Source organism: Strix aluco, chromosome 7 (genome assembly GCF_031877795.1).
Source record: "Strix aluco isolate bStrAlu1 chromosome 7, bStrAlu1.hap1, whole genome shotgun sequence".
Taxonomy (NCBI): domain Eukaryota; kingdom Metazoa; phylum Chordata; class Aves; order Strigiformes; family Strigidae; genus Strix; species Strix aluco.
In genome coordinates, this window is record NC_133937.1 from 20,111,106 (window position 1) to 20,180,938 (window position 69,833).

At 51.2% G+C, this 69,833-nt stretch overlaps 1 protein-coding gene across 1 annotated transcript; it reads right to left on the reverse strand.

Moving 5' to 3' along the window:
• Positions 1–216: 216 nt before the first annotated feature.
• On the reverse strand, positions 217–22,792 carry SCD (stearoyl-CoA desaturase). The gene is made up of 6 exons (XM_074830806.1): positions 22,274–22,792; positions 18,255–18,543; positions 10,426–10,556; positions 6,726–6,931; positions 5,208–5,440; positions 217–3,988 (listed from the first exon to the last, which is right to left on the reverse strand). The coding sequence occupies exons 1-6, from the start codon at positions 22,790–22,792 to the stop codon at positions 3,789–3,791; spliced, it is 1,578 nt and encodes a 525-aa protein (XP_074686907.1). The 3' UTR covers positions 217–3,788.
• Between the last annotated feature and the right edge of the window lie 47,041 nt (positions 22,793–69,833).

Consider the following 69,833-nt stretch of genomic DNA (forward strand, 5'->3'; position numbering starts at 1 on the left):
GCGCAGGGGCAGCCTTGGCGTGCCTGCCCAGGCTGCGCGGGAGTATGAAAGCCATTATAATCTGCTCATTCACGCCGCTTAAAGAGCCAGAGGTTTTTTCCCTGGTTCTCCTGGAAGGGAGGAGGATTTGGAAAGGGTGACGCATAGCATCCTCCATCCTGATGGGGCATCGCGTGCTTCACCCAACCCAGCCCGCCATGTCATCGCTCGAACAGGTTTTAAAGTAACGTTTTTTATTATGAACAAATAAAATTTCAGATCAGCACAACCAGATGTCTGTTTCCGTATTAGTAGAAATTATTTCAAAAAGGTTTTTCTTTTCCAGTACACAAAACAGAGATACTACTATGCAGAAATCCCTAAGCTGTGAAAAATCATATCCTACTCACATTTCAACAGTGACAGAGCTTAGACAATGTGCAGATTCAACTTTCCAATCCTTCCCTGAACACCCAACACTTGGACATCTGCTCTTCACAATACCAGCAGGGCTGGGAACAGTTTTGGAAAACAAACCAGTCCATGCTTCTGCCAGCAGCAGTGTGCGTGTGGTACCTACACCTTCCTCCTCCGCACTGGGCTGGTCGGCAGCGAGCCTCACCACACCCCTGGGAGGTAGGGCATAACCCCCTGTTACGGATAGGGAAACTGAGGCACGGAGAGTTTTTGAGTGACTTTGTCCTAAATCACACAGTGAGCGAGTAGCTAAGCTGGGAACAGGTCCCAGGAGAACGGCTGCTCTAGCCACGAGGTCCCACTGCTGCCTTCTCTGCTTCCACCTCTCACAGACTTATTTAAGCTAAACATACAGACGACGCGTCCAGGATACAAACATGCCACCAAAAATATATATATATATTTATAGGTATATATATATATATATAATCTCAAACAAAGTTCTACTTAAAGTGTTGTATGTTTCTTAATCTAACAAAAATACATTCAAAATCACCTGCACCCACAGTTCAATGTAGGCAATTAAATAATTAAGAAACCCCTCGAATGTTCATAATTCAGAAAAAAAAAAAAGAAAAAATACGGCAAATAGCTGTCAATACTCCTACGTATATTAAAGATTTAAGGCACCCAGAGATATTTGCCAATCTACCTTTAAAGTGATTGGGCAAACACCAGGACTGTTTGGTTACCGCTCCTCAGCTTCCACCCTAATTCCAGATTCTGGATCCGAATCAGCAGGTGAAATTTGAAAGGAACTCTTGATGTCAAACCCTGCTTCTCTGCTGAGAGGATGTGAAATATTGCAGCATGTCACAGCACACTTCTCTACCATAGGGTATGTCACACAACACCTTAAGGGCACCAGGAGCAAGGAAATAAGTCTCCTCGCCTTCTCCCCTCCCCACACCCCTTTCAAATTACTGGCTGGAGCAAATCCATCCTCTCTGGAGACTTCTGTGAGTTCTGAGAGGTTTAGACTAGAGCAAAGTCAGTCAGCAATTACAGAGCAAACAGTGTTTTCTTTTTTGGGAGGGCTTTTTTTTTTTTAAATGGTGGGATACAATTCTAGCCACAATCCCCTTTGCCCCAGCCAGTCCCCAGTCTGTCATGAGCCTCAGAGGAGTAGGGATGCCTTCTCCTGACACCAGGAGCCGAAGGGCTCCCTGCGCCATTCCTCCCTGTTGTACCTCTCAGCTGGACACCACATGGCTCCTGGTGGCTCAAAACCTCAAAGGGTCCCATTGCTGAGCAATAACAAGGCCACAGTGGTGGCAGGGAGGGGAAAGAAGAGGAGAAGGCCTTCTTTTCTGAGTAACAAGCGTATTCTTGTTAAGGAGTACATCACAGAGCTGTCCTGGCTCCTGGTGGGTCTCACAGCAGCAGGAGAAATCAAAGCTGCAGATATGTGCTCCTGTGAAGCTTGCCTGGCTGCTACGTGGCAGAGCTGAGGCGAGGAAGTTGGCATCCTCTCTATCTCTGCCCTCTCTGAACAAGGGAGATGCTGCAAACCCCACTCAAACATCACCTCGTTCCAGCCACCTCTTGTGCTTTCCTCCAGCTCCATTTGATGAATTTAAGCTACAAAAACAATACTACTGCTACAACTAATAATAATAATAAAAATTAATAATAATGGAGAGAGTTAAGGGGGAAAAAAAGGACGTTCAGCCCAGTGAGGGGCTCAAGGCCATGACACCCAGAACTTAACCCTCCGCCTGAACTCAAGTTGCGGTCTCTGCAACCTGCAGGAAACAACACCCACAAGGACTTTTTTCCCCAGCACACCCCCTGGCTGTGTGCCCACATCAGCTTGGTGATATAACTGACCTTTCTGCAGTCTCAGCCGCCCTCACTGCCAGCAAAGAAGCAAGGTGGCAAGACGGCTTGCCGAGGAGGCCGGGAGGCAAGCTAAGGGACTAATGAGGAGCTGTTTTCGCCCTCCCTTCCCACTCGCTCAGAGGAGCAGAGAATGGCAAGCCACCCTGGTGGACCCTGGCCAGGAAAGCCAGGACACTGGCAGCAGTGTCTTGCTTCAGAGGTCTCGACTCCCTCAAGCCTCCCGTGCTGCCTGGCTCTGCATTGGTGTTTCTCAGGCACTTGCTAAGCAACCGAGTGGAGCCCCTGGGGATGGAGAGGCCTGCTCCTGCGGACACCCTCACCTCTCCCTATGCCTGAAAGCTCTCCCTTGCCCCGTCCCAGCACTCAGCACAGGATGAGGATCCACAGGGCTGCCATGGACACCAGGACATCTCTCTGCCGCCCAGGGGGGACCCTGTTCCTCCAGCACATAAAGCAGCTTAACTCAGTGGTGGAGCTTTGGTTTACATCCTTCTCCCCCTCTCCATTTTGGCAAAGTCCCGTTTGCTGGCAAAAATCTCAGTGGCAGCAGCAAACAAAACCACCCTGGGCTGGTGCTGCCCGACGGCAGCCAGTGGCACACCCCTCCATTTGTCCCCCTCCTCGTTGTGGTTCTCCAAAGGGGCCACAGAGCCTGGAGCCAGGCTCTGCCTTGAGACCCTGGTGGCAAGGGCACAGCAGGCAGTGCAGGGAGGAAGGCTGTGATGCCAGAGGGAGGAGGATATAAGGCCACCAAGGCTCCCCCTCTAGTGCCCACTGCTGCCACCAGACCCCCCCAGCCACCGGTGGAGCTGGCTAGAGCTCTGAGAGAGTCTGGGGGCCCTACTCTCCCCAGCCACAGAGGCTGTGTGGTGGGGAGAGCACTTCCCAAGAGACATACTGGAAAGAGATAACTCTCTTTCCGATGGCAAGGGAAGGGGACAGGGCTGCTTTTCCTGGGGAGAGCAGTTCAGCCATGCTATGTATGTCAGCAGCCCTTGAGAAAGGAGGAGGGACAGAGGAAGGAATTTTGGGGGGAAGGTGGTGGGGAGAGGGTCACTGACTTTAGCTCAACTCTTCAGCTGGCTGGTACAGGCTTCCCTTAACTCCATGGTACGTAGCCAGCTGTGATGGGCCTCCCCAGGCTGCTTCCTACCAGCTCCTCTGCCATGGAGAGACCAGCGTGATGTAAAGCAGGAGATGGGGTAGAGGGACTGGAAAGAGGAACGGAAAGGAAAAGGAGAGGAGGGAAAGGGGTGGCCTTGCATTATAAAGGCAGAGTCCTAGATCTTAAATACATCATGTAAAATACAGCGTGGGAGGGGGGTTAAAAGTCATTATCATTATCTTAAACAAACTGGTAGCATTATTCAGTAGTTAGTAAACAGAACATTAAACCTTTGTCCAGCGTGTTCAGAGGGGTCAGGAAGGGAGAAAGGGAGAAAAAAGGAGGAAGGAGAGGTGTGGATGTGTGCATGAAGGGGAGCAGGAACTCAGCCACTCTTGTGACTCCCATCTCCAGTGCGCATTTTCCGAGCCAGGATGACCTCCTTGGAGACCTTCTTGCGATCGCTGGCCAGCCCCAGGAGGCACATGAGGTCGATGAAGGCTGTGGTTAGGTTGAAGCGCCAGCCAAACTCACTGGTGGAGTAGTCGTAGGGGAAGGTGTGGTGGTAGTTGTGGAAGCCTTCTCCTGCAAAACATGACCAGGGAGAGGATGTTGCAGAGCTCCAGGTGAGGGCCCCTTTATCATGGCCCAAAGCACCACATTCCTGAAACAGGCTCTGGATTGCGTCCAGGCTCCTCTCTCCTCTCAGCCCAATTTCACCTCTCTACAATCTATCTCATCTCATTTGAGCATGGTCCAGCATGCCTGGGCTGGCCCAAATGAGCCAATGACATCACAGAGGACCTATGGTGCTTTAGAGGAAAACGAGCATGTGTTGAGGAACTAAGAGAGGCCCTGGCTCAACGACTGCACCAAAACACCAGGGGAATCCTAATGGCTTTTCCTCTGCCACCACAAGAAACCTTCTAGTACTGGTTGAGCTACCAGCTAGACTTGCAGCAAGTCCCCAACAAACCAGGCTAATCAATACTCCTACAACATGGGCAGTCCTAATGCCAAATCCAAAGGGCACTTCCAGATAGGAATAATGCAGACAGACTTCTACTAAGCAATCCACCCCAGTTGGCCACCCTATGCTCCGGACATTGTCAACACTGGCTTCAGTGCTCACCCCTTCAATGACATCGCCTGGAGTCCTGCTCCTACCTCCCTGAGTCTCTGCAGTTCAAATCCCCCTCTACTAAAAACCTAAGAGTAGATCCTTTGGTGGCAGAATTCAGTGCAGCCCCAGTGACACAGAGTAATGCAAACCAGGTGAAGATTTGGGCTTGGGAGAACAGATCAGGACAAATGCTGACCCTAGGATGTACTTTCCTAGGTCCTCAAAATGAGGAGATGATCTGGCTTATCTCACCCTCAAGTACCCCCAAAATTACAAGCTGCCCTGAGAACATGTCCAAATGTGCATCTGCTGGTTTTCAAGTTGACAGATCTAAGACAGATAAACAGAGACTGCAGCACACGTTTTTCAGTCTGGTGAACGGTGCAGAGAGAGCTTTGAGCAGGGTAAATAAAATATTGCTATTGAGATAAGGAGGTGCTAAGTGTAGCAGAGTCCTTTCCATCCTGGAGAGAGACGGGTGGGAGCTGATAACCCCACTGCCCTTATGTACTCACTGGCCAGCCTGGGAAACTCCGCCAGATGCAAAGGCTGGAGGGGAAAGGTGCAAGGGAAAGTGGGGACACCTGGATTCACAGAAATGTCTATAAGTATCTGCTGCCCCAAGGGGCAGTCCCTGCTCTACAGTCTACCCACAGCAAAAGACACAGATGCTGAACGTACCTAGGGCCCCCAGGCTGACCAGGGGGTTCTCCCGTGGGTTGATGTTCTGATCATATGGCCGGTTGCCAAACATGTGAGCAGCACTGTTCACCAGCCAAGTGGCATTGAGCCCTATGGTGTACCGCAGGATAGTTGGAATGAAGAAGCTGATGATGATGGATTCGTCCCAGAAGTACCAGGGCACTACAGTGGGCAGTGTGAAGCACAGCAACACCACTGAGGGCTTGTAGTATCTGGAAAAGAAGGAACCAGGAGGAAAATGCTCAGTGGCAGAGGCAGAACAGGAAGGACTGGTTCAGACCTCCCTTTGGAGGATTCACTCTCAGCTATACAGGGAAAATCAAGTGCAGAAATACCGCAGCCCTGAGCCCTGCGTCTTTTGCCCTGGATGCACAGAAGCCATACCTGGAGACTCCCACGTCTTATCACTGGGCAGGAGACTCAAACTGAAGTCCTGCTCTCCCTGTCTCAATCTCACATATGCACAAAGCAATGCCCCCTTCACTGTGAGTCCAGACACCAGACGCTGCTTTTGGCCTCATCTGCCATTTGCTTCTCAGCTATGTTGGTTCTCATAAAGGCAACCCCGTGCTTTCAGAGTCCCACAGAAGGTCCTTTCTCAGGCTCTGGCCCAGTGCTGCAACTCCTCCTTGCAGACCTGGCCCTGCCTACCAATACACCCCACCAACATGTGCAAGCAAGGGACATCTGTGCCATCAAACAGATGATTATGTGGGGCCTCTCACACTAGAGGGATGGGAGTAGAGGAAGCTGAACCATTCTAATGACCCACAGGGGAATCCCAGGCACAAAAAGGAGGGAAGCTATAAACCTTGCTTGGTTCATCTGGGACTGAACTAGGGACCTCCTGAGTGAGGGTGGTTACTGTATGGGGTCAGTCCCCCATTTCTGCAGCCCTGGTGATAGGCTCGCCTCCTCTGGGTATCAGTCCCAGTATAGCCCCAGACAGCTGAGAGACACCCCATCCAAGAGGCACCAGTGAATCAAGAGTGTCCTTCCCAGTTACTGCCTTTCTCATGTCCCCATTTTCAACTGCTCTTTCACCACACTGTTTCCAGGAGACTGATGGGAGAGTGGCAGAGGCGTGGCCTGGAAGGTGTACCACAACATCTCCAAGGATGGCCTGGAGGCACTTGTGGGTGGGCTCTGGGCCAGCCAAAGCAGCAGCTGGGCTGTAGGCAGGCAGGTGTGGAGGTGCTTTGTGGTGGGAAGCTCAGCTGGCGGCTGGCAAGATGCTACAGGATAGGTGGGCAAGAAAGGGGTGTGGGAGGGCTGGAGGTAGCACTAGCTCCTAAATACTTCCTATCCGAGAGGCACAGCTCATTTCTCACAGTTCATCCCACAGCAAAGCCTCGGGCAGACTGAAAGCTCACATTTCTCACATGGTACCCTCAATCTCTTCATGTTCTATCAAAGGCGTTTCGGGTCCCCAGCCCATCTGCAGAGTCCCTGCTCCATCCCACATGGCTCTGCACTGGGGCTGACCCCACCACTCACCTCCGCTGGAACATCACCACTTTGTCAGCCTTTACGTCACTCAGGTCCAGCTTCTGGCCCTTCTCTATGACATCCGGGTGCTTGCGCACCAGCAGCCAGCCGATGTGGGAGAAGAAGAAACCCCGTGTGGCATTGTGTGGGTCTGCATCTGTCTCGGAGAACTTGTGATGGACACGGTGGTCCCGGACCCACTCATAGATGTCATTCTGCAAGGCAACAGGAGTGGAGACTTAGGGCCAGGGCTGGAGATATTCCCTTCAAATTAACAAAAGGGCCTAAAACATGGGGGTTGGAACTAGATGGTCTTTAAGGTCCCTTCCAACCCAAACCATTCTATGATTCTATGATTTAGACACCTAAATCCCATTGACCTGAACTCATATCAGTCGTTTTATCTTTCATTAGGGTTTGGGTTTTTTGGCTTTTAAAACAAAAAGTTGGGTCTTCTTTGCTCAACCACTTCAATTTTCTTTGAAATCTGCTTCTTTGGTGGGCTGCCTTTTCTCTCTTTTTTTAATTGGCTAACTTTAGGCTTTGGTTTGCACATCCTCTACAACATCACAGGCTCTGATTGGCCAGCCTGCTCCCCCACCCCTACAATAGCCAGCCCTCACTGGCCAGTCAGTGTCTCCTCCCTCACACACTCAGCTCTTGTTGGTCATTTGTCCCCATCCCTACATGGTGCCAGCTGGGATTGATCAACCTGCCCCTTCCCTTCACCCTGACATTTTCCATGGGTCAACTTGCCTTGCTTTTCCTGGGATTGCCAAATCAGATCTGTAACTGGGGGCAAGGTGTTTTTAACTTTTTTTTTCCCCATTGGAAATCAAACAGTCTTAAAATTAAGGCCCCTCTTTAAAAATAGAATAAACATGCCATTTCAATGACAGTTATCAAAAATACTTCCCTTCAGCCCTATAACTGTTCTGTTTAAGCTGCAAAATCAATAGTTTGGAAAGTATTAAAGTTTTCATCATTTGTACTAAGAAATGATTGTTCGGCCAGTTTTAAGAATAGATTTTAATGAGCCTGTGCTCATTCCTTTATACAAAGATTTCTATGTGCTTAAAGCCATGTATTACACCATCCTAGAAAACATGAAACAGAGATCCAAGCACACCTCTATTGCCTGTATTACACAAGAGGCTCCTTAATCTCCTAAATACATAGGATTTTTCCTCAAGACACTTTGAAGGTAGGGAAGCAGCATAATCATCCCTACTTCTTGCCTAGGAAGACCAAGTGACTTATCCACACAGGAATCCTGTAGCAGAGACACAACTCCTCAAGTCCCTCTCAAGTGCTGTAACCACTCCTCCTTCAACTGAGATAAAATGATTTACCTGCAGGCCATACGATAAGGCAATGATAGACGTGGGCCAGGATTCAACTCTCACTTGTTTCCAAATACTGGGAACTGCTGCCTTCCTTGCAGCCAAATCCTGAGCACCTCCAAGTATCACCACCCCTCACTGATGTTAGCCAGAGCTTGGCCACTCAGCATTCCCCCAGAAGAGGGTGGCCCAGAAGCCTTCCCTATCTAGTAAGCAGAGAAACACAACCAGTACCTATGCTGGAAATGTTTCACTTGTGACCCAAAGCCTCTTTCACATTCCAGACCCTACACTGCATCTCATAACATGAGAAAACCCAGCCTGAAAGCTGACAGACAGCTTGGGTTTGCACATCTGGGGAGGCTTTCCCTGTCTCCTGAAATCCTGCTGGAGACAGGAGGCACAAATTTGGAAAGAGTCCATGTACCACAGTTGGAGCGTGGTACCACCTCATTCACCACACTCTGTGCACAAACACAAATCAGGGGTCTCAAAGCTGAAAAGTCAGTATCTTGACCCCAACTTCAGCACATTACCTTTTCTACAGATCTTATTTTGGGACCACCTCTAACTGCAACCCTGTCTGAAAATCATGGCTTTCTGAGACCAGCAAGCAAAGCCTAGAATGCCTGCTTCCTTGGAAGTTTCCACCTACAGGCTATAACCAGGAGAGCTTATGCTGTGCTGCAGCCACCTGGTCTTGCAGGTGGAGGAGCCAACTAGGAGCAGAATTCCTGCATTCTCTGAAATCACAAGCCACAGGTTTCTGAGAAGCCAACAGGCATTTTCTGAAGAACCTCAGATAAGATAATCTATAGTCTTCTCTGGCCTTAAAAGTTACCGGTCTCATCTTAGAGCTGCTGCCACTAATAGGAATGAGATAAACCAAAAATAAATCTTCTCTTGATCTCATTGAAAGTAACTATTAAAAAAAAATCCATGAGGAATGGTACTGAATTTTCAGTAAAACTTTGGATTAGTTCCTATTGAAGCTTAAATATCTGTCTGTCTCATCTTTGTCTATTCCTATCCGCTACAACAACAGCTCAGCAAATTCTTTCCCCCTCTGCCCTATAACCCTGTGAAAGATGGTCTTTGTATGGGACTAGCCGATACACAGCAACCCACCCCATTCCCTTGCTGAGTGCTGGACCAGTAGGTGGAATCAGCAACTTGGTCCTTCCTCTTTCTCCTGAAAGACTCTGGTTTGGTACTAACAGAGAATAGGAAAGTCAGTGGTGTTTTAGAAAGCTTTTCAAGGCTAAAAAAACCCCATCCCCACCCTCTTGTGTTACATGTCAATGAAGTGATATCCGGGGCGGTGAGCAGACAGACAGGGACAGACACACGACAGGACTGGAAGGTAAATGTCTCTAAAATATCTGGTCCACCTGGGCTTTACCCTTCCCCCATACCTCAGATGAAGAATTACTTAGGGACACAGCACTGATACTTTTCTGTTCACCTTCTTCTAGCAGAAAGTGCTGCACCCTGCACCCTCCTGAGTACTTCCTACACATGAGCAAGCCTGTGTGAAGTCCCTTCAAGTACAGTTCGAGGATGGAGTGTCGTTAGAGCTGTCTCACAGCAGCAAACCTGAGAGACCATCAGGATTTTTCTGTACCATGCCAGTCTGGGTTTTCACTCTGACTTCTTTGCTACTTTCTATAGTCCCTAAGGACTTCCCGGTTTGTTTGCTTTGTGGACTGTGAAGTGCTCTCCTGAGCGGTTAAGCAATATCCTGCTGTGCTTATCAGCTGCCTGCAGTCACTTGTGCCACTCTGAATGGGCCTAACCCTTCTCTCCTGGAAACATCACTGACCTGGGATGACTCTGGAAGCCAGCAGTGTGACTTATAACAGGGTTATTCCTTAATATCACTCTTTCAAAACAGAGAAGCATCCCCCTAACTGCATAATCTCAGGAAGTTCTTGGTCTTTCCGCATCAGCAAATTCCAGGCTGGTCCCTGGGCTGTGTAGATGTATCCCCCCTTATCAGCCACGCAGCAAGAGGAGGGTGAGGCAACACCAGGAGAGCACTTAGCACTTCCACGCCTCTTTCACAGGACCTGGAGCACCTCGAGGGAAGGGTACCTTCCTGCTTTAGAGAGCTTTCCTACCCTTGATGTTGGCCAACAGCCCTCTCCCCACCAGGTTCATCTCGGAGTCACCCTCTGACAGGACAAGGTGAAGACAATGAGACAGACTCTAGCACCACAGTGTTAGATGGAAAGGACAGGTTGTTTCCTAACAAGACACAGTAGGAAAGAGGAACCTCTCCATCAATTTCTGCCTCATACCCGAGACAGGGATTCAGGGGAGCACTTCCCTTCTGAGGACCAGTGACACACTGAGGAGGTGCTTACCTGGAAGGCTATGGAGTTTGCAATAGTCAAGAAGATCCGCAGGGGCAGCGTGGCTTTGTAGGACCGATGGCTCCAGAGGCGGTGAGATCCGGCTGTTATCCCCAGAGCACTCACCAGGAAACACAGAATGGCTGGAAAGGAAAAGAAAGTGTTGGACCAGTTAGAGCAAGTCAGCCTGCAGCAAAGTTTCTGGCAGAGCAACACAAAGGCAAGTCTTCCTCCAAAGCTGTATAAGCAAGAGAGGAACCCATGGAAAGGACAGATTGGGGCAATAAAAATCAATGTGAGAGTGCCCAAGCTACCACAGGCTTCCTAAGCAACGTAGGGCAAATCACTTCAGCTCTTCACCTCTGACAAGGGAGGAGGCTCCCCCTTACAAGACTTGTCACAAGGGTTGGTTCTTCAGCATAGTGCCATCTGTCATGGTGCAGGATCATCAAAATTGTATAAAGCAACTGCTTCCATATAGCCCTGTGGTAACAGCTCTGCAGTCCACCAGGGAACAGCTTCCGCTTTTCCTCCCACCCCAAATAATCAAGGGTTTTGCTTTCCCCTCTCGCCACTCCTCACTAAATCTCTTTTGCATTCTCTTCACCTAGAGGTGGTAGATGATCTTAACAGTTCTTCAGGGGGAAAGCTAAAGCCCATGGTTAGGCTTCTCTTCTGCTCCCTTTCTGAGCAGAAGCTGGTTAGAGAAAGATCTAACCTACCATCCCCCTGAAGCCTGGGCTACTCAGCATTCCCCCAGAAGAGCTGTATCACTGACTTAAAATATGCCCAGAGGCTCCTGCTTGCAGGGTCTCTTTGATTCCTCCCTCTGCTCAGCTCCTGCACCATTTACTCCGAGGAAGGAAACTCCAAGGCTAACAACTCATTGCAAGTCATGCCCACAGCAGAGGCAGACGTTGCTGGGCCTAGCTGAACTTCGAAGCTGCTTCATGTGTTCCCTCTCCGCACAGGTCAGAAGGAATTCCTTGTCACTCTGGCAGCTAGTAAAAAACCACACCCCTCTCCCTCTGGATCATGTGTTTATGTCTGCCCTGGTCTGTGTGTTCCCACATGTCCTCCTGGGACATCTGGAATTTAACCTGGGTTCCAGCATCTCGTCCTAGAACTAAAATGGAAAAAAACCCCCAATAGAGTCATAGCAGAATTACAGTAGGAAGCTGAGGTTAAGAAGAAAATTGGATCTGAAAATTAACTTTTTTTCTAAGAAGGAAGCATCAGAAAGCTTGGCGGAAAGACGGATGGCATTCAACAGTTGGTTTGCCCTGCAAGCTCAGACACCAAGAGGGAAGGGTGCACATCTGCATAGGTCAACTGATCCACCTTCAGTCCCCTGGGGGAAGGGATGCCTTCTCACCAGTCCCCCAGGGGAAACTCTTTCCTTGGTATAAATTTGCAGATTTCAGCCAATTGGATCAATGTTGAAAACAGCTCCTTATTCTTACCCATAAACCCATGGATAGGAATTGGTATGCTTGGTATGCTTGACAATACCATTCAGTCCAGCCAAATGGCTCTAATCAAGCTTATCTTGAACCCAGAAAATAGATACTCTGCCAGAAACTTGCCTGGAATCAGAGATCTGAGACATATGCAAGGCACTGTCGCCCCGTTCTTTTCATTCAAAATAATCCAGTCTTTATTTCCTATCATCTCCTGTTCCCTCTTTCTTCTGTCACCTCCTTTTTGTTTTTCTACATTCTAAACCTAATCTCTCATCTGCTAAAAGCTAGTCTCGGCTGATTTAACAACCTCTTCTAGCCCCTTAAACTTGCATGAACCCTCCTCACTCCCATCCCGCTGTATAACAGCAACGTTCCCTGTCTGCTGATCTGACTGTGACTTTCCCTCTTTATCTTCTCCCTTGGCTTCCCTGCCTGCTGCCGAATGCAGTGCAAGCTTCAGACCAGCACAACTCCCAGCACCTGTGTGGTCTCTTAGAGGAGCCAAGCAGGCACTGGTCATGGTTGATTTATAGGGCATGAAGAGGGATGAAAATGCATGCAAATGCAGAAGGATCCAGCCTCTGCAAGAGACAATGGAACTGAGCAAAACTCACGAAGCTGGTCAAGCCTGCAAGGGGAGAAGGGAGGGATGCACGAGCAGGGTGTTTGATTCAGGTCCCCCTTTGCCTTACTGACAGGGAAGTACTTATGCTAGATACCTTGAAGGTCTCACCCACCCCCATGATGCTGACTTGAAAGTTATGAACCAGGTCATGACCAGTTCCCTGTTGGTTTTAAGATTTTAAGACTTGTTTTAAATCAGTCACTATCCCCACAGATTCATACAGAAGAGCAAACCTTGAAAAAGCACCTAACATATAACTCTGATTTACAGAACCTCTCTGGCCTCAGACACTGCAATAACAACAAAACCCGCTCCTGGATGTTTCAGACACTTCCTACTAGTGGCAGAAGAGTGACTCACTGTCATTCTCCCTTGAACATAAGCAGCTGTACCCTGCAAACCGCATTTCATAAAACCTCTGGGCAGCCTTCTGCCCACGGTGCACACCTCAGTGGCTGAGGTAGATTTCCAGGTGTGACAAGCAGTTTATGGCAGAGCTGAGAGTGGCATCCAGGAGTGTGGATTTCACGTCCAACCTATACACTCTATGAAAAACACCAGCCAAGGAGTTGACGATAAATAGCAGGTTGCAATGGATGTGTGGGGCAACTTGTTAGGGAGAGAGCCCAGCTCTCCACTGCGGGGCAAGTAGGCATGAGTTAACAGTGCACTGGGGACAGAAATTACCTATGCAATCTTCAATAGCACTAGAAAGTAAATGCCAGGTTAGATGAGTATAGGCCGTATTTATGTCCCTGAGTTCAGGCCTCCCACTCTGGTGAATCCTCACATGCTGACTGGGAATTAGAGGCCTCCAGGAAGATTACTCTGGCTGAGGACTGTGGTATTTAAGCTTTGCAAGAAGGAAGCTCACCTGTAGCTCTTTTATACAGGCAATTCTCAGAATTTGTGGATATCCCCCTCAGGAAAAGATGACACCAGCAACGAAGCCGTATCAGCAAGCACAAGTAATCACAAAAGAGAAGAGATGGGGACACCGACAGACCCAGAAACTAGACAACCCAGTACTTACTTTTGGGTAGCCTTGCCTGAAAGCTTTTCATAAAAATTTGGAAGAGTACCCATTGCTTTTAGGTGCCCTGGCATAGAACAGTCACAGCCTTCATCCAAAGCCCATGAAGCTCAGCATTTCATGTTGACTTCTCTTGGAGCTGTGTCCCAGGTCACTACAATGGCCACAACTCTCTAATTATAATCCCGTGCTGCCTTGCCTCTCGCCCGTCTACAGCAGCTGTAGTTTATCTAAGGAGCAGATACTTTCTGTGGGAAAGGAGCTGATTCTCACTCTATGCATACATGGCACCCAGCCCACAGAAACCCAAACCCTACTTGGGGACTATTAGCTCCATCAGCCATACCTAAGAGTTGTGACAGTGACAGGATATGGACAATAGATTGAAAAGCCTGGTGGAAAACAGAAGAATTCAGCACCCTAATGATTCAGAGGGTTCATCCCTGCAAAGAGGTGCAATGATGATCATTGCATAGCCAGGGAATCAGCATCTCACACAGAAGAAGAAAAGCTCCTCCAAGATCATCCACTAGGAATGAAACTGGAAAGAGAGTAGAGAAGGTGAAATAAAGTAGCACAGATTTTCACAGCTACCCTGTGATGCTGCCTCAAACTGCAGGACTTAGGCACTCCATCAGCTGACGTTTCAAAGTCATCTTATGCATCATGCTTTGAAGTATCCAAGCTCCAAAAGACTGTCAACTCACAAGTGATGTTTCCAATGACCCATTCAACTGGAATACAAAGAATTATGACCACTGGCAGTAATATGCACTCAGTGCGCCAAAAATTAAACCCAAAACAGATTCAGTCATATTTATATGACTTGCTAGCCTTTACCTCTTCAGGGCTCAGATTCAGACCTCAAGTTATGAAAGGAAGCCAGGAATGTGCTAAAGGCATTGTTGCCTGCAGTCAACACCAAGGATGTTTACATGAAGAGGTGTCCCTGCTCCAGCAGGTGTCCCTGGGCTTCTGCTCAGTGCGAAGGGAAACTACAGCTCTGGACTGTTCCCTCCAAGTCCTGCTAGCCAGCTGGGTCATGCTACTCTGAGGAGAAAGATACCAAGAGCAAGGAAACGCGTAGGCTGCATAAGGGGAACAGCGTTTAGGAGGAGCAATAGGAGCTACTGTTGCTATAACCTACCTTGCCTATCTGGTAAAATCAGAACTTCCCTTCCACTCTTGGAGGAGAAGCATACCACCTGCTAGTTAAGCCTGGAGAGGACGCTAAGTAGAGAGGTGCTGCCAGCAGTAGTCTTGATGGAAAAGTAACAAAAGACTTCTGTAAATGTTTTGCTGGATACATTTCTTGCAGGTAGTACTGGCTGAGATTTTCAGGCTGTCAGAGTTGCCTAAATTATCCAGCAAGCTGCTCCTTGATCCAAAGATGATGCAGCAGCAACAAAAAATGGTATCAACCCATGTTTCTCCCACCGTTGGCACTGCAGGGAGCTGAGGTGTTGTTAGAGCACCATGTCAAGAGGAACCATCACTGTTTTATAAACATTGTTGGCCAGGCCAACAGGTGTTAACACAAATATCGTATGTCTGCTGCACCTGAGGGCCAGGAAGACAACATGCAAATCACGTTTCCAGGGAGGCTCAGAGCAATTAAGAGAAGAAACTATCAATCACCTTTGCATCCTGCCCTTCCAGAGTCAGTCTCTATATCGTTTGGCAAATGCTGTGAAATCTGCTTCATGATCCCTGAAAAGACTGCGCAAGACTTTGTCAAGTGCAGTGCAGAAGACAGTAAATAAAAGGGGAGCTAACTAGAAAGCCATAGTGCTGGAAGGGCTCGGAGAGCTCTTGTTATGGTGAGCTCACCTGATCAACAACCCCAGCTTGTTCTGGGAAGCTCTGTACCAGAAAGAGATCAGGGGATACAATGCACACAGCAACACAGAACAGCAAACAATGATGAAGGCAGGGCTGGAGAGCTTGAGAGACAAAGAGGAATTAGCACACAGAGAAATGAAAACAAAAGAGGACACAGTCACCAATATAACTGGTTTCAGAGGGACAGGATCATCAAGGAGATGGTGGCTTGGGTGAAGAATGTAAAAGCAGGGGATTTGTCCTTATAATAAAATATAGAAGGTATGTCAGCTATCAGGCACCATAGCTGCCTGTAGCATAACAGCAGAGAACATCTGGGGCCATGTTATTTTTATATTATATGTACACAGCCTAAGGAAGGAATGATCTGAAAAACAAACAAAGAAACGAGCATAAACTCCAGCAGCTCCAGAACTACCACTGGGAGAGCTGTTCTGCCGTAAGCCCACACTGTATTGCCAGGAGCAACATGTCTCTGCTGCTCTATTCTTGTCTGTAAAATGAGAACCATAGTCCTCTCCTTACTACCAGGAGAGTTGTAGGAAAATAACAGCAAGTCACTGAGATGACAGCCACAAATACCTTGTATGTGCTAAAGAAAGGTATGAACTGAGAAAAGGGCAATGCAAGAAGGAGCAAGGAGCCTTGCTGAGAAGCCAGACCTGTGGAGGGTCAGAGTATCCCAGCTCTGGTCAGCACTGGAGGAGAATGGACTATAGGGAAAGCTCTGACTTGGCTGCAAAGTGCATGGAAGGGTGATCCCTTCCCACAGCAAGTGCCAGGGATGCAGGATAAGGAGCTCTGTGGAGCTACTCCCGCTTTGGTAAGGCAGGATGGTTCTTCAGCCAGTCCAGAACAGTGCAATTCCCCCAGACTTCACGTCCTTCTCCCATTGCCAGAGCATCTGTCACCCCAGAAGCCACCAAGGAATCTTGCAGTGCCTCACAGTGGCAGGAGAGCAACTGGCACTTCACATCAGAGTTGACTGAAGGAGGAGAGCAGAGGGACTGGCATTAGGTAAAAAGCAAGGCGGAATCCCACAAAATGCCGTGGGATGCCATACAGACATCCTGAACAGGCATGTGGTTGCAAAGACACTGCCTCAGAGACCACTTTGAGGTAAGGTGGGGCTTCGCAGAATGCAAAGCAGCATTAACCTTCTGGATCAAGATGCTCGAGCCCACTTAAGTATCTCAGGGGAGCTCAAGGGAGAAGGGTTGGATGGACTTGAAAATCATGGTGCAGCTTGAAATGAAACCAGTAAACCCCACTCACCTTTTCCTTCCTCCCTGCTGCAATGCCCTGAAGATACTTGGCTGGGGTTGGAGGATCCAGGCTTCAGCCCAGTGAGTGAAACCAGCAGACCCTGCCTAGCCTCTATCAGAGAGCCTGGGGATGGGACACATAGAGCAGGACCGAGAGCCCTGAAACGCTCCTCCAAGGTCATGCTGAGGCTGCATGTTCTGCTCAGCCCTGCCACCCTGGGGAAAAGCACAGCCTGCTAGATTTTCACAAGGGAAAGGCCCAGCAAAGTCTTCTTTCATAATGCCTCCATGAAAGCCCATGCTGGCTGCACAGGGAACATGTCAGTGCCTCTGCTTTTGCAAATGCTGTAGCCAGCCTCTGACTGAGTCCTGTGGCCTCCAGCGATGCTCATCCCCCAGGCCTTTGCCTGTGAGAGGCTGAGATGGTCCAGGAGGAAAAGAGTCAGTCTGGTCATCCAGGGAGCCATCTCTTTGCCAGTCCAGCTCTGATGCTGTGATGCTCGTTGCTCACAGCCATCAGGAAGACAGACTTTGAGAGCATGACAGGCCAGGTGGATTGCTTCAGGGCCTGTCCACAGCTGGACTTGCCAGGACGCTGCTCCCGGCTGAGCACTTTGCAAGAGCACTGCTGAAACCAAAAGCCATGCCAGTAGGTCTCAAATTAGACCATCGCTTTTCGTTTCAGGATGCTCTGTTTCACAGGAAGACAGGGATGGGATGCAACCTCTCGACTTCCCCACTGGGAGCTGTTTGCCTTCTTGACTCCTCCAGGGGTCCACACAAAGGCTCATAGAAAGCAAGGCTTCCCTGCAGCTTGGGCCTCAGGCCCAGCTGCCTTTCAAGTAGTCAAAGGAGAAGTTTGGTTCCTACCCAGGGCAAGGTCGCTGAGAAAGCGGAGCTTCGCCTAGCTACCTTCTGCTGGGTTGTGCTTTCAACTGGAATTTGCTGCCTGGAGAGCCGCTTATTTATTTTTTGAAAGTTGTCAGGCTTAGTTCCGGGATGATGGGGACTAATCTGTGCTTTTATAAGAATGATAAAAGACCTGAGCTTCAGAGTTAACTCTTGACTTTTATCTTCAGCACAACTGTATTTTGTCTCTTTCCCCTCACACACACATGGAGGCTCTATGGGATTTACCCTCCCTTGGTAAGGACAGAAACGGTTCTTGCCTTTGGGCAGCAGCCTCAAGCCAAATAATGCCTTGTACCTTGCCTCCCCAGCCACCCCTTAAAGTGCTGTTGCTAGCATCTTTCTTCCTAACTTTCTGGGATTGTCACAATACTCCATCAAACATTTTCTGTGCTCCACCCAAGAAGTGGATGCACATTCAGGAGTGGGCCACATCCAAGCCTAATGCCTGTGAATCAAGTTTGTTCTTTAAGTAGCTAAGCAGTCCCCTGCCAAATCCTTCCCTCTCATGCATGACCTTACAAGAGACACTAGCAAGCCCTCCCACAGTTCACTACAAAGCTGGCTGAGTAGCTTCTTCTAACAGAAGACCTCTACTTCCTTCTTTCTCCTCCCCGAGTCTGTAGGCCTGGAGGGAAAAAAAATGCCACCCAACAGATTTGGGGTTTGCAGATGTCAAGAAACAAATGAAGGAACATGCTTACCCCATGCCAATGTCTGGATCTTTGCGGAAGGTATGAGCACCAACCCTAATATGGCCCCTAGATGGAGCAGGCTCATGAGGATGATATTCCTCCAGACGTATCGCAGCGGTGGCTTGGGGCCCTCTTTCTCCCGGTAGGTCTCATCAAAGATATCATCTATCACATCCCCCCGGTCTTCTGCCAAGTCCTCATGATTGAGTAAGTCCTTCTCCATGACGGCATCCCCATTCCTGGCCACCCGGGAGATGAGGGTGCCAACAGTGGTGGTGCTGGAAGCGGAGGAGAACTCCTTGGAGAGGCAGCAATGGACATTTTCAAGAAAGGAAAAAAGGAAAACAAACAAGAAGTTGGTGGTTACCAATGCAGGAAATAGAAACACAAGCAGCTAGTCTGGCAGTACGAAGAAGCAGCCTGCAGTTTCTTTGGCAGGTTCCATTCCTTCAGCTGAGCCCTTGGCAGCAAGAAGAGCCTGCTCTGGCCCCACGGAGTTGTGGCATGAGAGGGAGGGGGCCTGATCTTTCTCAGGGGAGGAGGTGAATGGTAGACATGGTGTAAAGACAAAGACGTGAAAGCCAGTCTTTTTTCCACCAGTGGCTTTAGGGGTATCATTTGCAGGCTGCAAGAATTTTCATTTTCCTTCAGTTTTATTAGTAGGCATTTTTAGGTGGACTTGTGGTCTGGGCTTGCGCATAAGCAGACAACAATAAAGGAAATCTTGTGAATGAACAAAGAGGTGGGAGAGAAATATGGTCTGAAACATGGTTTTATTATAAATCATTGGGCTTCTCCTGATATCCTGCTTCTTTGTGTCACCTCACCAGGGATCACTGGGGAACAACAGGAAGATCCACAGAGGGATTCTTCTGGGGTGCCTCTTTACCTCCCCCTGCCTCACCTTCCAGGCTGCGACATGGCAAGACCAACATGCTTGCAGATGAATGGATGGAAGCAGTTGAGCGATGTGCTTCCAGTTAGACCTACAGCTCCTATCCCATGCCTGCTGCTAAGCCTCTTATCCCTTTCCCACTTTCCACCCACAGGCAAACTAAGGCATGGGAAGACAATACTCTGAGCCAAGGCCACCAGTACACAGAGAGGAAGTCTTAAGCAGCAAGTTGGCTCAGCCTGGCTCCCAGCTCCCTCCTGTAACCATGACACAACATTCCCTCTCCACACGCTTGCTTGCCCTGGCTGAGTGACAGCCTGCCTGATCAGGCATGCATGACGAAAGGAACAGGCAGGACTGACCCTAATGAGACAGGTCACTGAACCCTGAATCACCAATTTCCATCTCCATCATGACAACTGCGTGCTTGCTGGTGCTTTCAGCCCTCTGTCAGGCCTGAGCCCAAGTGCCCAATGGGGCTCCACCCTGGGGGTGCCAAGCACGTGGGATGCAAGTGGTGGGAGGGCATGCTGTCCCCATCCCCTCGCCTCCCAGGAACCTGTCCCTCCACCACCCGCACTGCTGCCTCCACATGCAAAGGGGCAATAAAGGTCAGCCGGCAGGAACAGGAGAGCCAGAACCATGGGAGGGAGCGTGGCCAAGCTGGAAAAGCTCCTTTCCCAATAGAAATCTCTCCTGAATTAATAGCAGATTCCCACTCAGGCACCCAGGATTCATAAAGACCACCATCCTGCCATGGCCTAGTTTCTTGAGGGAGGCATTAAAATCAGGCCAGGCAGCTTACGTGGCCATCCCAACTCCTCCCTTTCCCAAGGGTAGAAACTAGAGGGTTACAGACATACCTTCCTACAGGGAGGAGCTGGCAAAGCTGACAGATTCCCCACATTTGGGAAGTAAAATGATCTCTACAGAGGGAGCCCTCTAAGTTTTTCCTTCTGGAATCCAAGGTTAGAAAGGAAAAGACCTGGACATGAAGTATCCCGCTGCTTTCTCTGAACCCAGGCAGCTGCTGAGCTCGGGACCAGCTACTTCTGCATCCTGGCTATAGGCTGTCTCTGAGGGTATGATACTCTGAGCTGCTGGAGAATTTAGAGACAATCCCCCCCAAATAGGGCCGTGAGAAATGTCTTCTAATCCAGAGATTAGGCAGGGAAAAGTCCTGCCCATTTCAAAGTGTCAGATACTCTCATCTGGCATTTTGGCAGGAAGGCACAATTTTCTTCTTTGGCTGGAAGACAATCTACCAAAAAGACCCAAGACTTGTCTATGCAGGAAAAATTCCCAACAGAGATCTGGTGGTATAATTAGATGGGTAACGCTCCCCATATGGACATGCTGCTTCCAGAGTAAGAATGTGGGATTGGAGTTGCATTTTTCTCCTCCACGATAGCTTATGTCACTGTCAAAGTTACACAGGGGCAGAGGAGGAGGGAGAGCACAAAGAAAACAACAGAGAGGAAAAAACCTCTTCTTCCAAAGTTGTAGTAGCCACACGAGGAATTTTACCAGCACACCTATGCTGCTGGAATTACACTGATATAATCAAACTGGTCATTTCTCACATGTAAACTAACCTTAAATCAAAAGGGCTATAAAGCAGCTGTGAAACACAGCTCTACCATTACAGACTTGGTGGGGGGAGCACGGGGAGAAGAAGGAGGTAGAACGGGCAGCTATCTAGCTGGAGACCGGGGTAATGAGGAGGAAAGAAAGAGGATTTTTACCCCCCTATGGCTATAGTGGCTTCTGCGGCTCCTACAGAGGAACACGAGATGGGGATTGATCTGGAGTCGAGAGCTGAAAGGGGGAGGAAACCAGCTAAATCATTTTCATGAGCTCTCCCTCATTTATGAAGGACTTTGCAACTCTCATCTGCAGAACAGATGTGTTCCCCATCTCCAACACCCCCCCCCCCAACAGCACCAAACATGCCATAGGTAATCCTGGCACCCTGCCAGCTTATACAACCAACTGCAGCTCAAAGGCTCCTGCCTGGGTTCAGCCTAGGTGCCCCAGGGCAGTGAATCTTGGGTCCAGTATATTTGAATATGCCCAACATAACCCAGGGACAGGATTCTTTTCAGCCTCCAGGATATGCCCCAAAATACATGCCAAGACTGTGAAACATGGTCTGAGCACGCTGCCCTTGGCATCCGTTTTGGGTCGGAAGAGGATTAAAGTTCTTTACATCAGAGCACCCCTGGCAGGTCACAACAACAAAAAGGAAGACTGGGGGAGACTCTGCGTGTTGGCGACAGGCAAGAAAAAGTGCGGGGCTGTGATTTACCTCCACCCCTCTGCACAGGCAGAAGGGGGAAGGATGAGAAGGCAGGAGCAGGAATAACATAATCAAGCCCCTGCCTCCCCTCGGGCAAAGGGTAGGCAAAAAAAAAAAAAAAAAATCTCTGAAGATCCAACAGGTCTAGTATCTTCCTGGTGTCATGTTGTTATTCAGTCCTTCTCATGCCAAAAATGGGCAGTCTCCCCACTGTATGTTTGCTTGGCTGAGGCAATGCAGACAGTCATTCATTTCATCTGGGCAGCTGGCTGCTTTCACCTTGCGTCTGTCCTAGAGACGCTCCCTGCTGCCACATTTGGCTTAAAAACGGTGCAAGTGAAAGCCCCTTCTTATTAAAAAAAACCCATAAAAATTAAGAAAATTAAAAAAGCACGGTCTGAGCATTACCAAAAACCCCAAGACCTCTTGGCACAAAAGCCCTTCCTGCACAGCCCCTATCAACACGCTTAGATGGATGTTCTCAAGATAAACCTGTATTTTATACTCGGTCTATCCGAGGGCATAGACTCCACGGGGAGACAGTCCCGGTGGCGGCGATCCCCGCTCCACGCACAGTCTCCCCATGAAACTTGGGTGATGGCTTAAGTTAGCACCGAATGACTGTGCCTCATGACTGAGAAGTAGCGTGGAGAAGACACACACACGCACACACACATGTGTGCGTACGTGCGTGTGAGCGTGCACGGACACGCGTGGATGCCCAGACCTTTCTTCCCAAGGCAGCAGCAGCGCGGCACTGCCGCAGCCGCGGAGATGGGGGAGGAAGGGGCGAGGGGCCCGCCCCCCCCGGCCCGCCGGCAGCCCCCCGCTTACCTCCTCCTGTAACAAGTGCGCAGGCATGGGGCGGCCCTGACTCTGCTCCTCGACGGCGGTACGCGGGTGCGCAGGTCCCCGGCGGTGGCGGCAGGAGGCCGGCTCTTGTCGACCCCTGGCTCTGCGAGCTGTGCGGCTTGGGGCGGCGGGCGCGGAGGTATTTAAGCGGGGCTGCTTGCTTGGCGGCTGGCGGGGCCGGGCTCTCCACGCCCCAGCCTCCCGGTGACCCCCTGCCCGCGGTTTTGATGCGCGGGGTCGGGTCAGCGCGGCGGGCGGCGTGTGGCGGCGGGTCCCAGCTCTCGGCGTACCCGGGAGGAGAGGCGGGGCGGGGCGGGCCGGAGGACGGGAGGAAGGATGCTGAGGAAGAGGAGGATGACGAGGGCCAGGCTCTCTCATGATGCCTGACTGCTTTTTTCTTTCTTTTTTTTTTTTTTTTTTATCTCTTTTCTTTTTTTTCCTCCCCCTCGCAAGCCGATTGGCTGCGGGAAATTTGGTGCCACCTCGGCCTGCCCTCGCCATTGGCTGCCCGCAATCTGCTGTTCGTTCCCCGCGGCGCGCACCCTGCGCGCCCGCCGCTGGCTGCGCGCCCCGCTCCGCGCCCGCCGCGGGCGGCCCGAGGGGTGCTGCCGGCCCTCCGCAGGGTGCGGGGCGCTGGCACCCGGCCCTCCGCATCCCCCCTCCTCCGCCGCGGGGGCTGCCCCTAGGGAAATAAGGGGCACCCGAGCGGTGTCGAGGAGCGGCGGAGAAAGAAGGGGCTTCATCTACTCTGTAGAGGGGACCTGTATGGGGAGCATTCTGTGTATGTATCTATATATAAATCATACATCTCTGAAAAGAAAAGCACACCCACAGCAGTATATCCGGATAAGCATGTATATCTGTGTAGGTGTTTATCTCGATCTGCAAAAACAGTCTGGAAAATGTTGGTTGTAATGTTTTGAAAAGAATCCTGGCCATTTTCCCCCAGAAAACAGTCCCTTTTGGGGGAGGGCGGAAGGAAAAAGGAGCAGCTCAGTTTGCTGTCAGCTATTTTCCATAACAACCTCCTCACTAGCCAGTAATGCCAGCAAGAGGAAAATCCAAGCTCTATCCCAAGGAGACCTTCACTGTTAAAAGTGAAAAAGAGGATCCTTGTGAATAAAACCTTGCCAGTGGCAGAGCCTGGAGGCAGCTCTCCTAACCCCACCGCATGGTCACTGTGCCAGGCACCCTCAGTTGTTTAGCAGCAAGGCTTGGGGGGCCCTAGTGCCATCACCCCAGCCAAGTTTCAGCTTCTTTCCCCACTCCCGGTGTGCCCCATGTTCAGTCTCTGGCCCCTGCTGACACGTGAGTCATTCTGGGAATGGAACAGGGATGTGAAAAGCCATTTTGAAGTGTGCCCATATCCCCTGACACATATCCTGTCTGGGCAGCTATCCTGCAGCAATGGAGCTGACCACATGAGGTGCAGACGGACAACCAAGATCTTGCAGAGTCTGTCCGTGCGCTGATCCTGCTCAGACGTAGCGGGGTTGATTCAGTGGCAGCTGTCAAAAGTGAGCTGCATTGTAATCACTGGGAGGGAAAAGTCACAATGAAAAAGAACGGTAGCCCAGTTGTTTTCTGGATTTAGAGGTGTTCAGCAAAGGGGGAAAAACTTGTCTCTCCTTTTGCATTTCACTGTGATCAATGAAGAGGTTTGAGACTAGTCTGTGTTTTAGTTTCACGTTAGGAACTCGTCTTGCCTACTTTCTGAGACAGTATTACAACAGAGCGCCATGTCAAAAGATGTTCCTAGATGGTGAAAGCTGACATGAGTCAGAGAGGGACTTTTAACTGTCCCTTTTAAGACTCTCCGTTAAATGTTTGGTTAACAACACTGAGGGTTACTGAACACTTGGGAGAAATGATGTTTTAATTAAAGATCCTGCTTACTTTCTGTGTGAGTGTTGGAAGAACTGTAAACTGTTCTAAAAACTACCCTAAGGAAATCCGACTCCTGCTATTTCCAAAAGAAAAACAAAGAAGAAATAAAGTAAAAAAAAAAAAGGTGGTACTTGTTGATTTAAAAAAAATAACCTGCAGCTCATGCCACACAGGGAAAATGATGTCAATGCTACGAACCAGGGGGAGAACTGGCAATGCCACAGGTGGGTGACAACGGGCCTTTTGGGGATTCAAAGGTTGCAGATAATCAGACCCACCAGAGCCCTTTCCACCAGTTTCTTTCCTCAGACGTGGAGCGCGCTAAGAGGGAACATACAGGGCAGCTAGACTTTGTCATCCTCTAAAATTAACACCATGTCTGGCTGCTCCCACACAACAGGAATAAGTTTTCTGAATATTCCCCTGCCAAGTTATCCTGGGAGATGACCATCACATTATTTTCTTGCACAGAGAGAGAGATGGATGTTGACCATTGCTGGGGTTGTGCTCACTTGGCAGGTTTCAAGTCTTACACGTTAATGACAGCCCTGAGAAAGGCCCTTCACCACATGGCCAGCTTCTCCCACTGGCATTTTGATCACTTTTGAAACAGGTTAATGCTCCTGAATGTGACCATGAGGTTCAGGCATTGACATCCTGGCGAGGTGCACAGGGTAGTTTGCTTTCCCAATGTTTAGATTGCAGAAGCTCCAGCCTTGCCTGTCAAAAGGCTTTTTGGCCCTTTGCAGGCTGGAGGCTTGGCTACGCCGTGCCCGCCAGGCTCCCTCCCATGGAGAGCTGCTGGCAGGGGTGATGGCCAGCACCATGCACACCCCTGGCCCCCACCACCAGACCCTGCCCGTCTGAGTCTCTGCTGTAGACTGCTATCTCAGCTCTGTTGCTCAAGGCTTGAGACAAAAGGGGGGATCACTGGGCAACCTGGGTGGGAAACCAGAAATGTCTAGTATAGACACAGCAGTACAGCTTAAACTGGGCTTTTCCTGCTCTAGTTTGGATCTCTCCAGACAGGCTTTTCCCTCCTTCCAGAGAGAGCTGCCCACTTGAGCCTTCAGCAGAAGTACATCCCTGGTGGAGTTCACCAACACTGCTTAGCAAAAATTCAGCTTCTGCCCTTTTCTCAGGAAACTGATTTGATTGTTCTCCACCTGGTGACTGCTGCCTAAGGTCGTGGTCTTTCATAAAAGAGCTGATGCAATGCCAGGGCCATGGCACAGGGCAGTGATGAGCAGAGCCATGCCACGGGCCATTAACTTCATCACGGGGTTTCTTTGGAAGCGCATGGTCTAATGCAAGGCTGTTCCACCTTCCTGAGAAGTCCTCCCCACAGATTCATGACCTACCTGAGGCACTGTGATAGTGAAAAACTATTGCAGAGTACTGTTTGTCAGAGTGGCTCAAAGTTCTTTATCAAGGTTGGGGAAAAGAGAGGCACAAACCAGCAGTGGGGTTTATCACAAGACACCATCTGTGAGCAGAGCCCATATGAGAAAGAACGGTTGCATCCCTCTCCTGGAATGAAATAACCAACCTGGGTTTGCTATCACAGTGCCAGGATGCAGAAAAAAAGCATCAAGGCTAAACTAAGGATGTTTCACCAAAACATTTTCCTTCCTACTCTTCCCTCAGTATTGCTTTTCCATTTAGCAGTAAGTTTTGCAAGATTTCATCTGGTGTTGACATCTTGGAAATTTGAGTGAATCTCCCCAGTTACCCCCTCCAAAAATGTTGAAAAAGCCACACACACAAAAAAGCCTGCTGCAAGGGCTTTGCAAGGTTTGGTTTATGTAGTTTATCTTTTTTAACAGCATTCCCTGTCTTCCCCTTTTTCTTTTATTTCACAACCGGAAGTTGAAAGAAAGAAGACAAGGCTTAAACAAGAGGGAATAAACTAAAAACTGGGGAAAGAGCTGACCACTACCCCTTCCCCTCTGCCAAAAATAAAGGTTTGCAAAAATTCTCCTGGGATTATTTTCTGCATCTCTTGCATTGTTTTCCTGAAGAAGTATGAAGCAATTTCAGCCTTAGAGCTTTTTCTAGGGATAGGAGAATCGTGCCATGGGCTTTGCATCCAAGGAGAAGTGCAGAGGTGGTTTTCTGTCATTTCACCAATCCTCCTTTCTTCTTCCTGCTTCCCCTCTTAAAGAATCTGCCCTTCAAAGGCATTGAGCCCTCTATGCCAAGCAGATGAACACCAGTGTGGTTCACCACTGCTGCCAGCAGTTTCAGAGGTTAATGGTCACCCTGGTTTTCACAGGTTTGTCTTCTGGGCACAGTTAAGTGTTGTAGAGAAATGAGGTGGTGGCCCACGACTACAGAGAGTTGAGACAAGAGCTGGCTCAGACTACAGAAGTTCAGAGTTAATGCCTACTTGAAAGATAAGGTGATGGCAGCTGCAGGTCTTTCAGGATTGTCAGTCACAGGAGTTCAGGTGCCAAGGGATCAGATGCCAGCTTGTGGGGTCTCCTCCCTTGTTTAATGTTGCTTTCTCCCCCGTGCTCTCTTTTGGAAGCTGGTGACCCTGTGTTATATTTTCAAGCACTCCTCCTCGGACAGGAGAGGTAGCAAATGGCTTTCCTTTTTGAAATGGAAAGCTAAGACTCTTGTGTAGTCACCTGGCTCCAGAAACTGCGACTTGAGGAGTCTGATATCATGGTATTTACCAGAAGCGAGATTTATGTTTACAAGAATTGACATCATCTTGCCTGCTTTCTTGCTTTCTACCATGTTTCTCCCCACTCCTTAAAACATCATCTGTTGCTCCATAAATTCAGTGGATCCCACAAACTCCTGAAAATCCCCTGCTCCATCCTCACCCTTAAAGCATGGCTAAATTCAGTATGGGTTACCTGGGCTCTTCAGTTAACAGCTGCTGTTGGGAGTTCCCAGAAAAGCAGCAGTGGCCAAACTCTCAGCTGCCTTGCCACAACTGCCTGGGAAAGGGCTACTGCTGAAAGAAGCAGCTGGTGCTCACTTTGCCACCCCACTGCTGCTGAGTGGGAAATGTGGGGTTAGAGGGAGGTGATAAGGTAGCAGAAATCACTGGTGTCTCATTGCCAGGGTCAGAAGGGAAAGCAGATGTAACTGGGGTGACTGGCCATCCCTCTAGGCTGTGACCAGGATGGCTAAATTCCCTGCCATTGGTGCAGTAATCTTATCAGCACCGAGAATTAGCTTGATAACATGCTGATGACCAGGATTGGTTTATCTCTGCACTTTGCCCCTTCCCTTACTGCCTGACTCAGTGCTGGACCCCCTGCCCATCCTCCTCCCCTACTGTTACCCCAAACAGGCTTTGCTCCCAGTCCTCGGGCTGCCAGCAGCAGGAACCCAGCCGGTATTGTCTAAACAGGGCCATACAATGGGCAGCATTGTTGACACTGGATTTTTGCCCTCATTAAAGATGACCTCACAGCCCACCCCTTGGCCACTTCAGCCAGCCCCTCGGGACTGTGAGGCTGTCTTTTGAACTCGGGTAAATAAATTGGGAGAGGAGGGGGAGAAAGGGATGGGGAGCAGACGAACACAGCGGTCTTTGTGTTGCCACCCTCTCTTCAGCACTGGTGCTCTCTGGTGTCTTTCTACCCACATCAGACATGGCAGGCCAGGTGCCAAGGAGCCAGCATGCTGAGCGCCCTCCCCACCCTCCCAGCCTGCGTGCGTGGGGCAGTGACACCCTCTGCGGTTCTGCAGCCTCCCTTCTTCAGGTTGCAGTTTGCTCTGGTCATCTCAGCTGTCCTTTCTCCTCCTCCAGGCCTTCTGCGCCTTCCCTCCCACACCTGCAGCGGACACCTCCTGCCCCTTCTCTTCAGGCTGAGACCATCCTCTCAAGCATCCCCTAATGCCAGCACCGTGGAAGTGCCAAGCAGGGACCTGGAGAAATGTCACCTCCTAGTTAATCGCAGATCTTCTGACCCAGCTCCGGTGGTACAGGCCGTGCTGCACTGTCTCCTGCTCCATGGTGTCACCCAGGTTTAGATGCAGCTAGCACATCTAAGATGCCAGCTGCATCTAATAAGGGTGGATCTCCACCTGTGTGGGGAGAGAGGTGATGCTGTGGGGCTGTAAGCCCTGGGGATGGATTGCCACATAGTCAGCACAGGGGCAAATTGCAGCACCAGGAAAGGATGAGGGCGCATCCAAGGTCAGTTTGCTGCTGCTCCTGTTGGCAGAGCACAGTGTCCCATGCCACTGTGTATCCTCTTTGTGTGTGTGCTCTGCATCATTGGTTTTTACCCTGTGTCCTTGTTGCAATAGCAGCCTTGGCATTTAGGGGCTGCCCAACGCTTAAGAGAACAAAAATGGTTTCCCAAAGTTAAAAATAACCTGGGGTCTAGAGATCGAGTAGACATCTCTCTTCCAAGCTGCTGGATGAATCCCAGATATTTTTTCTCTTTCTGAGGAGGTTTTTGATAGACTCCTGTTAGGGGAAGCAGGCATACCCTGCCAGGGAGAAACTGGTGGGGCTGCTCTGAGAACCCATACAGGCTGCTGGTATGAGAAGCAGGAAGGGCACAGGGGAAGCTTGCTGGACCCCCGTCCCAACCTTCTCTACTCTAGGCTTAGCAGTGGCACACAAAGGAAAACCTCAAAGGTGGGGTGTGCCTCTCCCTGTCTGCCACCCCCAACTTTGCCTACATCCATACCTCAGTCTCCTTTACAGTGAATCCTTTCTTTCCTTTTGGGCAACGGGACTAAAGCAGAGAGCTGTCTTTGTATTCCTCCAGAAGCCAGCCTTGCTTTTCCTCCTTTCCCTCTTTGCTTATCCCAGTGAAGAGCTGTATCTTTTGAGCAGCATTTTTTTTTGTCTATAGAACGGGGGTGGTACTTGCGTCCCTTGTCCAAGTCCATTCACAACTGAAAATCCTCCAGGATTCCTACCTGAGCAGAGTGCCCCCCCACCATGACGTGTGACAGGCTGCGGTGGCATGCATGGCTGGCCAAGGAAAGGACATTTGGAGTTCTGAAGGAGAGAGGTGCTACAACCTGTTACATTTATGGCCAGGAACATTTTTTAGGTCTCCTTGCTGGGAATGAAGCCCTTACCTGCCTGCCTGGTTTTGTTGCCTTTCCAGGTCTTTAAAGAACCTGTCTACCCTGTCTCCTTTAAAGAAGGAAGCCAGAAACACACTCTTCCCTTTCCACATCTACTTCCTCACTTAAAGAAAAGGGCTGCAGACCTCTGTTAGTTTTGGTGGGTAAAATGCCCCATGTTAACCTGGTGTTTGCATTTGGAGTGTTAATAGGGGGAGAGATCTGTTGCAAGTGTAAAAAGAAATCCTGTGCAGGTAACACTGAAGGGACCCTGCAGCCCAGTATCTACTCTTAGCTATTTTTTTAAAGTGTCCTCGTTTTGTCTCTTAAGTCTTGTGACAGTGCTATCATAGAAGTCTAATTCAAAAAGTCAATCTACAAAGGCCTTTTACAACGTCTGGTCCTCGTGGCACTGGAGAGCTGCAGCAGATGATCGAGGACCACATGAATTCACACATTCACACATTTACACAGCAGGCATTCAGTGTGTTCTGGAAGGTATGTGTTTGGCTTCATCTGAGCTGGATTTGAGGGGGTCATATTTGCAGAGAATTCAGGTCTAAACTTCAAGAACAACCCACATTATCACAGAAATTACTTCAACCTTCTTTAACTGACAATGCCAGGTGATTTTATCCCTGAGTCTTTGAGAAAAGAAAGTAAGGGCAAAGTAGCAGAATGATATGGCTTTTGGTATAGAGTTACATGACATTGTCACTATTCTTACCCTCCTAATTTTATCTAGATGAGGATGGTTGTGGAGGTTTTGGGAAACTGGGCTTTCAGTCTGAGGGTTGCTGGAACGGCTCTGGGATCCATACGTGCAGTACAGCTACTCTGAATTTTCCTGCTGATATGTGTGATGGAAGACAGATCAAGGTTCCTACTTCTGCAGACTGTACTAGACTAGGAGGAATGGAAAATGTGTTGGAGGTCACCTTGCTTAGATTTCCAATAAGATCTTGGCAAATGGGATACACAGACTGAAATAGGCTGCGATTCACTAGGCAAATACAAAGTTCTAGCTTGGAGGAAGAGTCAACTGTCCAAACCTACACTGGGAGAGTAACTTGGTGAGGTAGAAGTTCTGCAGATAAGGGTCTGGGGGCAACAGTGCAGTATGTGCTCACAATGTCATGCTACTGCGAGTAGAGCAGACTGTAGGTGTAGAAATAGTAGCAGAGCAAAGATGCATGAAGTAACTGTCTGGTTCTGCTTGGCACTGGCGACATCTTAGCTCCAAGGTTTTGCTTTGTTTGTCCATTGTGCCATTCTGCTTTTTAAATAGTCTGCTGGCTCTGTGTTGTGCCTTGGGAATTACAATTCTGCGAAAGGAATTACGTCGAAAGATTAGTGACCCTAAAACTTGAATAGCCTCCCTGAACAGAAAAAATAACACACAGAGAGAATCCAGGCAAACTTTCCCTGTCCTGCACCAGCAAAGCTTTAATTGCATGTGTGACACGGGGCTGTGCAGCTCTGGGAGATGGATGCCTGTCAGGATGGCACCTCTGAAGCCACTAGCAAGGGACTGCAATGTCATCCCCCCAAGAATGTCCCCACCTGATCACAGCTTCTGTAATATGCTGAGAGCATCCCACGGGGACCCCAGGATCCCAGCTAACATGCCTGAATGCTGGGGTAGAATGAGTCTGGAAAGTGCTGGAACACAGATAACAGCTAGCTGGTGTGCAAACATGCAACTTTGCCAGTGACTGGCAGGGCCCCAACTCTTCCTTCACCTCCTCTTTCTCAATCAGTCAAGTTCATCCTTAGAGAGCTGGCTCAACCAGGTGATTGGCTCATCCATGAATATCAAGCACATGGAGCATCTAATCCCCAAACTGATGCCAACCTCTGGCTTTTCAAATGGCCATTTGAGCCCTTCTTATCTTGTTTTCCTACTTATAAAATGGGACCTTCATGGATTATTTGGAATGACATGGTGAGGAATGAGTAGAGGAAAAAAAGTACTGTGCAGCATAGGACTGTGCAGGTTGAGTTGATATAATTGCGCTGCGGAAGAATGGTCTTTATCTAAACAATGGTTTGGTTAGAGAAAACTGATGGACAAAGGCAGAAAGGTGGTGAATCATTTGCAGCTCCTGAGGAATCTGCCCCTCTGCTCTCCATCCAGGACTTGGCCAGCACCATTCCTCCCCAGATCAGTGGAGTGAGCTCAGAACATGCTGGAGTAGGACTTGGTCCCTGCCTTGGTTTTCAAAGATGTCAGGACTCCTTGTTCTGTGTTTCCTCCCTGGGACTCATGACTGGATCTCAGGAGGTACCAGGCCCTCAGGTGCAGGGACCCAGCTCTTCCCCTGGTGCTGCTGGATCTATCACGGACACCTGTCTGGATCTTTCACCCTTGGGGACAGGGTCTCTCCTCCTCAGCATGTGGGTACCAATGTGAGTCTCAGCCAGGGAATAAGTGAAAAAACAGCATTGAAATGTCAGCAGTTGACACCTGAGGGAGAGGGATACTCCTACAGCAAGCATCAGAGATACTTGAGGTTTTAATCTGGAGGTCCCTGATCTCATTGTGTCTAATCTCTAAAGTTTGCCCCGGGCATGACAGGAACAGGCAGGGGGAGTTCCCCTGGCCAGGTATGAATTACATGACAGTTAACCAGTGCTGAGGATGTAAATTGGAACTGCTAATCCAGTTTTATCCCCCAGCCCCACCCCTTGGACTTCCCTAAATTATCTGCATGGGATAGCTACATTGTCTGCCCCTGCCACAAGGGCCCGAGAGGTGGGAGTGTTCCCAAGGTCTCTCACGCAGCCCCTCTCAACATGCAATGATTTAACTGCAAAGAGCCTGGCAACTTTCAGCAGGTGGCTGCTGCTGGGACTGTGGTATGTCCTCCATAGCATGTGTCTGTCCCTCATGCCACAGCAATGATGTGCAGGGAACCGCAACCTGCCAGAAAAAGCTTTCCCAGGTGCAATAAGTTGCACTCCCTTCATCCCAAACACCTGCACTGGTCCTCAGGCAGGATTGATAGTGCTCTATTGAGCTCTTGAAGAGGACTGGCTGCCTCTCACCTAGCTGGTAGATGTTTCTGCTGCTCTGTCCTGGCAGTGACAGGATGGATCTTGGGGCTGTGCTGGCTCTGCCCTTATTGTTTTTGTTAACTAGGGTGACAGAGTAGGCAGTAATTGACTGAGTTTGGCAGAAGACAACATCAGTCTGGCATGGGGGGGTGAGTGCTGGTGGGACTGGCATTCCCAGTGCCTGTGGCTGCTGGCGAATGTGGTCCCAGGCAATAGGAGCCAACTGAGGAGGGAGCCATGAGGCAGGACCAGCTGCACAAAGGGGACAAGGCAGCGAGTGCCTAGGCAGTTGTCCTGGCTCAGGAAGCCTTGTGAAGCTGCAGCTGAACCCAAGTCAGCGGTTCCAGAGGGTTGCTAAATAAGCTAACACAGCTTGGGCTGTGGCAGCAGGAGCAGCAGAGGTCACTGTGTGAAGTCACCCCAACACCGGGAAGGACCAGATGGAGAAATGTCCTCAGCAGCGGGCACCATGCATGCCCTCAGAGAGGGAGCAAATCTGGGGACAATTCAGAAGGGAGTGAGGAAAACAGGAAGGAATGCAAGGTGTGCGCTCAGCCTGAAAGAGCTGGTTGGTGGTGGCCACAGGAGAAATGAAGGGAGGCAAGGACAAGGCTAGAAGAAGACAATAATCTGATCTCTCTCTGCACTAACAAGAGGGAGTGGGGTTATGTTGCAGTAAGTGAGATTTAGATCAGACCTACTTCTGGCTCACGAATCATGCTTAGCCTGCTGGGACGGTGGTCCAGCTGGTGCCTCCCTGCTGCTGTCCTCTGGCCTGACACGGGCAGGCGTCTGGGAAAGTCTGCCGATGAGGTAGTTTGCCGTCACCCAGAAGTGCCGTCTCCCCCTGTGCCCATAACCTGCCTGGGACCCCTGTGGAAAGGCAGCAGCCCCAAAGCCATGTTACTGGGTGGCCCCTGGGACAGCAGTAGAGGTTTGTCCTCACGCGTGGGCTTTGCTGTGTGTGCATCAGAGGTCTGGGCCACCTCCGATCCTGTGGGGGGACCGACCACCAGAAGAGCTGGTTGCGGTGGGAAAACGGTGCTACCCGGCCGGGGAGAAGAGCACACGGCGGCCCCTTGAGCCACGGTTCGCAAGCGGATTCTGTGGGTCCGCACCGCTGGCCGGCCAGGCCTCCCGAGTGCGGGGCGGGGCGGGGCGGCTCTGCCCGCCCCATGGGCGGCCGCGGCCCCGGGCGGCGGCGGCGGGAGGACGGAGCGCTGCTGCCACCCGGTGGCCGGGGCCGGGGCAGAGCCCGGGGAAGTGGGGAGCCCCCCCGCGCGCAGAGCGGGGCCACCGGCTCCCCCGGCGGTCACAGGCGGGGAAGCGGGGACGGGAGCGGGCAGGATCCCGCTGCCGCCTCGCGTGGGCTCCTCCGGTGGTCTGCCCTTGTCCTTCCCGTCAAGCTGGCACTTTTCCGTGCAGTGCGATCCTGTGCTGCCACACGGCCCGCAGCTCCCATGTTCCCAGAGAAATTTACATTTTGGCTGTTTACGGGGGAAAGGGGAGAAACTGAGAGACGGAGCTGGTCCATTGACTCCTGCAGGGCTGCCGAAGTCCAGCAAAAACTGCAAGTATAGGATTGCAGCCCCTGAAGCATCCCACGTATCTCAGCTGTGGAATTGCACCCCAGTCAGGGGGTCTTGAGGTAGGCTGGACCCAGACTGCGAAGGGGTTTGAACACCATCCTCATGGGATGCATCCAGAAAGTCGGAATAGGTCAGTGATGCTCCCAGGGAGCTTTCCCAAACATGGCAGTCCTGTGCCAGTTTGTAACCAAGAGTCGCATGCTGTAAAATTCCTGGGAGCTGCCCAGCAAACCTGGGTGGTCACAACAGTGAGTTTAAGAGCTTTACTGAACTCGTAAGCATGTAGTTGGTGAGTAGATGAAAAGCACTGAAGTACAAATAATAGCTAATGAAACCGCGCAACATTTCTATGCACGATTTACTGTGAATAAACTGAAAAGAGCGTAGGCCTTACCTACGCTTCAGAGACAAAATGCTTAAAAAAGTGCTGGTGCATCTGAAGGTGGGGACACGAGCAGGAACATAAGTTCAGGAGGAGGGGAACAATATCACAGCAGAGACCTTCTTTTACTAGTCTCCCATTATATGAATTATGGCATTCCATTAGGAAGCTGGATGTCGTGATGCTGTTTTCCATCATACTTGCTTCTGTTAACAAAGCTGATGGAAACTCCCATCTCATCTCTTACTTGTGATGCTTCCTGTTATTTTTTCCTATGCGTTAGCCTGCGCATTAGCACAATGTTTACCAGTTTAGGCCTGCACGGTCTCGTGGGCTTCTTCTCTTCTTCAACTAGCTCTTCCTACTTCCACAGATTCAAACTGTACCTTATGCTACCTTATCATATAAGCATACTGAGTGCTACCAGGGAAGGTCTTTTGGGGACTAAACAGACAAGGTATTGAATTCTTGGATGTGGACTTCTTCCTGTTGGGGTTGAGCTATAGAAAGGCAGGCTGCATCTGCCAGGAACCTGGTGGGACAAGCATCTGGAGGTCTTCCTTGCTCAGCTCTCTTTGCCTGCCATAGAAGGTCCAGCCAGCTTCTTCACCTCTGTGCCTGCTTTCACTTTCTTTCCTATTCACGTAACCTGTTGAGTTCTCTAAGGGAACGGGCTATGCAGAGGCTAAGGATTACTGATTACTGGAAAGGCCTTTATGGCATAATGACTTTCTTTAGTTGTATAACACACCACTTACTGGCTGGTTCTTCACTTTGTGCACAGATGTATGGAGAGAAAGCAGCAAGCGGTCTGTCTGAATAGTCAGTGGCTAGGGTGAAGAGTTCAGAGGAACAGGCCTTCCAAACAGGTGTTTGAAAAACAGCCTATGCCTTTTCAGGAGCAAACCAAGAAGAGTGATCAGCACCCCTTCCTCTCATCACACTTACTCAATGCGAGCACTTATTCAACACAAGCTTGCAACCCGCTCTGTTCTCAGGAGTGTTATGCAGGGACTCACTTGCATCTGGCAGATAGCTGGGCTGGGGAAGAAATCTTTGATCTGAGTCCTGCTTTGTCTTTGCAAGGATACTGTCAGGTGTTTGCTTGTGATATGTCACTGACACAGGTTGTGTGTGTTCCTCTCCTTGCTAGATGTGCTAAATCCGGGTCAGAGGAGCAGCCTGTAAGCAAACACCCCGCCACTGGCACTGACAGCAGCCCAGCCTACGGGACGTGCCTCTCTGAGCACCTTGAAGGAAGCTGCTTGACTCTCTAAGTGTGGGTCACTCTGGGAGTGAACTACTGGTTGGTTGCCACCCCAGAGCCAGCTGCATTGCACAGGAGGAAGTACCTTTTGCTTTCAAGCCAGACCGCTTAAGGCGCTTGTGCTTCTTAAGGGGTGGTGCCCGCCTGGGTGTTCATCCCTGCCCAAGGTGTTTCAAAGACAGACTTTCCTCTTGGTAATGCCAGCACAAGGTTGGTCCAGACAGCTCCTAGGAGCACAGAGCATGCTTGCTGCAGAGGTGCAGCATCAGAGCTGTTAGCCAACTTTTGTTTTTTCTTTCACTGCCATCATGTCATATCAGGGCTCACCAAGGCTGGATTGGCTCTGGGTGGCTGCTGAAGACTCACTGGCACAGGAGTGATCAAGGCCCTGAGCAGCCAGTGGGAGCCGTGGGGCATGGAGGGTCCCATCCTAGACTCTATTTTCTTCAGCAAACCGAGACTGCCATGCTGAACATCCTGGGTAAAACCAGGGGGAAAGATGCCCACAAGGTCTCAAGTTTAGAGAAGGCACGGTGATTGGAAATGCAGGCTTTAATGCCTTTTAGCTGATGTGGATGGAACTCAGCAGAAAATTCTGTAGTAGTTGTGTGTGGTAATAAACACACACACGCATATGCACATCTGCATGCATTGCGATGGGACTTTAAGAAAACACCATCCTGCAGAGTGATAGTAGAGGATATTCATCATCAAAATCATACTAACAGATCAAGAATATTTAGTTACTATATTCTGAAAAGAGGAAAAATGGCCATTATCTGGCAAGGACCTTGTAAGTTTCTCCTACACTCTCTTCTGTCTGCTCAGCCAGAGTTGCATGCACCATTCCCTGTGAGTTTGCAGTCAGCCAGTGAAATCCCCACCATGCACCACTGCACAGGTACATGAATGCAAGAGAGTTCTCCAAGGTGTAAGGAAATATGTGCTAGTAAATATATATTTATACATATACAAATGTTTATGGAAACTTATTACTGAGTTGTACAGCACAGTAACAAGTTTCTGTAGCTCAATTTCAATCTGTGCTTGTCTAAGATGCACTTCGCTCCCTCCTCACCTTCTCCTCCTCCTCGGATAGGTTTATCTTGATAGACTGGAGACACGTAGAGGTGGTTACTGACGCAGTTCCTACATCTTGGCCTGCAGATAGCAGCTTTCACCTTTTGTGCTGGTTCCTCAACGAGTCTCTCATGAGGTGGTTGGATACCTTAGCCTCTGCACATTCTGAGAATAAGAATGGTATCGAGTAATTCAAATGCAGAGAAAATCTACTTGCTTGATGCAAAAATGGAGATAGCCAGAGAAGACTTGTTTTAAATGAAAAGCAGTGAAAACACATCTATGTTAGTACACCGTGCTGGGAAAATTTTCAAAACGGAGCATAAAAGGCTTACTCAGCACCAAGGTACTCTGCTTGGAAGCCTAGTTTTTTCTTCTGATGTTTAACAGTTGATTAGTACTGCCACCATCACTTTCCCATCCTCTTTCCCTGATGCAACGCCCAGGGATAACCACCAGCTCTAGCTCAGCTCATGCTGCCTGAAGTGGGAACCAAATGCTTGTGTATGTGTTGCATGGGAACCTGCTGAAAACGGATTATCACCAAGAGAGTGAACACAGCACCATAAATAAGAAAACAGGAACTTGGGTCTAGAATTACTTGTCCATGGCTGTGTCTTTTTTTGTTTTAGTTGCAGCAAAGAGTGACTGTAGTGTACTGTGTAGTGCTATAACTTTGTTGTAGAAGGTTTCTCAAGAACGAGACATCTGGAAAGCCTTAAGCCTCTGTGGTGATTATTAAGCCTCTGGAAGAAAACTAGAGAGACTGTTCAAACTCCAGATAGAAGCTGGTTATCTTCTAGAGCTGGACACTTCAGTCCTGGTCCTCCAGCAAGGGGGTAGGGGTGGGGAAGCGAGGACCTTCAGAACTGAGCTTCCAGTCCTGCTCAGCACGGCGAGTTAGTCTGTAACTGGTGTGCTAGCATCATCTCTAACTGATGACAGAAGTTCCCCTGGGGGGTGGTGCCTCAGCAGGGGCTGCTGGGCTCCTGGCGAGCCTGTGCTCCTGGGTCTGGCAAGCAGGTTTACCTTCAGTGTCTCAGCAAGCGTCTGCTCTTTATTAACTGGCCGAACCTTTTCTAACCATGAAATCTAAACGCTCTGTAGCTGTCACTCAGTGTTCGAGACGGCTGTTTGGGGGAATTTACGGGCTCTTTGGTGCTGTCCCGGGTGGGTCAGCGCCTCCCTGCCGGCGCGTGGCGCGGCCCGCGGGCGGTCCCGGGGCGCGAGGCGGGAGGCGGGGCCCGGTGCCGGGTTCGGACGGGATTGGCTCGTACGCGGGGTGGGCGGGGCCGCGCGGCGGCGGGGCGCGCTGCGTGGGGTCAGCGGCGCGTGCTTCCAGGTGCGGCGGCGGCGGCAGGGCGCGGCGGCGGCGCGAAGGCAGGCGGCGCAGAGAGGGAGCGGCGGGTTGGCGGGAGACCGCGGAGGGGACTTGGTGAGTCCACCCTGACACCAAGGCGGGGGGAAGCAGCGGGGTGAGGGACGAGGTGGTTTCGGAAGGAGGAAGGCGACGGGCGGGCAGCCCGCGGGCACCAGGGGGAGATGCCGAGGTGCCTCGACAGGCGCAGCACCACGGCACCGGCCGGGGTGGGACGGGGCGACGCGGGAAACGCCAGAGTGGCTTTGAGGGAAGGCAGCCCCGGGCTGGCCGGTGGGCAGCGCTGAGATGCGGGCGGTGGTGCTGAAGGTGAAGCCCGTGATGATGCCACAGCAGGAGGGAGTGTGGCGGGACAGTGGCGGGGCGGGAAGGTGAACGCTGAAGCGGGGCAGGGCGAGGACAGAGCCGCTGTTGGAGCGTTAGGGTGCGCGAGAGGCAGAGCCTGCGGTACCTCAGGAAGGGGACGGCGCGGAGGGGGCTTCAGCGGGAAACGCTGAGGTACCTCGGGGAGGGGACGGCACGGGCGGAGCTTCGGCGGGAAATGCTGAGGTACCTCGGGGAGGGGACGGCGCCGAGTGGGCTTCAGTGAAAAAAGCTGAGGTACTTCAGGGAGGGGATAATGCAGAGGCTTTACTTCAGTGGGAAACGCTGAGCTACCTCACAGAGGGGACGGCATTGGGGGGGGGCTTCGGCGGGAAACTCTGAGGTACCTCAGAGAGGGGTTAGCACCGGGGGGGCCTTAGCCGGGAAATGCTGAGGTACCTCAGGGCGGGGACAGCGCCGGGGGCGGGGGGGGGAGGGGGGGGGAGGGGGGGGGGGGCGCTTCAGCGGTAAATGCTGAGGCGACGGCACCGGGGCGGGCGCTTCAGCGGTAAATGCTGCGGTACCTCAGGGAGGGGACGGCGCCGAGGCGGGGGGTTCAGGCGTAAATGCTGAGGTACCTCGGGAAACGGTGAGGTACCTCGGGGAGGGGATGGCACCAGGCGGGCGTGGGAGGGAAACGCTGAGGTATCTCAGAGAGGGGACTTCATCGGGGCGCTTCGGTGGGAAACGCTGAGGTACCTCAAGGCGGGGACGGCACGGCACCGGGGCGGGCTTCAGCGGGAAAAGCTGAGGTACCTCAGGGCGGGGACGGCGTCGGGGGGTGGGCTTCAGAGGTAAATGCTGAGGTAGCTCGGGAAGGGGACGGCACTGGGGGGGCACCAGGCGGGCATAGGAGAGAAATGCTGAGGTAACTCAGAGAGGGGACGGCAGCAGGAGGGCTTCTGCAGGAAACACTGAGGTACTTCGGGGAGGGGATGGCGCCAGGGGGCTTCGGTGGGAAACGCTGAGCTACCTCACAGAGGGGAAAGCAACGGGGGGGCTTCGGCGGGAAATGCTGAGGTACCTCAGGGAGGGGGTGGCACCGAAGGACTTTCCACGGTAAATGCTGAGGTACCTCACAGAGGGGACAGCACTGAAGAATTTGGGCGGGAAACGCTGAGGTACCTCAGAAGGAGGAAGTCACTGGGAGGCTTCGGTGGGAAACGCTGAGGTACCTCAGGGAGGGGACGGCACGGCACCGGGGCGGGCTTCAGCGGGAAAAGCTGAGGTACCTCAGGGCGGGGACGGCGTCGGGGGGTGGGCTTCAGAGGTAAATGCTGAGGTAGCTCGGGAAGGGGACAGCACCCAGTGGTGTTTGGCGGGAAATGCTGAGGTAACTCAGAGAGGGGACGGCAGCAGGAGGGCTTCTGCAGGAAACACTGAGGTACTTCGGGGAGGGGATGGCGCCAGGGGGCTTCGGTGGGAAATGCTGAGGTACCTGAGGGAGGGGAAGGCACCGAAGGACTTTCCGCGGTAAATGCTGAGGTACCTCAGGGCGGGGACAGCGCCGGGGGCGGGGGGGGGGCGCTTCAGCGGTAAATGCTGCGGTACCTCAGGGAGGGGACGGCGCCGAGGCGGGGGGTTCAGGCGTAAATGCTGAGGTACCTCGGGAAACGGTGAGGTACCTCGGGGAGGGGATGGCACCAGGCGGGCGTGGGAGGGAAACGCTGAGGTATCTCAGAGAGGGGACTTCATCGGGGCGCTTCGGTGGGAAACGCTGAGGTACCTCAAGGCGGGGACGGCACGGCACCGGGGCGGGCTTCAGCGGGAAAAGCTGAGGTACCTCAGGGCGGGGACGGCGTCGGGGGGTGGGCTTCAGAGGTAAATGCTGAGGTAGCTCGGGAAGGGGACGGCACTGGGGGGGCACCAGGCGGGCATAGGAGAGAAATGCTGAGGTAGCTCAGAGAGGGGACGGCACCCAGTGGTGTTTGGCGGGAAATGCTGAGGTACATCAGAGAGAGCACGGCAGCAGGAGGGCTTCTGCAGGAAACACTGAGGTACCTCGGGGAGGGGATGGTGCCAGGGGGCTTCGGTGGGAAACGCTGAGCTACCTCACAGAGGGGAAAGCAACGGGGGGGCTTCGGCGGGAAATGCTGAGGTAACTCTGGGAGGGGGTGGCACCCGGAGGAATTCAGGGGGAAACGCTGAGGTACATCAGGGGGGAAAAGCACCAGTGGGGGCTTCGATGGGAAACGCTGAGGTACGTCAGAGAGGGGATGGCACTGGCGGGGCTTTGGCGGGAAACACTGAGGTACCTGAGGGAAGGGAAGGCACCGAAGGACTGTCTGCGGTAAATGCTGAGGTACCTCACAGAGGGGACAGCACTGAAGAATTTGGGCGGGAAACACTGAGGTACCTCAGAAAGAGGAAGGCACTGGGAGGCTTTGGTGGGAATTGCTGAGGTACCTCGGGGAGGGGATGGCACCACTGGGGGGTTCAACAGGAAAAGCTGAGGAACCTCTGAGAGGGGACTACGCTAGGGGGTCTTCGGTGGGAAACGCTGGGGTACCTCAAGGAGGGAGTAGTGCTGAATGGGCTACAGTGGGAAAGGCTGAGGTACTTCAAGGACAAGGGAGCACCAGAAAGGCTTCAGCAAGGAGCCCTGACGTAACTCAGGGAGGGGACAGCATGGGGGGAGGCTTCAGCTGGAAATGCTGAGGTACCTCACGTATGGGATGATGCTGGGGGGGGTCTTCAGTGGGAAACGCTGAGGTAACTTAGGGAGGGGATGGCGGCAGGTAGGCTTCAGCGGGTGTCGCGGATGAAAGTATTGGCACAGTAATGATTTAGTAAGAAATCTAGGTTTATTAATAACTAACAGCAATTTATTATTACAAAATAATTCAGAAATACTGAAGGGAAGAAAAGCGATTTATTCACAGATTCTAAAATGACAAGATTCACACTAACTTACTTAATGGTACCTTAATTTCTACATATATACATGCGCATACACAAAACGGACAAACACACGGAAACAAAGGTGTTTGGATTCAGTAGAATGAACACAAAACGGACAAACACACACAGAAATAAAGGTACATACACACACACACGCACACACAGAAACAGAGAAAGAATGGGTGAAAGAAGCTAGCTCAAAGAAAATTTCCCTCTCGAGTTTAGAGCAAATACTCACAATGCCTTGGCATTCCTCAGCGGGCGATAATTGAGACTCCAGCGGGGGACTTCACCCTGGCCTTGGAGCAGACGACACCTTAAGGGTTTGGTACCTGAGAGGCGTCCCAGCTCAGGGGAGATGCTGGTCACAGGCCCGCTGCGATCCAGAAGAGCTCAAAGGGTCTCCCTGGTGGTCGCAGTTTATAGGGTCCAAGATAATTGACTTTTGTCAAATACCTTCTGGTGCCTTCCAGCAGTTACACAAGAATTTGATGAATGTGCGACTCTGTTATTGTTCCCATTTGACCATATCCCAAGAACAGGTGTGCCAGGCCATTAGGAGATGATGGGCCGTTATAGCCGTTTCCGAGCGATCGGGAGCGGGCAGGAGCCAGGCTGCATAACGTTATCAGTCCTTATCTCCACGGATTGGTGTGTAGCTCGGGGGATGTGGGTGGAATCACACGTAGCACCAAGCAGCCCAACAAGGAGCGGGGGGGAGGGGTAAGAATTGCACCACCACAATCCACCCCGTGTCTAAAGTCAATTTATCTTGTCCATAGAGCGGCAGTGTGGTTGCCTCTTGCCTCTATGCCTATAAACAGAGGATGCCATAATCCAATTACAATTGAAGGAAATTTTGTGTTTGATTAACTTAAAAAAAAAATTATTTTGGGATGGTGTACACACGGGGATACTTTTGTAACTGAGTAATCTGTTTAACCATCCTCCAAACCTAAATATACAAAATCTTTCAAATTCTGAGGCGTTGTCCCAGATCAATTTACGGATTTCAGTGGGTAGGGTTCCTCCTTCTCCTTCTTTAATAATGGCTGCTACTATAGACTGTATCCACAATTGTGCTTGGATACAACTCAAGGCAAGAGAAGCATTACTTTGGGTTGCTCCGAGAGCTTTTGTAACTAATTGATGATCATTTTCTTCAATTCGTTCCCACTGAGGTAAAGCATCTGGTAGAAGCCATTGACTTGCTCTTAAGGCTGATAAAGATGATTTTAGTGGGTGTTCCAATTTGATCAGGTCTTTGGTAGTAGCAGTTAATTTGTTCATTAGGACTTCAGCATCTATGGTGTTTAGTATTCCTAATCCTGTTCCCAATAACCCAGTGGCATCCCGTTGTGTACGCTGGGATTGTTTTAGAGATTATCCATGTAACCATGCTAACCAGTCAGTGCGGGCAAGTCTTAGAAAGGCAGAACAGTCTGGTTTAATTTCTGACACATCAATTTGTAGTGCTAGCTCCACTCTTTTTAGAGACCAACTGGGGTTAAAGAGGACTTGTTGTTGCCCTATATTTTTAATTACGTAAGGACCAGTATTATAAATGTGAGGAGACAATTTAATAGGAGGTTGAGTTGGTAAAGATGGCTGTTGAATTTCAATTTTGAACTGGAGAGCCAACCTGGAATGAGACTTGGGGTCTGCCAAAATACATGTTATGAGTGCTGAGTGGAATATAGTAAAATTGTACCAACATTCATGCCCAAAATGACAGGTACGTGTGTGTGTGTGTTATCAGGGCCATGCCCATGCCTTCTTCCAATGTAATCTACAATAATATGTGAAGCTGTTGTACACTGAGTGTGATTTTCAATTCAGCATCCTATTGAAATAGTGTCTCCACTTGTCCCTTTTAGGTACGGAATTTGCCAATCTTTATCTTCAGTTTTTATAACCCATTTTTAGAAGGCAAAATTATTGCGTAAGGCTACTACAGACAAATTTAGGGATTCGGCAAGATGAGTATGGGGTGTATATCCATTATAGCCTATATGAGCGTGGGTCCATGACCACCCTGTTGCACACAAGTTCCACATACTACATGTGCTAATTGTAAAATCAGATAGTAGTTCTGTGTTTCTATGGCCCCACATACAAAATGCAATTACAGGTTTAGAGAAGGTAGAATTGTGCCAACAATCTAAATTTGGTTCTGTTATTTTATAACAATCATTGTTGTTTTCTGGTTTAGTAAAATCAGTGTAAAATATTTTAATTTCTGTTGGTCTATGGTGAGTAGGTCCATCGATCACTCGACACCCAATTTGTATTCTCTCTCCTGTTGTGGCTTGAAGTTTAGCCATTCACTGAGAGTTATCCCATCCCCATTCGTTCTTTGCATATATTTCATTTTCATGTAGAACTAAAATAGCAAGATTTAGACCTGCCTTGTCTTGTAGTGTTTTGATGCTTGCAGTGTAACTTAGTAATGCAAGATCCCAAGGATTTGATGTGTGAGCCATTGTAAGTACTCTCATGAGCAGAAAAAGAAAGAGAGAAGAAGAGGCGTATAGCCACCGTCGTTGTGGCAATTGATGTATAATGGTGAGGGAGAGAAAGGGTAGGCACAATGCTGTGAAGAGTCTCATATTGAAGATGAGGGTTGTTTCCACAGTGCTACTGGTGGACTTGCTGGGTGTGGTGTTTGTTTCCACGGTGTTGTTGTTGGAGTTGGTTATTTCTGAAAAGGAAAGAAAAGCTAACTGTCTCGGTGGGGGGAGGCCGAACAGGTTACCCCTTAGGATGCTGGATAAATCCATCTAGTACTGATTTTATGTTTTATTCCATTATTATCAATAGCATCCCATGATAAAAATCCTCGTGGCTTGACCAGGGTTACTGGTATTGTTCCTACAGATGGTATTTTTGCCATCAGGGGCTGTCCTGCTTTCATTGAGGACCAGGTGTGCTCATTGTTTAGGTTTTTTTCTGAAGAAGGTGTTAAGAAGGCTCGAGTAATTGGACTTCCATAGGGACCATACCGATTATTTAACTGCTGTAAAATTTCAGAAAGACGGCTGTCCCATTGTCCTTCATGTGGTTTAAGATATTTTTTCAGCAGTCCATTGGCTCGTTCAACTATACCATTAGATTGTGGGTAATAAGGTGTGTGAAATACCCACTTTATTTCCTTTTGCTTTGCCCATTCTTGTACTTCTTTACTAGTAAAGTGTGAGCCATTGTCACTCTGGATAGAATCAGGGACAGGTAAAATTGAGAACCATGAGGAAAGGCCTCAGATAGTATTCTGTCCATTAGCCTTTTGGCACTTGGTAGCTGTAAGGAGTCCAGATTATCTCTACACCTGTTAAAATATGTTTGTACCCAGCAGAGGATTTTAAAGGACCAATGTAATCAATTTGCCAAGTAGACCACAAAGTTTTCCCCTCTTTAATGTGTACAGGTGGTGCTTTGGCAGGAAGGTCCATCTGCAATTTTAATTTACACTGGGGGCACTCAGTGAGGATGGTTGCACATGTTTTTCTACTGAGGGGCCATCCCCAGCTTTGAGCTGAGAAGTAAAGTGCTTCTTGACACATGCGGCCTAATTTTTGATGTAACCATTCTCCCCATCGATACCATGTGGGGTTTGAGGAATTTTCAGTGTCTATCTTCCTAATTTTTGTCAATTCATCCACCCTTTGGTTCCAATTTGTAGCTGGTTTATTGTCATTAGCATGAGCTTTTACCTATCCTATTTGGAATGGTGTTTTTCTGGCCATGGTTAATAGTAATTGCCAGTCTTCAGTTCTCCAGATTGGTGATTTATTTATCTCCCAGTTTAGGGCTTCCCATTGACAAAGCCACTGTGTGGCACCTGCCTAGACAGCATAAGAGTCTACATAAATGGCTTTTGCTTCATTTTGTGCTGCCAAAACAACTGCTCTTAACTCTCCTACTTGAGCACTGCCTTCACCCTCTTCAATAACTTGTTTGCCTGTTTTGATTTCTAATGCAACAGCTTTATATTGCCATTTACCATCCACTCTTTTTGCTGAGGCATCGGAAAACCAGACACCCTCGGTTGGTGAATCTTCAGTGAAGGGGGGTGCATCTAAAATTGGTGAAGGTTTGAATGGTTGTTGTAATGCTAGGGGGTCAGTATTAATAGGCATTTGTAATTTAGAAACTTTTGTGTGTCCTTCAGTTAATTGCATTTCATCTGCCACACCCACTAGATAGGCATACCGTTTCCTAATTGTAGGTTTTTGTGCAATTCCCTCTGGGGGAGCAGTCCCTTTTAGGATTGTGTCTAATAAATTAAAGGGACCTGTCTGAACAGCTTGTTCTTGACGTATTTTCTCAACTTGTTTAATTGCATGGACTAGAGACAAAAGACCCTTTTCCCACTCTGAATAGCTTTGTTCTGTCTCTTTAAATGCAGTTGAGCTAAACAGTAAAGGTCTCTGGCCCATCAGGGCCGATTTGAAGTAAGTAACAGTAAGTAGCATGTTCTGCAAAACCCCATTCTGCTATAATAGGGTCACGAGGATGAACAGGTCCTAGGGATTAATATGTTTTTAATTCCAGTATTAGAGTTTTAATTGCTTCTTCATGGTCTGAATCCCATCTCCACGATTTTCCTTTTCGTAAAAGTGAATACAGTGGACGGGCAATGATGGAGAATCCAGGTACATGTTTGCTCCAATATCCTAAAGTGCCCATTAGCTGTTGTAATTCTTTTCTAGATTGGGGCATTTCTGATTGTTCTATTTTATTTAGAGTATCTGGTGGGATTGCTGCACTTCCAGCAATCCACCAAGTGCCCAGGAATTTCACTTCTTTACTTGGTCCCTGACATTTTTCAGGTGGAATTTCAATTTTTGCTTCATGCAATGTTTGCCAAACTGTTGCTGCCCCTTCTCCCACCTTGTTAGGAGAGGATCCTCCAATTAGAATATCGTCTATATACTGATATAGTTTTACCACTGCAGGGAGTGAAACTGTCTGTAAAAGTTCAGCAAGTGCAGCATGAGCAATTGTGGATGAGCGTTTATATCCCTGTGGGAGTCTGTTAAAGTTATATTGGATACCCTCCCATGTAAACACAAATTTTTATCTTCTTCCCTTAAAGGGACCATGAAAAACATGTCTTTTATATCTAGCACTGCCATCCAAGGACATGCGGCAGCTTGCAGTGTAGCCATTAAAGTTGCAATGTTGGGAACTGCCGGTGTCAATGGGGCTGTATTAGCATTTAAACGCCGATAATCACCTGTTAAACACCACCTCCTGTCTGGTTTACGGACTGGCCAAACAGGAGAATTGTATGGGGAGTGAGTTCGGGAAATAATCTGTCATTTTTCTAAATCTGCAATTACTTCAGAAATTCCAGTTCGTGCTGTAGCAGAAATTGGATACTGTGGGACATTAGTAATTTTTGATTTGGGAAGTGCTGGAGCTGCATGGAGTACACGCACTGTGGCAGCTTGTTGATTTTTATTAGGGTTAGGGTTGGCAATTGAACCAAAAGACCACAGACTACCATCTAGCAAATGCCAGGTCCGGCCATTCAATGCGTCAAAACCCAGGATATTTTCATAATGCTCCTTGATCGCAAAGCAAAGAGATGTTACATGTTTTTCACCAGGGAGCCATAAATTAACTTTTGCTCTCTGGCACACAGTGCTAATTCCTGTAACTCCAGTAATTTTAACCTTTTGCCGGCCAGGTTGTATGCCTAGCTTATTGGCATCTCTCTGTGTAATTATTGAAATTTGTGCACCAGTATCAATTAAAAATTTTATTAATTGTTGTTGAGGACCAACCGGAATTAAAATGTAAGGGCCGTTCTCATTTATCCACTGATAAGCTTTTACTTGCCGGACCGGGAGGCCCAGTTGCCATCTGGACCTTATCAGTTTTTTGATCTTGTGTTTTGCAACTGATCCTCTTGAGGGAGGAAAGGGTTATCTTTTTTTTTTTTCTGGGAGCTGGAGACGGGGGAGTTGGAGCATTTGAAGCGATACATTTTTGAAATGCCTGAATTAGACTCAGAATGACGCCGGTAGGCTGTCTCTGAATCGCGGCTCTAGGAATTCCTAGTGACAATGCTTGCTTCCATAGTTCATTTCTCCACTCCTGACCCATAGATTGTCGGTCAGAGGGTTTTCGTTCCTGAGAATTATTTTGATGCAATTGTTTAATTTGCATTTGGGGACAGGGGTGTTGAGTTTGTTAATCCTGTCCTAAATATTTGTGTCTCTCTCTCTCTCTCCATCTCCTGCAGCACCTGACTGGATAGAGAAGCAAGTGGACAAGAAGATCCTGCGCCACATCACAGATCAAATTTACTACTGTCAGCTTCAGAGACCCGGAGAACCATCCCCCTCTCGCCTTTCAACAGCCTCTGCTTATACACGTCTCCCGGGAAGAGCACAGATTCCCCAGTAAAATGCCCTATTGAACGCCAGGGTGTACACTCTGCAACTTCCAAGCCCACCTCTGCATTAGCTCACACCTAAAAGATTGCACTGCACACGCGATTTGGACTTGGCCCTAATTGTTGTAGTGTTTGGCTTTGGTGAGGACAGTGTGTGTTTGTCAGGAGTTAGTGTAGGGTGGAGTTCTGAGGAGAAAGGGACGTTTTCCATGCAGGAGCTGTTTGCTGTTGGAGTGGTGCTGTGGCAGTTTTCAAGCAGGTGTTTGATGTTGGAGTATTATTGCAGGACAAGTGGCTCTGTGAGGGCTTGTCTATGAGATGCAGTGGAGAGAGCAGCTTAGGGTGAAAGGATGAGATTTGGAGTTTTTGTCGGTAGGTTTTGGAGAGTTGTCAGTGGAAGAGCTGGACAGGTCCAAGTTAGGTTTAGCGTAGAGGGCGAAGTCGACTTTGCCTGGGTGGTGCAATTGGGATGGTGTGGACAGCTAATGAGAAGTGGGCTTTTGCAAGTGACCCTAAAACTCAAGATCCAGCTGGCAGCTATAGACGTTGTCCCGCTGCCGGGATGGGCTGAAGAGGGCTGCGCGTGGCCAGTGGAGTGACGCCCGGCGAGCCTGAACCTCTGCAAATGCCAAACAACAGGTAAGGACTATGGAAATCTGTTCTGAGCTATGAGATGTCTCACACCTGAACTTGGGCTTCAGCCTGAGAACTGCTTTGTGAGGGGTGTGCTGGGAAGCTCTTCTGCAGCAGATGGGCAGAGCTGGGGTGAAGGCCTCTATGGGGACCAGGGGCCTGAACGGCAAGGTGGCCTTCCTTGCTGTGGGGTGTGGGGAGGTGTCAGCCCCCGGACTCGGCCCCCGACTGACAGTAGGGGTCTGGGGTTGGTGTCGCTCAGCCCTCTGTCTCTCTTGGGGTGGAGCAGCTCAGAAAGGAGAAAACGAGAAGGAAGAGAACGGCGGCAGAGCTGCGAGTCAAGAGTCAGGGAGAAAGAAGAAAGAAGAGGACGGCGGTGGATCTGCGAGTCAAGAGCCAGGAAGAAAGAAGAATTAAGAAAGAAGAGGACAGCGGTGGATCTGCGAGTCAAGAGCCAGGAAGAAAGAAGAATGAAGAAAGAAGAGGAAGGCGACAGAGCTGCGAGTCAAGAGCCACGAAGAAAGAAGAGGACGGCGGCGGATCTGCGAGTCAAGAGCCAGGAAGAACGAAGAAAGAAGAGGACGGCGAGGGATCTGCGAGTCAAGAGCCAGGAAGAAAGAAGAAAGAAGAGGACGGCGAGGGACCTGCGAGTCAAGAGCCAGGAAGAACGAAGAGGACGGCGAGGGACCTGCGAGTCAAGAGCCAGGAAGAACGAAGAGGACGGCGAGGGATCTGCGAGTCAAGAGCCAGGAAGAAAGAAGAGGACGGCAGCGGAGCTGCGAGTCAAGAGCCAGGAAGAAAGAAGAATTAAGAAAGAAGAGGACGGCGAGGGACCTGCGAGTCAAGAGCCAGGAAGAACGAAGAAAGAAGAGGACGGCGAGGGATCTGCGAGTCAAGAGCCAGGAAGAACCAAGAAAGAAGAGGACAGCGAGGGATCTGCGAGTCAAGAGCCAGGAAGAAAGAAGAATGAAGAAAGAAGAGGACGGCGGCGCATCTGCGAGTCAAGAGCCAGGAAGAAAGAAGAATGAAGAAAGAAGAGGACAGGGGTGGATCTGCGAGTCAAGAGCCAGGAAGAAAGAAGAATGAAGAAAGAAGAGGAAGGCGACAGAGCTGCGAGTCAAGAGCCACGAAGAAAGAAGAGGACGGCGAGGGATCTGCGAGTCAAGAGCCAGGAAGAACGAAGAAAGAAGAGGACGGCGAGGGATCTGCGAGTCAAGAGCCAGGAAGAACGAAGAAAGAAGAGGACGGCGAGGGATCTGCGAGTCAAGAGCCAGGAAGAACGAAGACAGAAGAGGACGGCGAGGGATCTGCGAGTCAAGAGCCAGGAAGAACGAAGAAAGAAGAGGACGGCGAGGGACCTGCGAGTCAAGAGCCAGGAAGAAAGAAGAGGACGGCGAGGGACCTGCGAGTCAAGAGCCAGGAAGAACGAAGAGGACGGCGAGGGATTTGCGAGTCAAGAGCCAGGAAGAAAGAAGAGGACGGCAGCGGAGCTGCGAGTCAAGAGCCAGGAAGAAAGAAGAATTAAGAAAGAAGAGGACGGCGAGGGACCTGCGAGTCAAGAGCCAGGAAGAACGAAGAAAGAAGAGGACGGCGGCAGATCTGCGAGTCAAGAGCCAGGAAGAACCAAGAAAGAAGAGGACGGCGGCAGATCTGCGAGTCAAGAGCCAGGAAGAACCAAGAAAGAAGAGGACGGCGGCAGATCTGCGAGTCAAGAGCCAGGAAGAACCAAGAAAGAAGAGGACGGCGGCAGATCTGCGAGTCAAGAGCCAGGAAGAACCAAGAAAGAAGAGGACGGCGGCAGATCTGCGAGTCAAGAGCCAGGAAGAACCAAGAAAGAAGAGGACGGCGAGGGATCTGCGAGTCAAGAGCCAGGAAGAACCAAGAAAGAAGAGGACGGCGAGGGATCTGCGAGTCAAGAGCCAGGAAGAACCAAGAAAGAAGAGGACGGCGGCAGATCTGCGAGTCAAGAGCCAGGAAGAACCAAGAAAGAAGAGGACGGCGGCAGATCTGCGAGTCAAGAGCCAGGAAGAACCAAGAAAGAAGAGGACGGCGGCAGATCTGCGAGTCAAGAGCCAGGAAGAAAGAAGAGGACGGCGGCGGATCTGCGAGTCAAGAGCCATGAAGAAAGAAGAAAGAAGAGGACAGTGACTGAGATGCGAGTCAAGAGCCAGGAAGAAAGAAGAAAGAAGAGGACAGCAGATCTGCAAGTCAAGAGCCAGGAAGAAAGAAGAAAGAAGAGGACAGCAGATCTGCAAGTCAAGAGCCAGGAAGAAAGAAGAAAGAAGAGGACAGCAGATCTGCGAGTCAAGAGCCAGGAAGAAAGAAGAAAGAAGAGGACAGCAGATCTGCGAGTCAAGAGCCAGGAAGAAAGAAGAGGACGGCGGCGGAGCTGCGAGTCAAGAGCCAGGAAGAAAGAAGAATGAAGAAAGAAGAGGCCGGCGGCGGATCTGCGAGTCAAGAGCCAGGAAGAAAGAAGAGGACGGCGGCGGAGCTGCGAGTCAAGAGCCAGGAAGAAAGAAGAGGACGGCGGCGGAGCTGCGAGTCAAGAGCCTGGAAGAAAGAAGAGGACGGCGGCGCATCTGCGAGTCAAGAGCCAGGAAGAAAGAAGAATGAAGAAAGAAGAGGACGGCGGCGCAGCTGCGAGTCAAGAGCCAGGAAGAAAGAAGAATGAAGAAAGAAGAGGACGGCGGCGCAGCTGCGAGTCAAGAGCCAGGAAGAAAGAAGAATGAAGAAAGAAGAGGACGGCGGCGGAGCTGCGAGTCAAGAGCCAGGAAGAAAGAAGAATGAAGAAAGAAGAGGACGGCGGCGGAGCTGCGAGTCAAGAGCCAGGAAGAAAGAAGAATGAAGAAAGAAGAGGACGGCGGCGGAGCTGCGAGTCAAGAGCCAGGAAGAAAGAAGAATGAAGAAAGAAGAGGACGGCGGCGGAGCTGCGAGTCAAGAGCCAGGAAGAAAGAAGAATGAAGAAAGAAGAGGACGGCGGCGGAGCTGCGAGTCAAGAGCCAGGAAGAAAGAAGAATGAAGAAAGAAGAGGACGGCGGCGGAGCTGCGAGTCAAGAGCCAGGAAGAAAGAAGAATGAAGAAAGAAGAGGACGGCGGCGGAGCTGCGAGTCAAGAGCCAGGAAGAAAGAAGAATGAAGAAAGAAGAGGACGGCGGCGGAGCTGCGAGTCAAGAGCCAGGAAGAAAGAAGAATGAAGAAAGAAGAGGACGGCGGCGGAGCTGCGAGTCAAGAGCCAGGAAGAAAGAAGAATGAAGAAAGAAGAGGACGGCGGCGGAGCTGCGAGTCAAGAGCCAGGAAGAAAGAAGAATGAAGAAAGAAGAGGACGGCGGCGGAGCTGCGAGTCAAGAGCCAGGAAGAAAGAAGGATGAAGAAAGAAGAGGACGGCGGCGGAGCTGCGAGTCAAGAGCCAGGAAGAAAGAAGGATGAAGAAAGAAGAGGACGGCGGCGGAGCTGCGAGTCAAGAGCCAGGAAGAAAGAAGGATGAAGAAAGAAGAGGACGGCGGCGGAGCTGCGAGTCAAGAGCCAGGAAGAAAGAAGGATGAAGAAAGAAGAGGACGGCGGCGGAGCTGCGAGTCAAGAGCCAGGAAGAAAGAAGGATGAAGAAAGAAGAGGACGGCGGCGGAGCTGCGAGTCAAGAGCCAGGAAGAATGAAGGATGAAGAAAGAAGAGGACGGCGGCGCATCTGCGCGTCAAGAGCCAGGAAGAAAGAAGGATGAAGAAAGAAGAGGACGGCGGCGCATCTGCGCGTCAAGAGCCAGGAAGAAAGAAGAGGACGGCGGCGGATCTGCGAGTCAAGAGCCAGGAAGAAAGAAGAGGACGGCGGCGGAGCTGCGAGTCAAGAGCCAGGAAGAAAGAAGAGGACGGCGGCGGAGCTGCGAGTCAAGAGCCAGGAAGAAAGAAGAATGAAGAAAGAAGAGGACGGTGGCGGAGCTGCGAGTCAAGAGCCTGGAAGAAAGAAGAATGAAGAAAGAGAGGACGGCGGCGGATCTGCGAGTCAAGAGCCAGGAAGAAAGAAGAATGAAGAAAGAAGAGGACGGCGGCGGAGCTGCGAGTCAAGAGCCAGGAAGAAAGAAGAATGAAGAAAAAAGAGGACGGCGGCGGATCTGCGAGTCAAGAGCCAGGAAGAAAGAAGAATGAAGAAAGAAGAGGACGGCGACGGAGCTGTGAGTCAAGCGCCGGGAAGGAAGAATTGGCCCGTTGCAGACTTGCGTGTCCAGAGCAACTCTTCACCCAGAAACGCTGAGGTAACTTAGGGAGGGGATGTCAGCAGGGAGGCTTCAGCGGGAAACCCCGAGGTAGTTCAGGGAGGGAACGGCCGTTGGAAGGAGCTTTGGTGGGAGATGCTGAGCTACCTCAGGGAGGGGCTGGCTCCAAGGTGTGGTTTCAAAGGGAAATGCTGAGGTACCTCGAGGAAGGGATGCAGGGGCAGGAACCTTGAAGTACATCAAATGGGTCAGGAGTGTCTTTAGGACAGAAACTGCTGCAGTAATGCATCCCGGTAAAGTGGGGGAGAATAGCAAAACTCTGAGCAGGCTGCCTCGGATGTCTGCAGGCTTGGGGACAGGGGTGTTGAGGTTGTTAATCCTGTCCTAAATATTTGTGTCTCTCTCTCTCTCTCTCCATCTCCTGCAGCACCTGACTGGATAGAGAAGCAAGTAGACAAGAAGATCCTGCGCCACATCACAGATCAAATTTACTTCTGTCAGCTTCAGAGACCCGGAGAACCATCCCCCTCTCGCCTTTCAAGAGCCTCTGCTTATACACGTCTCCCGGGAAGAGCACAGATTCCCCAGTAAAATGCCCTATTGAACCCCAGGGTGTACACTCTGCAACTTCCAAGCCCACCTCTGCATTAGCTCACACCTAAAAGATTGCACTGCACACGCGATTTGGACTTGGCCCTAATTGTTGTAGTGTTTGGCTTTGGTGAGGACAGTGTGTGTTTGTCAGGAGTTAGTGTAGGGTGGAGTTCTGAGGAGAAAGGGACGTTTTCCATGCAGGAGCTGTTTGCTGTTGGAGTGGTGCTGTGGCAGTTTTCAAGCAGGTGTTTGATGTTGGAGTATTATTGCAGGACAAGTGGCTCTGTGAGGGCTTGTCTATGAGATGCAGTGGAGAGAGCAGCTTAGGGTGAAAGGATGAGATTTGGAGTTTTTGTCGGTAGGTTTTGGAGAGTTGTCAGTGGAAGAGCTGGACAGGTCCAAGTTAGGTTTAGCGTAGAGGGCGAAGTCGACTTTGCCTGGGTGGTGCAATTGGGATGGTGTGGACAGCTAATGAGAAGTGGGCTTTTGCAAGTGACCCTAAAACTCAAGATCCAGCTGGCAGCTATAGACGTTGTCCCGCTGCCGGGATGGGCTGAAGAGGGCTGCGCGTGGCCAGTGGAGTGACGCCCGGCGAGCCTGAACCTCTGCAAATGCCAAACAACAGGTAAGGACTATGGAAATCTGTTCTGAGCTATGAGATGTCTCACACCTGAACTTGGGCTTCAGCCTGAGAACTGCTTTGTGAGGGGTGTGCTGGGAAGCTCTTCTGCAGCAGATGGGCAGAGCTGGGGTGAAGGCCTCTATGGGGACCAGGGGCCTGAACGGCAAGGTGGCCTTCCTTGCTGTGGGGTGTGGGGAGGTGTCAGCCCCCGGACTCGGCCCCCGACTGACAGTAGGGGTCTGGGGTTGGTGTCGCTCAGCCCTCTGTCTCTCTTGGGGTGGAGCAGCTCAGAAAGGAGAAAACGAGAAGGAAGAGAACGGCGGCAGAGCTGCGAGTCAAGAGTCAGGGAGAAAGAAGAAAGAAGAGGACGGCGGCGGATCTGCGAGTCAAGAGCCAGGAAGAAAGAAGAATGAAGAAAGAAGAGGAAGGCGACAGAGCTGCGAGTCAAGAGCCACGAAGAAAGAAGAGGACGGCGGCGGATCTGCGAGTCAAGAGCCAGGAAGAACGAAGAAAGAAGAGGACGGCGAGGGATCTGCGAGTCAAGAGCCAGGAAGAAAGAAGAATGAAGAAAGAAGAGGACGGTGGCGGAGCTGCGAGTCAAGAGCCAGGAAGAAAGAAGAATGAAGAAAGAAGAGGACGGTGGCGGAGCTGCGAGTCAAGAGCCTGGAAGAAAGAAGAATGAAGAAAGAGAGGACGGCGAGGGATCTGCGAGTCAAGAGCCAGGAAGAACGAAGAAAGAAGAGGACGGCGGCGGAGCTGCGAGTCAAGAGCCAGGAAGAAAGAAGAATGAAGAAAGAAGAGGACGGCGAGGGATCTGCGAGTCAAGAGCCAGGAAGAACGAAGAGGACGGCGGTGGAGCTGCGAGTCAAGAGCCAGGAAGAAAGAAGAGGACGGCGGCGGAGCTGCGAGTCAAGAGCCAGGAAGAAAGAAGAGGACGGCGGCGGAGCTGCGAGTCAAGAGCCAGGAAGAAAGAAGAGGACGGCGGCGGAGCTGCGAGTCAAGAGCCAGGAAGAAAGAAGAGGACGGTGGCGGAGCTGCGAGTCAAGAGCCAGGAAGAAAGAAGAGGACGGCGGCGCATCTGCGAGTCAAGAGCCAGGAAGAAAGAAGAATGAAGAAAGAAGAGGACGGCGGCGCATCTGCGAGTCAAGAGCCAGGAAGAAAGAAGAATGAAGAAAGAAGAGGACGGCGGCGCATCTGCGAGTCAAGAGCCAGGAAGAAAGAAGAATGAAGAAAGAAGAGGACGGCGGCGGAGCTGCGAGTCAAGAGCCAGGAAGAAAGAAGAATGAAGAAAGAAGAGGACGGCGGCGGAGCTGCGAGTCAAGAGCCAGGAAGAAAGAAGAATGAAGAAAGAAGAGGACGGCGGCGGAGCTGCGAGTCAAGAGCCAGGAAGAAAGAAGAATGAAGAAAGAAGAGGACGGCGGCGGAGCTGCGAGTCAAGAGCCAGGAAGAAAGAAGGATGAAGAAAGAAGAGGACGGCGGCGGAGCTGCGAGTCAAGAGCCAGGAAGAATGAAGGATGAAGAAAGAAGAGGACGGCGGCGGAGCTGCGAGTCAAGAGCCAGGAAGAAAGAAGGATGAAGAAAGAAGAGGACGGCGGCGCATCTGCGCGTCAAGAGCCAGGAAGAAAGAAGAGGACGGCGGCGGAGCTGCGAGTCAAGAGCCAGGAAGAAAGAAGAGGACGGCGGCGGATCTGCGAGTCAAGAGCCAGGAAGAAAGAAGAGGACGGCGGCGGAGCTGCGAGTCAAGAGCCAGGAAGAAAGAAGAATGAAGAAAGAAGAGGACGGCGGCGGAGCTGCGAGTCAAGAGCCTGGAAGAAAGAAGAATGAAGAAAGAGAGGACGGCGGCGGATCTGCGAGTCAAGAGCCAGGAAGAAAGAAGAATGAAGAAAGAAGAGGACGGCGGCGGAGCTGCGAGTCAAGAGCCAGGAAGAAAGAAGAATGAAGAAAAAAGAGGACGGCGGCGGATCTGCGAGTCAAGAGCCAGGAAGAAAGAAGAATGAAGAAAGAAGAGGACGGCGGCGGAGCTGCGAGTCAAGAGCCAGGAAGAAAGAAGAATGAAGAAAGAAGAGGACGGCGGCGGAGCTGCGAGTCAAGAGCCAGGAAGAAAGAAGAATGAAGAAAGAAGAGGACGGCGGCGGAGCTGCGAGTCAAGAGCCAGGAAGAAAGAAGAATGAAGAAAGAAGAGGACGGCGGCGGAGCTGCGAGTCAAGAGCCAGGAAGAAAGAAGAATGAAGAAAGAAGAGGACGGCGGCGGAGCTGCGAGTCAAGAGCCAGGAAGAAAGAAGAATGAAGAAAGAAGAGGACGGCGGCGGAGCTGCGAGTCAAGAGCCAGGAAGAAAGAAGGATGAAGAAAGAAGAGGACGGCGGCGGAGCTGCGAGTCAAGAGCCAGGAAGAAAGAAGGATGAAGAAAGAAGAGGACGGCGGCGGAGCTGCGAGTCAAGAGCCAGGAAGAATGAAGGATGAAGAAAGAAGAGGACGGCGGCGGAGCTGCGAGTCAAGAGCCAGGAAGAAAGAAGGATGAAGAAAGAAGAGGACGGCGGCGCATCTGCGCGTCAAGAGCCACGAAGAAAGAAGAGGACGGCGGCGGATCTGCGAGTCAAGAGCCAGGAAGAAAGAAGAGGACGGCGGCGGAGCTGCGAGTCAAGAGCCAGGAAGAAAGAAGAATGAAGAAAGAAGAGGACGGCGGCGGAGCTGCGAGTCAAGAGCCTGGAAGAAAGAAGAATGAAGAAAGAGAGGACGGCGGCGGAGCTGCGAGTCAAGAGCCAGGAAGAAAGAAGAATGAAGAAAAAAGAGGACGGCGGCGGAGCTGCGAGTCAAGAGCCAGGAAGAAAGAAGAATGAAGAAAGAAGAGGACGGCGACGGAGCTGTGAGTCAAGCGCCGGGAAGGAAGAATTGGCCCGTTGCAGACTTGCGTGTCCAGAGCAACTCTTCACCCAGAAACGCTGAGGTAACTTAGGGAGGGGATGTCAGCAGGGAGGCTTCAGCGGGAAACCCCGAGGTAGTTCAGGGAGGGAACGGCCGTTGGAAGGAGCTTTGGTGGGAGATGCTGAGCTACCTCAGGGAGGGGCTGGCTCCAAGGTGTGGTTTCAAAGGGAAATGCTGAGGTACCTCGAGGAAGGGATGCAGGGGCAGGAACCTTGAAGTACATCAAATGGGTCAGGAGTGTCTTTAGGACAGAAACTGCTGCAGTAATGCATCCCGGTAAAGTGGGGGAGAATAGCAAAACTCTGAGCAGGCTGCCTCGGATGTCTGCAGGCTTGGGGACAGGGGTGTTGAGGTTGTTAATCCTGTCCTAAATATTTGTGTCTCTCTCTCTCTCTCTCCATCTCCTGCAGCACCTGACTGGATAGAGAAGCAAGTAGACAAGAAGATCCTGCGCCACATCACAGATCAAATTTACTTCTGTCAGCTTCAGAGACCCGGAGAACCATCCCCCTCTCGCCTTTCAACAGCCTCTGCTTATACACGTCTCCCGGGAAGAGCACAGATTCCCCAGTAAAATGCCCTATTGAACCCCAGGGTGTACACTCTGCAACTTCCAAGCCCACCTCTGCATTAGCTCACACCTAAAAGATTGCACTGCACACGCGATTTGGACTTGGCCCTAATTGTTGTAGTGTTTGGCTTTGGTGAGGACAGTGTGTGTTTGTCAGGAGTTAGTGTAGGGTGGAGTTCTGAGGAGAAAGGGACGTTTTCCATGCAGGAGCTGTTTGCTGTTGGAGTGGTGCTGTGGCAGTTTTCAAGCAGGTGTTTGATGTTGGAGTATTATTGCAGGACAAGTGGCTCTGTGAGGGCTTGTCTATGAGATGCAGTGGAGAGAGCAGCTTAGGGTGAAAGGATGAGATTTGGAGTTTTTGTCGGTAGGTTTTGGAGAGTTGTCAGTGGAAGAGCTGGACAGGTCCAAGTTAGGTTTAGCGTAGAGGGCGAAGTCGACTTTGCCTGGGTGGTGCAATTGGGATGGTGTGGACAGCTAATGAGAAGTGGGCTTTTGCAAGTGACCCTAAAACTCAAGATCCAGCTGGCAGCTATAGACGTTGTCCCGCTGCCGGGATGGGCTGAAGAGGGCTGCGCGTGGCCAGTGGAGTGACGCCCGGCGAGCCTGAACCTCTGCAAATGCCAAACAACAGGTAAGGACTATGGAAATCTGTTCTGAGCTATGAGATGTCTCACACCTGAACTTGGGCTTCAGCCTGAGAACTGCTTTGTGAGGGGTGTGCTGGGAAGCTCTTCTGCAGCAGATGGGCAGAGCTGGGGTGAAGGCCTCTATGGGGACCAGGGGCCTGAACGGCAAGGTGGCCTTCCTTGCTGTGGGGTGTGGGGAGGTGTCAGCCCCCGGACTCGGCCCCCGACTGACAGTAGGGGTCTGGGGTTGGTGTCGCTCAGCCCTCTGTCTCTCTTGGGGTGGAGCAGCTCAGAAAGGAGAAAACGAGAAGGAAGAGAACGGCGGCAGAGCTGCGAGTCAAGAGTCAGGGAGAAAGAAGAAAGAAGAGGACGGCGGCGGATCTGCGAGTCAAGAGCCAGGAAGAAAGAAGAATGAAGAAAGAAGAGGAAGGCGACAGAGCTGCGAGTCAAGAGCCACGAAGAAAGAAGAGGACGGCGGCGGATCTGCGAGTCAAGAGCCAGGAAGAACGAAGAAAGAAGAGGACGGCGAGGGATCTGCGAGTCAAGAGCCAGGAAGAAAGAAGAAAGAAGAGGACGGCGAGGGACCTGCGAGTCAAGAGCCAGGAAGAACGAAGAGGACGGCGAGGGACCTGCGAGTCAAGAGCCAGGAAGAACGAAGAGGACGGCGAGGGATCTGCGAGTCAAGAGCCAGGAAGAAAGAAGAGGACGGCAGCGGAGCTGCGAGTCAAGAGCCAGGAAGAAAGAAGAATTAAGAAAGAAGAGGACGGCGAGGGACCTGCGAGTCAAGAGCCAGGAAGAACGAAGAAAGAAGAGGACGGCGAGGGATCTGCGAGTCAAGAGCCAGGAAGAACCAAGAAAGAAGAGGACAGCGAGGGATCTGCGAGTCAAGAGCCAGGAAGAAAGAAGAATGAAGAAAGAAGAGGACGGCGGCGCATCTGCGAGTCAAGAGCCAGGAAGAAAGAAGAATGAAGAAAGAAGAGGACAGCGGTGGATCTGCGAGTCAAGAGCCAGGAAGAAAGAAGAATGAAGAAAGAAGAGGAAGGCGACAGAGCTGCGAGTCAAGAGCCACGAAGAAAGAAGAGGACGGCGAGGGATCTGCGAGTCAAGAGCCAGGAAGAACGAAGAAAGAAGAGGACGGCGAGGGATCTGCGAGTCAAGAGCCAGGAAGAACGAAGAAAGAAGAGGACGGCGAGGGATCTGCGAGTCAAGAGCCAGGAAGAACGAAGAAAGAAGAGGACGGCGAGGGATCTGCGAGTCAAGAGCCAGGAAGAACGAAGAAAGAAGAGGACGGCGAGGGATCTGCGAGTCAAGAGCCAGGAAGAACGAAGAAAGAAGAGGACGGCGAGGGATCTGCGAGTCAAGAGCCAGGAAGAAAGAAGAGGACGGCGAGGGATCTGCGAGTCAAGAGCCAGGAAGAACGAAGAGGACGGCGAGGGATTTGCGAGTCAAGAGCCAGGAAGAAAGAAGAGGACGGCAGCGGAGCTGCGAGTCAAGAGCCAGGAAGAAAGAAGAATTCAGAAAGAAGAGGACGGCGAGGGACCTGCGAGTCAAGAGCCAGGAAGAACGAAGAAAGAAGAGGACCGCGAGGGATCTGCGAGTCAAGAGCAAGGAAGAACGAAGAAAGAAGAGGACGGCGGCAGATCTGCGAGTCAAGAGCCAGGAAGAACCAAGAAAGAAGAGGACGGCGGCAGATCTGCGAGTCAAGAGCCAGGAAGAACGAAGAGGACGGTGGCGGAGCTGCGAGTCAAGAGCCAGGAAGAAAGAACAATGAAGAAAGAAGAGGACAGCGGCGGATCTGCGAATGAAGAGCCAGGAAGAAAGAAGAATGAAGAAAGAAGAGGACAGCGGTGGATCTGCGAATCAAGAGCCAGGAAGAAAGAAGAATGAAGAAAGAAGAGGACAGCGGCGGATCTGCGAGTCAAGAGCCAGGAAGAAAGAAGAATGAAGAAAGAAGAGGACGGCGGTGGAGCTGCGAGTCAAGAGCCAGGAAGAAATAAGAATGAAGAAAGAAGAGGACGGCGGTGGAGCTGCGAGTCAAGAGCCAGGAAGAAAGAAGAATGAAGAAAGAAGAGGACGGCGGTGGAGCTGCGAGTCAAGAGCCAGGAAGAAAGAAGAATGAAGAAAGAAGAGGACAGCGGCGGAGCTGCGAGTCAAGAGCCAGGAAGAAAGAAGAATGAAGAAAGAAGAGGACGGTGGCGGAGCTGCGAGTCAGGAGCCAGGAAGAAAGAAGAGGACGGCGGTGGAGCTGCGAGTCAAGAGCCAGGAAGAAAGAAGAGGACGGCGGCGGAGCTGCGAGTCAAGAGCCAGAAAGAAAGAAGAGGACGGCGGCGGAGCTGCGAGTCAAGAGCCAGGAAGAAAGAAGAGGACGGCGGCGGAGCTGCGAGTCAAGAGCCAGGAAGAAAGAAGAGGACGGCGGCGGAGCTGCGAGTCAAGAGCCAGGAAGAAAGAAGAGGACGGCGGCGGAGCTGCGAGTCAAGAGCCAGGAAGAAAGAAGAATGAAGAAAGAAGAGGACGGCGGCGCATCTGCGAGTCAAGAGCCAGGAAGAAAGAAGAATGAAGAAAGAAGAGGACGGCGGCGGAGCTGCGAGTCAAGAGCCAGGAAGAAAGAAGAATGAAGAAAGAAGAGGACGGCGGCGGAGCTGCGAGTCAAGAGCCAGGAAGAAAGAAGAATGAAGAAAGAAGAGGACGGCGGCGGAGCTGCGAGTCAAGAGCCAGGAAGAAAGAAGAATGAAGAAAGAAGAGGACGGCGGCGGAGCTGCGAGTCAAGAGCCAGGAAGAAAGAAGAATGAAGAAAGAAGAGGACGGCGGCGGAGCTGCGAGTCAAGAGCCAGGAAGAAAGAAGAATGAAGAAAGAAGAGGACGGCGGCGGAGCTGCGAGTCAAGAGCCAGGAAGAAAGAAGAGGACGGCGGCGGAGCTGCGAGTCAAGAGCCAGGAAGAAAGAAGAATGAAGAAAGAAGAGGACGGCGGCGGAGCTGCGAGTCAAGAGCCAGGAAGAAAGAAGAATGAAGAAAGAAGAGGACGGCGGCGGAGCTGCGAGTCAAGAGCCAGGAAGAAAGAAGAATGAAGAAAGAAGAGGACGGCGGCGGAGCTGCGAGTCAAGAGCCAGGAAGAAAGAAGAATGAAGAAAGAAGAGGACGGCGGCGGAGCTGCGAGTCAAGAGCCAGGAAGAAAGAAGAATGAAGAAAGAAGAGGACGGCGGCGGAGCTGCGAGTCAAGAGCCAGGAAGAAAGAAGAATGAAGAAAGAAGAGGACGGCGGCGGAGCTGCGAGTCAAGAGCCAGGAAGAAAGAAGAATGAAGAAAGAAGAGGACGGCGGCGGAGCTGCGAGTCAAGAGCCAGGAAGAAAGAAGAATGAAGAAAGAAGAGGACGGCGGCGGAGCTGCGAGTCAAGAGCCAGGAAGAAAGAAGAATGAAGAAAGAAGAGGACGGCGGCGGAGCTGCGAGTCAAGAGCCAGGAAGAAAGAAGAATGAAGAAAGAAGAGGACGGCGGCGGAGCTGCGAGTCAAGAGCCAGGAAGAAAGAAGAATGAAGAAAGAAGAGGACGGCGGCGGAGCTGCGAGTCAAGAGCCAGGAAGAAAGAAGAATGAAGAAAGAAGAGGACGGCGGCGGAGCTGCGAGTCAAGAGCCAGGAAGAAAGAAGAATGAAGAAAGAAGAGGACGGCGGCGGAGCTGCGAGTCAAGAGCCAGGAAGAAAGAAGAATGAAGAAAGAAGAGGACGGCGGCGGAGCTGCGAGTCAAGAGCCAGGAAGAATGAAGGATGAAGAAAGAAGAGGACGGCGGCGGAGCTGCGAGTCAAGAGCCAGGAAGAAAGAAGGATGAAGAAAGAAGAGGACGGCGGCGCATCTGCGCGTCAAGAGCCAGGAAGAAAGAAGGATGAAGAAAGAAGAGGACGGCGGCGCATCTGCGCGTCAAGAGCCAGGAAGAAAGAAGAGGACGGCGGCGGATCTGCGAGTCAAGAGCCAGGAAGAAAGAAGAGGACGGCGGCGGATCTGCGAGTCAAGAGCCAGGAAGAAAGAAGAGGACGGCGGCGGAGCTGCGAGTCAAGAGCCTGGAAGAAAGAAGAATGAAGAAAGAGAGGACGGCGGCGGATCTGCGAGTCAAGAGCCAGGAAGAAAGAAGAATGAAGAAAGAAGAGGACGGCGGCGGAGCTGCGAGTCAAGAGCCAGGAAGAAAGAAGAATGAAGAAAGAAGAGGACGGCGACGGAGCTGTGAGTCAAGCGCCGGGAAGGAAGAATTGGCCCGTTGCAGACTTGCGTGTCCAGAGCAACTCTTCACCCAGAAACGCTGAGGTAACTTAGGGAGGGGATGTCAGCAGGGAGGCTTCAGCGGGAAACCCCGAGGTAGTTCAGGGAGGGAACGGCCGTTGGAAGGAGCTTTGGTGGGAGATGCTGAGCTACCTCAGGGAGGGGCTGGCTCCAAGGTGTGGTTTCAAAGGGAAATGCTGAGGTACCTCGAGGAAGGGATGCAGGGGCAGGAACCTTGAAGTACATCAAATGGGTCAGGAGTGTCTTTAGGACAGAAACTGCTGCAGTAATGCATCCCGGTAAAGTGGGGGAGAATAGCAAAACTCTGAGCAGGCTGCCTCGGATGTCTGCAGGCTTGGGGACAGGGGTGTTGAGGTTGTTAATCCTGTCCTAAATATTTGTGTCTCTCTCTCTCTCTCTCCATCTCCTGCAGCACCTGACTGGATAGAGAAGCAAGTAGACAAGAAGATCCTGCGCCACATCACAGATCAAATTTACTTCTGTCAGCTTCAGAGACCCGGAGAACCATCCCCCTCTCGCCTTTCAACAGCCTCTGCTTATACACGTCTCCCGGGAAGAGCACAGATTCCCCAGTAAAATGCCCTATTGAACCCCAGGGTGTACACTCTGCAACTTCCAAGCCCACCTCTGCATTAGCTCACACCTAAAAGATTGCACTGCACACGCGATTTGGACTTGGCCCTAATTGTTGTAGTGTTTGGCTTTGGTGAGGACAGTGTGTGTTTGTCAGGAGTTAGTGTAGGGTGGAGTTCTGAGGAGAAAGGGACGTTTTCCATGCAGGAGCTGTTTGCTGTTGGAGTGGTGCTGTGGCAGTTTTCAAGCAGGTGTTTGATGTTGGAGTATTATTGCAGGACAAGTGGCTCTGTGAGGGCTTGTCTATGAGATGCAGTGGAGAGAGCAGCTTAGGGTGAAAGGATGAGATTTGGAGTTTTTGTCGGTAGGTTTTGGAGAGTTGTCAGTGGAAGAGCTGGACAGGTCCAAGTTAGGTTTAGCGTAGAGGGCGAAGTCGACTTTGCCTGGGTGGTGCAATTGGGATGGTGTGGACAGCTAATGAGAAGTGGGCTTTTGCAAGTGACCCTAAAACTCAAGATCCAGCTGGCAGCTATAGACGTTGTCCCGCTGCCGGGATGGGCTGAAGAGGGTTGCGCGTGGCCAGTGGAGTGACGCCCGGCGAGCCTGAACCTCTGCAAATGCCAAACAACAGGTAAGGACTATGGAAATCTGTTCTGAGCTATGAGATGTCTCACACCTGAACTTGGGCTTCAGCCTGAGAACTGCTTTGTGAGGGGTGTGCTGGGAAGCTCTTCTGCAGCAGATGGGCAGAGCTGGGGTGAAGGCCTCTATGGGGACCAGGGGCCTGAACGGCAAGGTGGCCTTCCTTGCTGTGGGGTGTGGGGAGGTGTCAGCCCCCGGACTCGGCCCCCGACTGACAGTAGGGGTCTGGGGTTGGTGTCGCTCAGCCCTCTGTCTCTCTTGGGGTGGAGCAGCTCAGAAAGGAGAAAACGAGAAGGAAGAGAACGGCGGCAGAGCTGCGAGTCAAGAGTCAGGGAGAAAGAAGAAAGAAGAGGACGGCGGCGGATCTGCGAGTCAAGAGCCAGGAAGAAAGAAGAATTAAGAAAGAAGAGGACAGCGGTGGATCTGCGAGTCAAGAGCCAGGAAGAACGAAGAATGAAGAAAGAAGAGGAAGGCGACAGAGCTGCGAGTCAAGAGCCACGAAGAAAGAAGAGGACGGCGGCGGATCTGCGAGTCAAGAGCCAGGAAGAACGAAGAGGACGGCGAGGGACCTGCGAGTCAAGAGCCAGGAAGAAAGAAGAGGACGGCGAGGGATCTGCGAGTCAAGAGCCAGGAAGAAAGAAGAGGACGGCAGCGGAGCTGCGAGTCAAGAGCCAGGAAGAAAGAAGAATTAAGAAAGAAGAGGACGGCGAGGGACCTGCGAGTCAAGAGCCAGGAAGAACGAAGAAAGAAGAGGACGGCGAGGGATCTGCGAGTCAAGAGCCAGGAAGAACCAAGAAAGAAGAGGACAGCGAGGGATCTGCGAGTCAAGAGCCAGGAAGAAAGAAGAATGAAGAAAGAAGAGGACGGCGGCGCATCTGCGAGTCAAGAGCCAGGAAGAAAGAAGAATGAAGAAAGAAGAGGAAGGCGACAGAGCTGCGAGTCAAGAGCCACGAAGAAAGAAGAGGACGGCGAGGGATCTGCGAGTCAAGAGCCAGGAAGAACGAAGAATGAAGAAAGAAGAGGAAGGCGACAGAGCTGCGAGTCAAGAGCCACGAAGAAAGAAGAGGACGGCGGCGGATCTGCGAGTCAAGAGCCAGGAAGAACGAAGAAAGAAGAGGACGGCGAGGGATCTGCGAGTCAAGAGCCAGGAAGAACGAAGAAAGAAGAGGACGGCGAGGGATCTGCGAGTCAAGAGCCAGGAAGAACGAAGAAAGAAGAGGACGGCGAGGGATCTGCGAGTCAAGAGCCAGGAAGAACGAAGACAGAAGAGGACGGCGAGGGATCTGCGAGTCAAGAGCCAGGAAGAACGAAGAAAGAAGAGGACGGCGAGGGACCTGCGAGTCAAGAGCCAGGAAGAAAGAAGAGGACGGCGAGGGACCTGCGAGTCAAGAGCCAGGAAGAACGAAGAGGACGGCGAGGGATTTGCGAGTCAAGAGCCAGGAAGAAAGAAGAGGACGGCAGCGGAGCTGCGAGTCAAGAGCCAGGAAGAAAGAAGAATTAAGAAAGAAGAGGACGGCGAGGGACCTGCGAGTCAAGAGCCAGGAAGAACGAAGAAAGAAGAGGACTGCGAGGGATCTGCGAGTCAAGAGCCAGGAAGAACCAAGAAAGAAGAGGACGGCGGCAGATCTGCGAGTCAAGAGCCAGGAAGAACCAAGAAAGAAGAGGACGGCGGCAGATCTGCGAGTCAAGAGCCAGGAAGAACCAAGAAAGAAGAGGACGGCGGCAGATCTGCGAGTCAAGAGCCAGGAAGAACCAAGAAAGAAGAGGACGGCGGCAGATCTGCGAGTCAAGAGCCAGGAAGAAAGAAGAGGACAGCGGCGGATCTGCGAGTCAAGAGCCATGAAGAAAGAAGAAAGAAGAGGACAGTGACTGAGATGCGAGTCAAGAGCCAGGAAGAAAGAAGAAAGAAGAGGACAGCAGATCTGCAAGTCAAGAGCCAGGAAGAAAGAAGAAAGAAGAGGACAGCAGATCTGCAAGTCAAGAGCCAGGAAGAAAGAAGAAAGAAGAGGACAGCAGATCTGCGAGTCAAGAGCCAGGAAGAAAGAAGAAAGAAGAGGACAGCAGATCTGCGAGTCAAGAGCCAGGAAGAAAGAAGAGGACGGCGGCGGAGCTGCGAGTCAAGAGCCAGGAAGAAAGAAGAATGAAGAAAGAAGAGGCCGGCGGCGGATCTGCGAGTCAAGAGCCAGGAAGAAAGAAGAGGACGGCGGCGGAGCTGCGAGTCAAGAGCCAGGAAGAAAGAAGAGGACGGCGGCGGAGCTGCGAGTCAAGAGCCTGGAAGAAAGAAGGGGACGGCGGCGCATCTGCGAGTCAAGAGCCAGGAAGAAAGAAGAATGAAGAAAGAAGAGGACGGCGGCGCATCTGCGAGTCAAGAGCCAGGAAGAAAGAAGAATGAAGAAAGAAGAGGACGGCGGCGCATCTGCGAGTCAAGAGCCAGGAAGAAAGAAGAATGAAGAAAGAAGAGGACGGCGGCGGAGCTGTGAGTCAAGAGCCAGGAAGAAAGAAGAATGAAGAAAGAAGAGGACGGCGGCGGAGCTGCGAGTCAAGAGCCAGGAAGAAAGAAGAATGAAGAAAGAAGAGGACGGCGGCGGAGCTGCGAGTCAAGAGCCAGGAAGAAAGAAGAATGAAGAAAGAAGAGGACGGCGGCGGAGCTGCGAGTCAAGAGCCAGGAAGAAAGAAGAATGAAGAAAGAAGAGGACGGCGGCGGAGCTGCGAGTCAAGAGCCAGGAAGAAAGAAGAATGAAGAAAGAAGAGGACGGCGGCGCATCTGCGCGTCAAGAGCCAGGAAGAAAGAAGGATGAAGAAAGAAGAGGACGGCGGCGCATCTGCGCGTCAAGAGCCAGGAAGAAAGAAGAGGACGGCGGCGGATCTGCGCGTCAAGAGCCAGGAAGAAAGAAGAGGACGGCGGCGGATCTGCGAGTCAAGAGCCAGGAAGAAAGAAGAGGACGGCGGCGGATCTGCGAGTCAAGAGCCAGGAAGAAAGAAGAGGACGGCGGCGGAGCTGCGAGTCAAGAGCCTGGAAGAAAGAAGAATGAAGAAAGAGAGGACGGCGGCGGATCTGCGAGTCAAGAGCCAGGAAGAAAGAAGAATGAAGAAAGAAGAGGACGGCGGCGGAGCTGCGAGTCAAGAGCCAGGAAGAAAGAAGAATGAAGAAAGAAGAGGACGGCGGCGGAGCTGCGAGTCAAGAGCCAGGAAGAAAGAAGAATGAAGAAAAAAGAGGACGGCGGCGGATCTGCGAGTCAAGAGCCAGGAAGAAAGAAGAATGAAGAAAGAAGAGGACGGCGGCGGAGCTGCGAGTCAAGAGCCAGGAAGAAAGAAGAATGAAGAAAGAAGAGGACGGCGACGGAGCTGTGAGTCAAGCGCCGGGAAGGAAGAATTGGCCCGTTGCAGACTTGCGTGTCCAGAGCAACTCTTCACCCAGAAACGCTGAGGTAACTTAGGGAGGGGATGTCAGCAGGGAGGCTTCAGCGGGAAACCCCGAGGTAGTTCAGGGAGGGAACGGCCGTTGGAAGGAGCTTTGGTGGGAGATGCTGAGCTACCTCAGGGAGGGGCTGGCTCCAAGGTGTGGTTTCAAAGGGAAATGCTGAGGTACCTCGAGGAAGGGATGCAGGGGCAGGAACCTTGAAGTACATCAAATGGGTCAGGAGTGTCTTTAGGACAGAAACTGCTGCAGTAATGCATCCCGGTAAAGTGGGGGAGAATAGCAAAACTCTGAGCAGGCTGCCTCGGATGTCTGCAGGCTTGGGGACAGGGGTGTTGAGGTTGTTAATCCTGTCCTAAATATTTGTGTCTCTCTCTCTCTCTCTCCATCTCCTGCAGCACCTGACTGGATAGAGAAGCAAGTAGACAAGAAGATCCTGCGCCACATCACAGATCAAATTTACTTCTGTCAGCTTCAGAGACCCGGAGAACCATCCCCCTCTCGCCTTTCAACAGCCTCTGCTTATACACGTCTCCCGGGAAGAGCACAGATTCCCCAGTAAAATGCCCTATTGAACCCCAGGGTGTACACTCTGCAACTTCCAAGCCCACCTCTGCATTAGCTCACACCTAAAAGATTGCACTGCACACGCGATTTGGACTTGGCCCTAATTGTTGTAGTGTTTGGCTTTGGTGAGGACAGTGTGTGTTTGTCAGGAGTTAGTGTAGGGTGGAGTTCTGAGGAGAAAGGGACGTTTTCCATGCAGGAGCTGTTTGCTGTTGGAGTGGTGCTGTGGCAGTTTTCAAGCAGGTGTTTGATGTTGGAGTATTATTGCAGGACAAGTGGCTCTGTGAGGGCTTGTCTATGAGATGCAGTGGAGAGAGCAGCTTAGGGTGAAAGGATGAGATTTGGAGTTTTTGTCGGTAGGTTTTGGAGAGTTGTCAGTGGAAGAGCTGGACAGGTCCAAGTTAGGTTTAGCGTAGAGGGCGAAGTCGACTTTGCCTGGGTGGTGCAATTGGGATGGTGTGGACAGCTAATGAGAAGTGGGCTTTTGCAAGTGACCCTAAAACTCAAGATCCAGCTGGCAGCTATAGACGTTGTCCCGCTGCCGGGATGGGCTGAAGAGGGCTGCGCGTGGCCAGTGGAGTGACGCCCGGCGAGCCTGAACCTCTGCAAATGCCAAACAACAGGTAAGGACTATGGAAATCTGTTCTGAGCTATGAGATGTCTCACACCTGAACTTGGGCTTCAGCCTGAGAACTGCTTTGTGAGGGGTGTGCTGGGAAGCTCTTCTGCAGCAGATGGGCAGAGCTGGGGTGAAGGCCTCTATGGGGACCAGGGGCCTGAACGGCAAGGTGGCCTTCCTTGCTGTGGGGTGTGGGGAGGTGTCAGCCCCCGGACTCGGCCCCCGACTGACAGTAGGGGTCTGGGGTTGGTGTCGCTCAGCCCTCTGTCTCTCTTGGGGTGGAGCAGCTCAGAAAGGAGAAAACGAGAAGGAAGAGAACGGCGGCAGAGCTGCGAGTCAAGAGTCAGGGAGAAAGAAGAAAGAAGAGGACGGCGGCGGATCTGCGAGTCAAGAGCCAGGAAGAAAGAAGAATTAAGAAAGAAGAGGACAGCGGTGGATCTGCGAGTCAAGAGCCAGGAAGAAAGAAGAATGAAGAAAGAAGAGGAAGGCGACAGAGCTGCGAGTCAAGAGCCACGAAGAAAGAAGAGGACGGCGGCGGATCTGCGAGTCAAGAGCCAGGAAGAACGAAGAGGACGGCGAGGGACCTGCGAGTCAAGAGCCAGGAAGAACGAAGAGGACGGCGAGGGATCTGCGAGTCAAGAGCCAGGAAGAAAGAAGAGGACGGCAGCGGAGCTGCGAGTCAAGAGCCAGGAAGAAAGAAGAATTAAGAAAGAAGAGGACGGCGAGGGACCTGCGAGTCAAGAGCCAGGAAGAACGAAGAAAGAAGAGGACGGCGAGGGATCTGCGAGTCAAGAGCCAGGAAGAACCAAGAAAGAAGAGGACAGCGAGGGATCTGCGAGTCAAGAGCCAGGAAGAAAGAAGAATGAAGAAAGAAGAGGACGGCGGCGCATCTGCGAGTCAAGAGCCAGGAAGAAAGAAGAATGAAGAAAGAAGAGGACAGCGGTGGATCTGCGAGTCAAGAGCCAGGAAGAAAGAAGAATGAAGAAAGAAGAGGAAGGCGACAGAGCTGCGAGTCAAGAGCCACGAAGAAAGAAGAGGACGGCGAGGGATCTGCGAGTCAAGAGCCAGGAAGAACGAAGAAAGAAGAGGACGGCGAGGGATCTGCGAGTCAAGAGCCAGAAAGAACGAAGAAAGAAGAGGACGGCGAGGGATCTGCGAGTCAAGAGCCAGAAAGAACGAAGAAAGAAGAGGACGGCGAGGGATCTGCGAGTCAAGAGCCAGGAAGAACGAAGAAAGAAGAGGACGGCGAGGGATCTGCGAGTCAAGAGCCAGGAAGAACGAAGACAGAAGAGGACGGCGAGGGATCTGTGAGTCAAGAGCCAGGAAGAACGAAGAAAGAAGAGGACGGCGAGGGACCTGCGAGTCAAGAGCCAGGAAGAAAGAAGAGGACGGCGAGGGACCTGCGAGTCAAGAGCCAGGAAGAACGAAGAGGACGGCGAGGGATTTGCAAGTCAAGAGCCAGGAAGAAAGAAGAGGACGGCAGCGGAGCTGCGAGTCAAGAGCCAGGAAGAAAGAAGAATTAAGAAAGAAGAGGACGGCGAGGGACCTGCGAGTCAAGAGCCAGGAAGAACGAAGAAAGAAGAGGACTGCGAGGGATCTGCGAGTCAAGAGCCAGGAAGAACCAAGAAAGAAGAGGACGGCGGCAGATCTGCGAGTCAAGAGCCAGGAAGAACCAAGAAAGAAGAGGACGGCGGCAGATCTGCGAGTCAAGAGCCAGGAAGAACCAAGAAAGAAGAGGACGGCGGCAGATCTGCGAGTCAAGAGCCAGGAAGAACCAAGAAAGAAGAGGACGGCGGCAGATCTGCGAGTCAAGAGCCAGGAAGAAAGAAGAGGACAGCGGCGGATCTGCGAGTCAAGAGCCAGGAAGAAAGAAGAAAGAAGAGGACAGTGACTGAGATGCGAGTCAAGAGCCAGGAAGAAAGAAGA

Excerpts from the sequence above, each read along its gene's own strand:
- SCD (XM_074830806.1), bottom strand. The coding sequence starts at position 22,792 with ATGGCGAGGGCAGGCCGAGGTGGCACCAAATTTCCCGCAGCCAATCGG. Across the intron at positions 10,557-18,254 it reads GATCCAGACATTGGCATGGG|CCATTCTGTGTTTCCTGGTG; the intron begins GTAAGCATGTTC and ends TTTCCTTTCCAG. Across the intron at positions 5,441-6,725 it reads GTGGTGATGTTCCAGCGGAG|ATACTACAAGCCCTCAGTGG; the intron begins GTGAGTGGTGGG and ends CTTCTTTTCCAG.